Source organism: Corylus avellana, chromosome 1, assembly GCF_965113065.1.
Source record: "Corylus avellana chromosome 1, dhCorAvel1.hap1.2, whole genome shotgun sequence".
In the NCBI taxonomy this organism is placed as follows: domain Eukaryota; kingdom Viridiplantae; phylum Streptophyta; class Magnoliopsida; order Fagales; family Betulaceae; genus Corylus; species Corylus avellana.
Window position 1 is genome coordinate 6620391 of NC_142490.1, and position 72089 is coordinate 6692479.

Genomic DNA, 72089 nt, shown 5'->3' on the forward strand with positions numbered 1-72089 from the left:
ATAGCATGCGAAGCTCTCTTTTTGTTCACTTTCTTTTTTTTTTTTTTTCCTTTGAAAATTGGGATTGGGATCCACAACATACAGCAGGCCGGCCTATGAACCTTTGACAATTTTTTTTTTTTTCAAAAGAAAAATAACCGGCAAAATGCAGTTTGTGTCAAAGGTTGTATCTCATAAAAGTCGATCAAATGGTCCAACATGACAACATTTGATGTAGTTTCATAATTTTAAACATTATCGTTTGGACCGACTTTTATTTTTTCCACGTCAAAGTAGATGATCTGACAAGGTTGGCCCCTTCACACTCTTTCTCTCTCTCTCTCTTTGGTCAGTTTCGTTCACTTTCCTGGCATGCGCAGCGACCAGCTAGCGTAATGTGAAAATTCTACTCCCCGAAAACATCAAATATATAATTATATTTCATCTCTTATATATATATATATATATATATATATATATATATATATATATATATATGTTCAGATAAACATGCATTTTATTAACGTTTGATGATTATAATTTGTATGGTTGTGGAGATATTGTCAAACCAGCATTTGTTTGGAAACTCCATTGGGCTAAACTCCAAAAAATCTTTACAGATTGTCATGGTAATTAATTACCACGTTGCCAAAACGTCACCGATTCTCACAATATCTCTGGCTTACGTTTTCTTTTGTCTTCATCTTCCGATGAGAACAAATGCTTCGTTGGTTGCTTGCTGGAGTTTGTTACATGCAATAAATGAGAGTTTCCATTGAAGTGAAACGAATTTATAAATAGCAATTATACTCATGTTATATCGATTGAAATGATGAATGTGTTTTATATATATAATTGGCTGATATAAGAAGTTAATTAAAATAAGTATGAATAATAGCATTAATCAGGTATAAATCAACATAGTTATAGTGGTTGAGTAAGAAGAGTAATTCTATTTAAGATAATGATAAAGGCATAACTTCACATAAGCTTTTGGTGGGATGGAGAGTGTGACATATAGCATTATTCGTTAAATAATTAATGCTATAAGTCATATTTTTATTTTACAACTATTTCACAATACTGATTTAACACTCTAAATATCAACACTATGAAATAAAAATATAATTTCTTTATGCAATAACTTATTTTTCTTTATGGGTGGGGCTAATTTGAGGTGACGCAAAATTGTTAGGTGGTGGCACTTTGCCATAGAAGTCGGAAGCAACAAGGCAAAGTCACATTATAAGAGTTCTATCATTTTGGAAGAGCTATCTAATAAGAGAGGGAATATTCTCAGGAGGTTTGGAAACTCGAGGGCTGGCTAAATTACATCTGCATGTGTCAAATGCTGACACTTATTTTTTATTTTATTTTATTTTCCAATGAAAATTATAATTAACATATGGAATGATAATTAGTTGGTCTATATCTATCTTTTCAAAGTTTTACATTAAGGCTCCGTTTACTTTGATGTAAAATGGTTTTCGTCGAAAAATATTTTTAGGAAAGCCATTTTCCTTGAAAATATTTTCTGTCGAAAACATTTTACGGCGTTTACCTTGCACACGGAAAATATATATATTTTTAAATATATTTTTTCCAATAAAGTCCCCGCCGCAACCTGCACGGGACTTGTTCAAGACTTCGCAGGGACCTGCCCGGGACCCCGCCGTGATTTAATCGGGACTTGTCCTGGACCTTGTCAGGACCTGCCTGAGACCCGGCCAGGACCTGCCTAGGACTTGACCGGGACTTGCTTGGGACCTGCTCGGGACCCCACCGGCCAAGTCCCGAGCGGGTCTCGGTCAAGTCTCGGCAGGTCTCAGTCAAATCCGAGCGGGTCCCGGGTGGGTACCGGTCAGGTCCGGTCAAGTCCCAAGCGGATCTCGGTCAAGTCCAAGGAAAGTCCCAGGTGGGTCTCGCCGGGGTCCTGAACAAGTCCCTGGCAGGTCTAATCAAGTCCCGGGTAGGTCCCACCGGGGTCTCAGGTGGGTCTCGGTCAATCCCGGGGGGGTCACAATCAAGTCTCGGGCAGGTCCCGAGCGGGTCCCGGTCATCTCTGGAGGGTCCCGAGCAAGTCCTGGGCGGGTTTCGGTCAGGTCCCGAGCAAGTCCCGGGTGGGTCCCAGTCAGGTCCTGGGCGAGTCCCAGTCAATTTCGGGCAAGTCCCGGGTGGGCCCCTGTCAGGTCCCAGGCGGGTCCCGGTCAGTTCTCGGGCAAGTCTCGGTCAGTCCCGGGCAGATCCCGGTCAAGTCCCGGACGGGTCTTGGTCAACTCCCGGAGAGGTTCTGGGCGGGTCTTGGCAAGTTCTATCAATTTAAAAATGAAATGGTCATAGTCGGAAAATTGACCATTTTCTAAAAATTAAAGAAGAATTTTTGGTCAAAAATAAAACATTTTCCGTTAACCACTATTTTACGTCGAAGTAAACACCGAAAAATGCCAAAATTATTTTATGAAACTATTTTACATCGAAGTAAACGGAGCCTAAATTTTAATTAGTTTAGGTGGCTTCGAGTATTGCTTAACCATTTAAGCTTCTTTTCTTCTGGGGTATGAGATTCTCATCTTTCATGTGGCCAGTTTGCTATATAGGCTTCTTTTCTTCTCATGCAAAAGTAGAAGCCCTCCTCATAAATTTGAAACTATATATATATGGGTTGAAGTTATACGATACTGATAAGAACTTCAATTGTTCTAACAGTGTAGGCTTGTAATATGAAACTATGGGTTGAAGTTATAAGGTAATTCATGAAGGGAGAAAACAACGAATGGAATAGAAAAAATTCTAGTTGTCCCAAGGAAGCAGAGAATTTGTAACTCTACCCCAATAATTATGCGTGCTACTGCTACTTCAATTCCTTTGTATTTAGGGCGCATGTTCATAATACACATCTTACTTACATATCTACACTTGTCTTCAAATTTACGTAAACTATACCCATATACAAAAGGGCCACGTATGTCATCCACCCCAAATTACAAGCCTTTGATGAAGACCCTGTAACGGGGCGGATGACGGGTAAACTTGCAAGATCAACCCTAGATAGCTAGCTAGCTTACTTATGGCGGAATGAAAAAGATGGAAAATAGGGTTTGAGGTTAAGAGGACCTCACCTTACAACACAGTGTTGATTTAGATTAATTTTTCTATACCTTTATTCCATAACACAACATCATTTAAATAGAGATACTATTACAAACTTACCCAAGGAATTAAGTAGTATTGAGTCATCACACAATAAGATGTCTCTTATTGGAATTTAAAACCTACTATAAGACTAGGACTCAACTTGCTTAATTAACCCCAACTCTTACTAGGGGCGCCCCTCCACCATCGTTGCTCATGGACTGCTTGAAGTTGAACATGAGGACCATAATCTTCCAATAAAGCAGAAGAACCTCTCCTCCAGAAGATTTTCAGAAGAAAAAAATCTAAGCATTTTTACGTATGAAGGTAATAGCATTTTACATGATATGAGCTAACAACCCATGTGGGGAAAACTTGTTTAACTCAGAACCAAACCAATTGATTAACACACAAAAACAACATAACATTAGCTGCGTTTTTTGACCTTGGTAAATGGCTTTTTATTTATTTATTTATTTTTAATTTTAGAGAGAGAGAGAGAGAGATACGTAAATGGATTTAGGGATTGAGAAAGGGGGAGTTGGGCGGGAGATGAAAATGAGAGAGGGCTAGGGGGGAAAAGAGTCAAGATTATTAGGAGAATAGGGAACGACATCGTTTAGTTAACTAATTATATTTCTTTTCAAACGCCATTATATTATTGGTGGCGTTATTCCATTTAAATGCCAAACTTTTATTTGTGTTTCCTTCCACACTTAGAGAGCCTGTTTGGATGTGTGTTTGAGAGGTTTAAAAATGTGTTTAACACTTAAAAAATTCGTTTGAAAAAAAAAAAAAAAAAAAAAAAAGTACCCGTTTGGTAAAAAAAATTGAAAGCGCTTTTAAGGGTAAAAAAAACTAAAAAATGGACAAAATGCACTTTTGGAAAAAGCTTAAAAATAAAGTTATTGCCAAAAAAACATTTTTTTAACGTAAAAACTCTATTTTTTAAATGCAATTCCAAATATATATACTCTTATAGGCCATGATTGTAATTATATAACACGTTGATAATTATGTTGGGTTTATATATATATATTTCCTTCTCTTTCCTTCTCTTTCTTGCGTAAATTGTTATCATATATATATATATATATAGAACCCCAAGAGCCCAAGCATATATAGAATCCACCAAAATGGGAGGAGGAAAGCGACCAAACAACGTACAACCACATGATCCCTATTCGCTTCCTGCGAGATTATTAATTTACAGGTTCAAAAAAAAAAAAAAAATCAAATTCTGAAGTTTAATTAAGCGTGGATTAATCCTCTCTCATATTTCACATCAATATATAATCACACACCAAAATAGGAAAAACGTGTGATCGTCACCTTCTTTTTCTGATAGAACTTATTAATCTCTTAGCTTCTACCTGCATGTGCATCATATCACTTTTATTGCTTTTCAATGCAATCGATCGAGTTGATTCCTTTCTTTCCCTTAGCTACGCTCCATCTTACCGAACACATGGAAACTCACACGAAATTTTGATCATTATAATTGTTAGAATTCTCGTAAAATGTATTAATTATATATTGTATTTTTTTTTTTAACAAAATTTGAACTTATCACCTGCCTGTATTTGTTGCACGTACGTACGTTCGTCTTTATTTCTCGATTCATACAGGAAAATTATCTTGTCATTTCTTTCTTTATTTATTTTTTATTTCATATCATACAATATTATATAACTAATTGTAATTAATAATTTATGCACGTACGTAAAGTGTAATTACACTTACAGTAAATAAATAAATATAATATTTTTTAGGAATGCTAGGATGAAGTGTTATAACTAATTATTAACTATACTAAATCGCATTATGCATTTCAATTTGAATTAATAGGGATTCTACGTACGTATAAATATCAGTGAATATCACTGATCAGTAAGACAGTACTAACTAGATGCCTACATATACGTTTGGTCTTATATATATGTATTGCAAATTGCAATAAAGAAATTTTTTATTTTTATTTTTATTTTTTTGGACAAAAGCAATAAAAAAAGATTTAAAAATGCAAGATCTAAACAGTATATATATATATCTCGGTAACCATGGTGGTAATTACTATAAGAACTTTGTGGTTGGAGTCTTTGGCACGTGAACTATTAATGGGGATTAAATATAGTTTATTTTTGGATGCATTGATATTCCCCTTTTAAAAAAAAAATTAGTTATAGTTATTGACATGGGAAGAGGTGAAGAAAATAGAGATATAATAAAATATATGTAACTAATCCCTCCCGCCGCTTAGGATTTTTACAATTAGAGTACGTAAAGCATCAAATTAATTCAGGCCGAGACTCTAAATTATATTTAATTTAAAATTTAATAAGATAATTAAGATCGAATGAGAACAGAAATAGAAATTAGAAGGCATGCATCCAACTCTTTATTTCTTGAATCAAACCCTAGACTAGACCAGCAGTAGCATTAATTAACGATAGAGTACGATCTCATGCACCTATATATATATTCTACTCAGAAGATACAAAAATAATCCATGCAGTTATAGGGTATATCATTTTTCAGACGATTTTCTAAATTAGACAACTCACGGGATTTTATTATATATTATCAATTAAAATTAAGAAAACACCCTTCAGATCAAGTACTAGACCAACTTGCTCGATCACTTTAATGTAGTGAAAATCAAAACAAGAAAGTTTTATCTGCAGCCTATATATATATATATATATATATAGTGAAGCTTCAAACCTCAAATTCAACTTCTTCATTAAGTAGTACAAATTTAAATGACATTTATTGAAAAGTAACATTGTGAATCAAAAATAGCAATTGAGAAATTACCTTGAAATTTCTGATCATCCCTTATATCTACCTCCCAAAGTCCCAACCAAATCGTTGTAGGAATTTCACTTTCTAAGTCTCCCAAAAGTCTCTCTCTCTGATCTCCAGGTTTCGAAAGCGTGAGGATCAAGCCATGTGTGATGAACAAGAAGAAGAGTGGCCATGCTCAGTCCCCAAGACCAAGACCCACAAGCGGAGGTGGCGGAAGGCTTTCAATGCAATATGCTTCACCAGGAATATTCTTGTTTCTTTCTCCAACAAAGCACGTGACAAGAATGCCGCCACCGGCCGCGGCGGCAGCCCCCACTCCCGCACCCTCTCTTACGTTGCCATTGACATCATGCTGCCGGTCGTCGACGAGGATTCCTCTCCCGACAAACAACTTGATCACAAAACACTAAGTGAAATGGTAAGGAACAGAAACTCTGAGTATTTGAATCAGTTTGGAGGGGTTAAACAACTTGTTTTAGCCCTTGAAACGGATGCAAAAAATGGTGCTAATGGTGGTGAGGCTGATCTTATATATAGGAAAAATGTTTATGGTGCCAATAAATACAAAATGCGACCACCAAAATGCTCTCTTATCTTCGTGATTGAAGCATTGAAAAATATAACTTTAATCTATCTTTTGCTAGCGGTTATATTATTATTTCTGCCCCATTTGGTATATGGAATCATAAAATATGGGTGGAAAGATGTGTGGTACGATGATGGTGGGAATATCGTTGTCGTTGTCGTTTTGGTTGTTGTTGTGTCTGCTGTGGGAAAATGTAAGAAATCCAGGCAGTTTGAGGAGCTTTCAAGGAAGAGAAGTGATGTAAGAGTGGAAGTTGTGAGAGAAGGGAGGCGGCAGCCTATTTCCATCTTTGAAGTTGTTGTGGGTGATGTTGTCTGCTTGAAGATCGGCGATCAGATTCCGGCAGATGGGTTGTTCTTGGAAGGGCATTCCTTGATGGTGGATGAGTCTAGCATGATCACCGGTACTGGACGCAACCACGTTGAGATCCATGAAACAAGAAATCCTTTTTTACTCTCCGGCACAAAGGTGATGTCAAATTATTAATTAATCTTTTTTTTCTTTTCTTTTTTTAATTTGATTAATTAATTAAGGCTATTATATTAAACTAATTAATCCTTTTAATTAAATTATTTGATTTATATTTGACCAGGTGACAGATGGGTTTGGTTCTATGCTTGTCACATCTGTGGGCATGAACACTTTGTGGGGTGAGAAGATGAGTTCAAGAAACCGTGGCTTGAATGGGCAGACGAAACTGCAGGCATACCTGATCATGAAGCTAATTCAATGTATTGTGACGGTTGGGTTGGTTGTGGCTGCACTCGTTCTGGCGGTTCCGCTGATTTGGTACTTCACAGGAAACACAGTAGATGGCGGAGGAAACAGGGAGTTTAATGGCAGCAAGACGAACTTTAGTGATGTGGTGGATGTAGTGGGGAACATTTTGACTGTCGCAGTCAGTATCATCCTGGTGAGTTTTCAAGAAGGCCTGGTTCCGACTGTGACTCTTACTCTGGCTTATTGTATGAAGCGACGAAGCGTATGATGGCATGGTCAGAAATACATCTGCCTTCTGGGAGACAATCGGCTCGGCCACAATCATCTGCACAGACAAAACAGGCATCCTTACAACAAACGGAATGAAAGTAACGGAGTTTTGGGTTGGAAAGGAAGCAGAGAAGGATGTGGAAGGTAATGTTCTCAAACTACTGCAGGAAGCCGCGGGTCTAAACACAACAGGGGCGGTTTACAAACCAAATTCTGCGTCAGATCCTGAAATTTCTGGTAGCCCAACTGAGAAGGCAATACTTTCTTGGGCTTTGTTTGATTTGGGTATGAACTTGGAAGAACTTGAGAATAATTATGACATCATCCGTGTAGAGGCTTTCAACTCTGTGAAACAGAGAAGCGGGGTTTTGGTGAAGAGGAACAGTGAGAATACAACTCATACTCACTGGAAGGGAGCTGCTGAGATTGTATTGGCATCGTGTTCGAGTTATTATGACAAAGCGGGGATGTTGAAAGCAATGGACGCGGAAGAAAGGCTGCAGCTTGAGAGTATTATTAAGAACATGGCAGCAAAAAGCCTCCGATGCATTGCGTTTGCTTACAAAGAAAAAGGAGAAGAAATCGGGCAGGTTCTTGAGAATAGTGTTGAAGAAAACGAACTGACATTAGTGGGATCAGTTGGCTTGAAGGACCCGTGTCGACCAGGAGCCAGAGCAGCTGTAGAATCATGCAGAGCTGCCGGCGTGGATGCCAAAATGATCACCGGCGACAATGTGCACACGGTAAGGGCTGTTGCTATTGAATGTGGGATTCTGAATCCTGATGGGGATTTGGATAATGAGGCTGTTTTAGAAGGGGTGGAATTTAGAAATTACTCACCGGAACAGAGAATGGAAAAGATCAACAAAATCCGTGTAATGGCCAGGTCATCCCCTTCTGACAAGCTTCTGATGGTGCAGTGCTTGAAGCAGAAAGGCCACGTAGTCGCCGTCACAGGTGATGGAATCAACGATGCACCTGCTCTAAAGCAAGCACACCTTGGGCTCTCCATGGGAGTTCATGAAACTGAAGTGGCGAAACATAGCTCCGATGTTGTAATCATGGACGATGATTTTGAATCTGTGGTGGCAGTGTTGAAATGGGGAAGGTGTGTCTACAACAACATTCAAAATTTCCTTCAGTTTGAGCAACCAGCGATTGTCGTCGTCTTTGTCGTCAACATTGTTGCAGCTGTTAACTCCATTAAGCTTCCATTGACTGCACTCCAGCTACTGTGGGTGAACGTAGTAAAGGATATCTTGGGATCTTTAGCCTTTGCCACACAGAAACCCAGTAATGATGCCGCCGGTTGACCGATCAGGGCCACTTATAGCCAGAATCATGCGTAGGAATCTCGTTGGTCAGGCTGTGTATCAGGTAACCATCTTGCTGGTTTTTTTGGGCGGCGACGAGAAGGTTAACAACACCCTGTTTTTTAATACTTTTGTCCTCTGCCAAGTCTTCAATGCATTCAATGCAAGGAAGGTGGAGAAGAAGAATATACTCAAGGGGTTGCTTAAGAACAAGATGTTTTTGGGAATCATTGGAATTACTGTACTTCTTCACACGATAATGGTGGGGAGACTGGATTGGAGGCAATGGGGTGCTTGCATTGGACTTGCTGCTTTGTCATGGCCAATTTCTTGGCTCGTCAAGTGCATCCCAGTTTCACTCTTTCACGCAATCTCGGTTGAGGTATCTTATAATGTTTGATGATTTAGGATTTGGGTTATATATATATATATGTTGACTTTTTAACTTAATTAGTTTATTTATATGTTAAATTTGGAGATTTTTAATTACTTTTGGATGTTTAAGTTGGCTTGTAAGATGATGAGAAATGGACATCAAGTGTGTTGGAGAACATGTCATATGTTGCCAGATATATATATATTGAGTGTGTTGTGATTTTGATTTGCAGGCATTTCGTGGAATGTCATAATTACAGTCATTACAACGCATGTTGGGTGTGACATTTAATTTTAGAAATTGAAATTTATTTTCAAATACTTTATAAATTCAATAATTACTGATCCGGTCCATTCAAATTTATGTCGAAAAATGTTTTCAACTGAAAATATTTTTCGAACTAAGTGGCTATTTTTTGTTGTTTATTTTCCGCCCGGAGAAAGTTTCGGAGCTCATATGAAAAATTGCCAAATATTTCTTATATTTTCATATAGTATAAGAAACTACCTGGAATAAAAGTACAATGAAAAAGAGATTATGGGAGAATAAAAGGCTTTTTAGAGTGAAGATTGAGATTCATATTGCTTGCAAACAAGAAAAATTGTACTTATTCTAGAAAATATTTTAAGCCGAAATAAAGGAAGTAATCTAAAAAACTTAACAAGCACGAAATAAGATGACCTAAAAAGAAAAATACGAACAAAATGATGAAACATTGCTGATATATACATATATTCAGAGCAGTGCTTGATAAATATGTGATAGGTAGACCTAGACATCTGAAAATGGTGGATAAATACAATTAAAATAAGAGAGCTTTAGAAATTAGGAGTATCGTACGTAGGGGTGTGTACCATTCTAGACTGGCGGTTTTTGGCTTCAATCCGTCTCCGTCTCCGTCACCGTCACCGTACACCTGATGTGTATGGGCTGATTTGCTTCTCTCTCGAAGGCGCTTGGCTGCCACGTGGAAGAGCAACAATGGGAGTTGCAGAAGAGAAAAGAAAACTGAAGGGAAAAGCAGGGGTATGATCTGTGCGAAGTTCATTCACGTCAGAATTAATTTGCCTTAAAGGGGAGAGTGTGTCAGCGCCCCATGTGAAGCTCCATAACCCCACCATCCATCTGTTATGGGCGAATAACAGGACAGGCCAACCGCCCGCCCGTCTTCCGGTCGGGCCATCCGCCCATGACACCGGCGGGCAGGCGGAGGGCAGGGCGGGGCAGTTATCCACCGCCGCTCCTGATACAATCGGCAATAGATGAAAGAGTTACTGCATGCATGACATGACAGCTTGGGTCTCCACCTCCAGAAAGATCGACACTTTCAGGGCATTTTATATTGGCACCTCAATCCACGAGCTCTGCTCAGCCCCATTCAGGTTCCTCTCTCTCTCAAGTTTCAATTTTTATTAACCCTTGTAGATGGATATCTGTATAAAACAATTTGTCTAAAGGGTAATGCTAAGGGCAGCCCTTTTTCCGGATGAATTCCGGACAAATTGCTGCTCCGTAGCACTTCTCTTTGTCTAAATCCTATGTGTACTGGTGGTGTTGCGAAATTCATCAGAAAGATCGACTAATTTCAATTCACTGTATAACTCCTTGCAATTTGAAAATGGTTTTTCATATTCTTATGTAATGGACCCATCTGCACATTTTTAGCCCTTTTGCTTCTGTATCATTAACGGAATAACAGGTCTCATTTGAAACGGCTATGTAATCTGAATTATCTGTTTATTTTCAAAGTAAAATGTGGAATCTATATTATCTTCATACCCCAGATGATAAAATGTTGAAGAACCTGAAGTCTTTTATCAATTGGGAACTCTAAGATCATAAGCACACTCAATTGAGACTCTGATCCTTTTATTTGGCATTACTATTCTTCGCACCTATTTCACACCCGGCTAATGTAGCCATTGCAGGTTGTGTAGCTTACAATAGTTTAGGCAATCTTGCGTTTTATAGAAGTACTTTAGGCCTTTTACATGGCTTTTTACTCGAAATGGGATCAGATTTATGCATCATCATTTGGATTAGTATTCAAGGAAGGGGGAAATCAAGATCATCTGTCATGGGTAGCCAAGCAGATCATTCTTAACTGAAACATGCAAAATGATTTGTCAAGATCTTTTTAATGAAATGCACTTCTCTATGATTTTTTTTATAATCTTTTTTTTTTCTTCATATGTATAAGTAATGGTCTAATAGAAATATGCCTTCAAGTATACAAGAAAAATACATTAGAAAACACTTACTAAAAAGAAAAATATTAGCAAATATCAGCAGTGCTTCTTTGTCTTTCCTTTGCCCTCACCCTTTAAGAAGATTGGCTTCTTAATATCTCTTGAGAGGTTCTGCAGTTATGGTTTTAAATAATTTTTTAATTCTACCTTCATTTTTTGGCTCTTCTTGCACCAAACAACACGGACTGCTTGGCCGGGGCTGTTTGATTAATTTATATGAGCCACATTGATTTGCAGAGAAAATTCTCCCTTTCTTTCTTTCTCTCTTTCTCCCTCTTTCTTTCTTTCACACTTCTACACAAAAATATATATATTTAAAAAAATAAAAAATGTACTTTTTCGGTAACTATTTTGACCATTATGCAAAAGATGCTCTTTCGTGTTGAATATAAAACTTCCTCTACACTTTGGAGTGGATGAGACAGTTACCAGATACAAGCCTTTATCAATGGGGTTTATCGACATGACATTGGTTAGAACTTAGAAGCAACTTGGAGGGACCAGATATGGTCCGTTATGGCTGTTGTGACCCCTTGATTTCAACTTTACAAATTTACAGCCTAAACTTAACATGACGTTTAGCAGCCATGCACTTTCTGTCAACAGCTTTTTGGCACCACCTTTCTTGTCGAATAAATTAAAATGGGGTTTATTGACATGACATTGGTTAGAACTTAGAAGCAACTTGGAGGGACCAGATATGGTCCGTTATGGCTGTTGTGACCCCTAGATTTCAACTTTACAAATTTACAGCCTTAACTTAAAATGACGTTTAGCAACCATGCACTTTTTGTCAACAGCTTTTTGGCACCACCTTTCTTGTCGAATAAATTAAAATTTCCACTTGTTCATGTATATGTTTGAAAAATTAACATCAGATCTACCTGTCTGATTTCTATAGGAATATTTCACAATTTTCTGCTGATATCATTGGTTCCCCAACAACTTTCAATTTGCAAAGTAGCCATGGATTACCAACAAGTCCATAATTATGAGTGTCCCTCTCAAACTGTACAGTGCAGCTGACTGGTTCTCTTTCTTAAATATAAAAAAAAATTACAAAAAGTCAGATGTCCCAGCTTCTCTAAAGATTAAAAATGCTACGGTGCTGCATTAGCATTGGGGATAGTACTATAACTTATCATAGCTTTCTTATTCATTATTTTAACAAAAAAGTATTTCTTTTTCCTCTTTTCTTTTCTTTTCTTTTTTTTTTTTTTTGTAAAACAATAAATAAATAAATAAATAAAGGGTATTAAAACTTGTTCCGCAAGTTGTTAAAAAGCTCTCTCTGAAAAAGCTTCTGATACAGAATCTCTGTGCTAGGGAGGTCCCTACTCCCCCTCTGGCTTTATCCTTTACTGCTTTTATATTCTTTATCTTCTTGTTTGAGGTTTTGGAGATCGTATCTGCATACATCCATCAAATTTGTTTTGTTATATTTATATCTGCTTTTATATTCTTTCACATGTAGTCTATAACTTTTACCAACGAACCTATGTGAACATATTTTGCTGGAACCACTTCCCCTGTACCAACCTAGTAGGCCACAGACGTGGAAATTTATAGAAAGGCCATTAACTGACTTTTACTTATACATGTGAAAGTTTGTAAAGGCAAAAAGACTACTTATATATCTTGCAACCTTGGTAACAGAATTCTCTTCTTATCTTCTACCAAAAGCAAAAAGAGTACTTACTTGCAACCTTGGTAATGGATCACTTTTTTTCTATCTTCTTCCAAAAGATGAACGTTGATGGTTCCATCTTAAAGCAATTACTTTATCTCAAGCATGAGAGCATTATGAATACCAAAATGAAAATAACTTCAAAGTACCTTTAATATATTTAGCTTATATATATATTCACTACAAAAACAAAAACAAAACAAAAAACAAAAAACAAAAAAAGAAGCGTTTTTAGTGATGTGTCTACAGTGCATGATTTTTTCACACGTCACCATTTGGTGACGTGTTAAATTTGACACATTACCATTTAGTAGCGTGTCAACTTTGACACGTTACTAAAGTTGTCAAAGTTTTTTTTTTTTTTTTTATATTTTTTTTTAATTTAGTTTTTGAAATGATGGCGTGTCAAATTTGACACGTTACTAAAATTGTCATTTTTTTTTTAATTAAGATACTAGTGATGTGGCAGAAGTGCCACGTCACCCCATTGGTGATATGCCAACTAGACACACGTCACCAGTGGGTATTGGGAACATGCGCTAGCTGCTTCCCTCTTTTTCTCTTTTTCTTTTTTCTTCCCTCTTTTTTCTTCCTCCCGGCCGCGCGCTACCTTCTTCTTTCTTCTTCTCTTTTTCAATCTGCGCATTCACGCCCAGTATACCCCCATGCCAGCTCCCTCTTGTCTCAAATGAAAAGAATAAAAAGAAAAGGAGAAGAGAAAAAGAAGAGAAGATAAGAAGAAGATGAAAAAGAGAAGAGAAGATCTGTTTTTTTTTAATTTTTGCTGGGTTTGGGATTTCAAATTTTTTGTTGTTGCTTGGTTTGGGTGTTTGAAATTTTTTTGGGTCTGATTTTTTTGGTTGATTTTTCGGTCATTTGTCTTAGCTTTTAAACATATTGATTTTTCTGGTTCTTTGGTGTCGTAGGTTTCTGATTTCGGGTACTTTCCAACTCTACACAGTAAGTGAAATTTTTGCTGCTGTGTTTGATTTTTTGTTGCTGGGTTTGAATCTATTGATTAATTCCAAGTTCAATTAATTTTTTTTTCAATTAAATTTTGATATGTTGTTGGGTTTGAATTTTTGAAAATTAGATCCCATGATATTATCTAAAAAAAAAATTAAAATAAAAAAATAATTCCGGAAAAAATTTTTGAATTTTTTTTTTAATAATTTTTTAAACTTTAGTAACGTATCACAAACTTAATACGTTACTAAAGTTTAATAATGTGTCAATTTCTGACACGTCACCCAAGGGTGAGGTATCAAACTTGACACGTTACTAAATTTTCATTAGTAACTTTCAACTTATTAACCTGCCACACATGTTGCTAATAACACGTCATTAACGGGCTGTTACCAAAAAAATAAATTTTTTGTAGCGATTAATCATCTACTCAAGGAAATACAATTCAAGACTTGCATGCAGAGCTTATAGCTAGAAACTAGATTCAATATTTACACATTTGAAATAACAAACTCTTAAATTTAATTTCATCCCATGAAAGCTGAATAACAACGAACCTAAAGACTTTCCTGTGACTTCTATGGTGAGAAATAATCTTAGCTAGTGTTTCAGAAAGCATGAACAGGGATGCACTTGACGAGCCAAGCAATTGGCCAAGACAAAGCCGCAAGTCCAATGCAAACACCCCATTGCCCCCAGTCCAGCCTCACAGTATGGGCAAACCTCTTCAGAATCTCCACCATTATCGATTGAAGAACTATGGTGATTCCAATGATTACTAAAAACAACTTGTTCTGAAGCAACCCCGTGAATATATTCTTCTTCTCCAGCTTCCTTGCATTAAATTCGTTGAAGACTTGGCAGAGGACAAAAGTATTGAAAATCAGGGTGTTGTTAACCTTCTCGTTTACACCAAAGATGGACGTTCCTTTAAATTGTAAAACCAATAAGATGGTTATCTGATACAAAGCCTGAACAATGAGATTCCTCCACATGATTCTGGTTATAAGTGGCTCTGATCTGCCAACAGGCGCCTTTGCCAGGAGATCATTAGTGGGTTTCTCTGTGGCCAAGGCTAAAGCTCCCAAGGTGTCCATTATTAGGTTCACCCACAATAGCTGGACTGTAGTCAGTGGCATCTTACCAGAGGAAACAGCTGCAACAAAGTTGATGACAAGGGCGGCGACATTCACTGTGAGCTGAAACTGAAGGAACTTTTGAATGTTGTTGTAGACACACCTTCCCCACTTCAACACTGTCACAACAGATTCAAAATTGTCGTCCAAGATTACAATATCTGAGCTCTCTTTGGCAACTTCAGTTCCTTGAATCCCCATGGAAAGCCCAATGTCTGCTTCCTTTAGAGCAGGTGCATCGTTGGTTCCATCACCTGTGACTGCGACCACATGGCCTTTTTGCTTGAGGCATTGCACCATCAGAAGCTTGTCAAGAGGGGATGACCTGGCCATTACACGGATTTTATTGACCTTTTCCATTCTCTCTTCCGGTGAGTAATTTCTAAATTTTACCCCTTCTAAAACAGCTTCATTATCCAAATCCCCATCAGGATTCAAAATCCCGCTTTCAATAGCTATGGCCCTTGCTGTGTGCACATTGTCGCCAGTGATCATTTTGATGTTCACCCCAGCTGCTTTGCATGATTCTACGGCTTTTTTGACTTCTTTTCGACACGGGTCCTTCAAGCCAATTACTCCTAATAATGTTAGTCCGTTTTCTTCAAGGTTATTCTCAAGAACTTGCCTGCTTTCTTCTCCTTTTTCTTTGTAAGCAAAGGCAATGCATCGGAGGCTTTTTGCTGCCATGTTCTTAATAATAGTCTCAAGCTGCTGCCTTTCTTCCAAGTCCATTGCTTTCAGCATCCCCGCTTTGTCATAATAACTTGAACACGATGTCAATATCATCTCAGCAGCTCCCTTCCAGTGAGTATGAATTGTATTCTCACTCTTGTTCTTCACCAAAACACCGCTTCTCTTTTTCTCAGAGTTGAAAATCTCTACATGGATGATCTTATTATTTTTCTTAACTTCTTCAATATTCATATCCAAATTATGACAAGCCCAATAAAGTATTGCTTTCTCCGTTGGGCTACCAGAAATTTCAGGATCAGAAGCAGAATGTTGTTTGAAAACTGTACCTGTTGTGTTTAGACCAACGGCTTGTTGCAATAGTTTGAGAACATTACCTTCCATATCCAAAGCTGTTTCATCATCCTTAACTGTTTCCTTTCCAAGCCAAAACTCTGTTACTTTCATTTCGTTTAATGTAAGGGTGCCTGTTTTGTCTGTGCAGATTGTTGTGGCGGAGCCCATTGTCTCACAAGCAGATAGTTTTCTGACCATGGCTTGATCAGCCATCATACGCTTCATCGAATAAGCCAGAGTTAGGGTCACAGCCAGAGGCAAGCCTTCCGGAATGGCCACCACGATGATAGTGACAGCAGCAGCAACAATTTTCACCATTGCATTCAGCACATCATCAGACTTCGTCTTGCTGCCATTAAATTCCTTGTTTCCACTGTCATCTTTTGTGTTTCCTGTGAAGTACCGAATTAGCAGAACTGCAAGAACAGTTGCAGCCACAGCCAACCCAACCTTTCCAATATATGAAGTCAGCTTGTTCAGTCGTGCTTGTAGTGGCGTCTCCTCATTCAAGCCACCGTTTATTGAACTCATCATCTCACCCCAGACGGTGTTCATGCCCACAGAAGTCACAAGCATGAAGCCAATGCCATCTGTCACCTGTTCAAATATAAATTAAATAATTAAATATATCTACTTTTATTAATTTAAACTTTTAGAATAAGTAATTATTTAATATACTATCATAACAAACCTTCTAAGTTCACGACATTTTGAATAAAAAAGTAAATAGAGTGCTAAAATATAAATTAAATGATAAATAAGTTCATGCTCACAGACGTCAAAAGCATGAAACTAATGCAGCTAATGTCATATACTCGTAACAGTTTAAACTTTTAAAATAAGTAATTTTTTAGGGTACTATAATAACAATGATTTTGAGTATGCAACGTTGTGTAGTATTAAAATATAAATTAAATGACAAATAAGTAGTTATATAAAATCACCTTAGTGCCGGAAAGCAGAAAGGGACATGTTTCATGGATATTGACGTGGTCGCTTTCACCGGTCATGCTAGACTCATCCACCATCAAGGAATGCCCTTCCAAGAACAACCCATCTGCCGGAATCTGATCGCCGATCTTCAAGCAGACGATATCACCCACAACAATTTCAAAGATGGATATAGGCTGCGGCCTCCCATCTCTCACAACTTCTACTCTTATATCACTCCTCTTTGTTGAAAGCTTGTCAAATTGCTTTGATTGCTTAAAGTTGCTCACAGCCGACACGGCAACAACCAATACGACAGCAACAATGATACTCCCACCATCGTACCACCCATCTTTCCACCCATCTTGCTTGATACCAAAGGCTAAAGAAAGTACAGCACATGCCAAAAGAATGATTATAGTTGTGTCTTTTAATGCTTCAATGACGAAGCTAAGAAAGCTTCTTGGTGGTTTCTTTAGGTATTTATTGGCACCAAAAACATTCCTCCTACGTATAATATCAGCATCGCTACCAGTAATACCATGTTTTACATCAGATTCAAGGACTAAAACAAGTTGATTAACCCCTCCAAAGTGATTCAAAGAATCAGATTTTTTGTCCCTTACCATGTCACTCAATATTTTGGGATCAACGTTGAGAAACGAAACGGGTTTGCCAGGCGAGGTATCCTCCTCGGCGGTGGCGGCGGCGGGCTGCATATCAATGGCAACGTAAGAGAGGGTGCGCAAGAGAGGGCCATTCTTGTCAATAACTTTCTTGGACAAAGAAATAAGAGCCCTGGTGAAGCATATGGCTTTGAAAGCTTTCCGCCATCTCCGCTGGGGGGTCTTGGAGATCACTTTCCACTGTTCTTGATCGAATATGGGTTGATCGCCAGGCTTTCGCAACCTCAGAGCAGACATTTTGATGTTGCCTAAGAATGAAGCGGAGTACTTTTTTTTTTTTTGGAAGGATTACAGCTCGTTTGAGAGTGTTTTTTTAAATCAAATTGCAATTTTAAAGTATTTGAAATTGCAATTTTAAAAACATAAATTTTAAAATTATAAAAAAATCCTGTGTGATCTTAAAAAGTGACAATTTTAAAAATACAATTTGTAAAATTGCACTTATTAAAATCGCACTTCAAACGAGCTCGTAGTGTGCGAGAGAGAGAGAGAGAGAGAGAGAGAGAGAGAGAGAGAATCTTGAATGCCTACGACGATTTGTTTGATAATTCTTCGTATATATATATATAGAGGCTATAGAATAGGCGTTCAGAAATTTCACTGTAATTTCGTGTGGGCGTCGCCGAAAGTTTTCCATGTGATTCGGTATATGGGACTTTTCATCTACTTTGAGCTTCTTTAAGGGGTTGCTTGGAAAAGGGGTTGGCGTCCTTGTTACTATTTATCACTGTTTCTTAAAAAAATTAATATTAAAATATTTTAACTTTTTCACAACATTTACTTTTTATTATTATTTAAATAAAAAATTCATTGCAAATCAAACTTTTTTCACTTTTCATACTATTTTTTAACTTTTTACTTTTTCGACTTTAGAAGCCTTTTATATATATATAAAAAAAAAAAGAATAATAAAGATTCAACTATTTTACTCAACTTTTACATTATTTTTTAATTAAAAAAAAATGTGTGAAGCAATAATATATATATATATATATATATTTGTCCTTTTGGTTCACAAACTTTTTCTGGTCATTATTATGAATAAAAATGCAATATTTATTTTTTAAAAAAAAAATACCAAATAAAAGAATGACCAAAATAAAAATTATTACTTCCAAAACTTTTTTTAATTTTTAATTTTGTTATTTTTTTAAATTAAATATATATATATATATATATATATATATTGACCCAAAGTTGACCCCAAGTCAAAAAAGTATCATTCTTAGAAAGAAAATGGGTCAAATGGGTCATTTGCTGATGCACTACCGAGAACTGTCACTGTTGGCCAACATGCATAGCTTGCAGAAAAAGTATTCTGACATCTTGCAGAAAAGAGAACATGACGTCATTTTTCAGTTTTTATATTTTTATAATTTTATAATTATAAATAATACAGTCACAATTTTATGAGATCTAATTGAATATATAAAATGATAAAATCCGTCAAAAGTTTCTTTCTATGCGCGTCTTCGTACGTCAAGGCAAATTAAAGAATAAATTCGATTGCATTGGAAAGCATTAAAAGTGAGTTATCAAATTTAGAAATCAAACTATTGTTTGGATTCTAAACTTTAAATAGATTTGATCCCTTTCCCTCCTCTCTTCAATTGACAACAAAAGCAATAAAGTTTCAAGCATTGATTCATATTAACGTAAAGGGAAAAGAAAGAACGCGTGGGAATTGAAACAGAAACTACCCACGCAGTTTCCTCGAAAGTTAAAGAGACGTGTCATATATCATTCTTTGAATCTTATTTTTATATTTTAACTTTTCAAAATTATTATTGAATTGATAGAATCTATGTGTAGGACTAAGAAATAAATTCCATTTAAGGTATAGACTGTATGTCGCGTATATTTATTATAATTATAAAATAAATATAATTACGGTATTAAGTGATTTATTCTAACTAAAAGATATTTTGTGGAATCAAATATTAGAATTGGTTTGATTGTGTTATTCTTCCTTGATGGGAGGAGTAAAATAAGGTAACAAATCAGAGATAAAGCCATGTGTATCTTCTAAATTATTAGAAGATATCTCTTGAATCTATATGCTAACAATATAACCTCCTAGATTCGGGGATAATTTTGAAATGTGAAAAGATGGGAGAAAAATCCGGAGAAGATATGTTCAAATAGAATAGACCCAGTTGATCACTCTTACCCTTTGTTAATTTTTTAAAAAAAAAATGAAGAAGGGAATAATCTGTACACGCAATTAAAAAAAGTGGAAACTACTTGGTAAATGTTTGAATGTCTTGCATTCTTGGAATGCAAGTAGTGGGAATAGTAATAGAGAATTACAAGAGGTTTCTTATGATAACATTCCCTTCTCCTTTTCCCAGAACGTACGTGGAAAGAACAAATACCAAACAGGAACCAGATAGGAAGAATGGAGAAAAATGCAAAGAGATGGGAGAGCTTTTATCTTTAATTTATATATTTTAAGCACATATATTTCTTAATCTTCACTAAAGCTCACAGTCACAGAGTACTTCTTGCTTTATTCTCACCTTTGGAAAATCTTTTCTGATAAGAATTGTTTCCCAGTACTGTTTTCCATTGAAAAAACTGCACAAGTTCCTTTTCAAAATTCTACTTTTTTTTCCAAATTCAATGATTCCTTAGACTGATCTCTCCTCAAAAAAGATAGAACAAAAAAAAAAAAAAAAAAAAAAGGGAGCAAAGAGATGTCTAGCAAACGAACTAAGGCTGATAATTTAACTCGCAACCCATAAACTCGACACATAATTTTAAGATTAGGGTTTACGTTAAACGGTTCATGTTATAAACGAGTCACCCGTTTTATAAACGTGTCGTGTTCGTATTGACGGGTTAACCGGGTTGACACAAACTCAACACGTAAACCCGTAGGGGTGAAATTTAAAACCGCCTAACTGCAACCGCTAACTGCCTAACCACTTTTAAAGCGGTTAGTAAAAATCGCTAACCGCTTTTTTTAAAATATAATATATATATATATATATATAAGTCGTGAGTTTATAAACTTTTTTTGGTTGATTGAAATGGGCCTCAAGCTTCAAGTTCAACCATGTTGGTTTTTTTGGTTGCTTGTGAGTTTATGAACTTGTTTGTGTTTTATTTTATTTCTATGTGTGAGTTTATGAACTTGTTTGAGTCTATATATAAGACTACAAGTGAAGTGATGATTTTGTTGTAATTTTATTTGTATATTATATGATTTGTAGATTTGTAGAAGATGGCCAACAAGATTTTGGTATATAACAATTTTTAATGCTAAAATGGCCATGAAAAGGGAAAAAAAAAAAAAAGTTTAAAATAGCAAAAAAATGTTTAAAGTGAGCCCAAAACTGGTCCAAAATCAGCCCAAAATCGGTCCAAAAAAAGGCCCAAAAAAGCAGTTAGAAAAAAGCGGTTAACCGCTACCCGATTAGCGGAGGCGGTTGTGGTTAGCGGTTTTAGCTACTAACTGTTAACCGCAACCGCTATTTCACCCCTATAAACCCGTTTTGCCAGCCCTAAACAAAACTACCAAATCTGTGTATTTTAGGAGAGGGACCCGCTTTTTGATTTATGCAATTTGGAAAGAAAAAAAAAATGTAACACTTTTAAAATGAGATTTTTAAAAATATATTTAAATATTTAGTAAAATTACAATTTGACCTTTAAAATAATGGGTTTAAAAAACATACATCTTGCCGATGGTTTACAACCATGGATTTCTTTTTATGCTTTTAAATTGTCATTTTTTTTAAGGGAAAGTCCACATAACCCCCTCAAACTACCACTCAATTGACAATATCCCCCCAAACTTTCAATTGTGACAATGTCCCCCCAAACTTTCAACCCCCTCTCTTTCCCTTCCTCCCCCCTGTTGCCTTACTTCTCGTTCACGTTTCTTCCCCCTCCAATTAGGGAAAAGAGTAATCGACTGAATGGCTGGGTTTTAGACCCATTTTTTAGTAAAGACAAGGAGTTAACAGACCAATTTTATCTAGCCTGTAGATTTAGGATTGCAGTTTCAATAAATACAATTTAAACTGCACTTTATAAAAATACAATATTTAAAATTGAAGTTAGCATTTGGTAATAAATACGATTTCAAATAGCAATTTTCACAATATATATATATATATATTTTGAACAAGATTTCAACATTTATTGATAACAAACCGACTCCCAAACATAGATTAATTTCTCCTAGCTGACAAAATACCATAGATACATGCTGGGATTTCTCTAATCCAAACTCTATTTAATCAGGCACGAATACCAATCATGACATACATGAAGAGCTTATTGCTAGTAATTAAGTAGATTCAATATTTACATAAATTTGAAATAAGAAACTCTTTCTTGCCATGAAAAGCTGAATAACAAGGAACCTAAAAAGTGAGAGCTAATCTTAGCTAGTGTTTCAAGATGCAGAAACTGGAATACACTTGACGAGCCAACCAATTGGCCAAGACAAAGCAGCAAGTCCAATGCAGGCACCCCATTGCCCCCAATCCAGCCTCACAGTATTGGCAAACCTCTTCAGAATCTCCACCATTACCGATTGAAGAACTATGGTGATTCCAATGATTGCTAAAAACGACCTGTTCTGAAGCAACCCTGTGAATATATTCTTCTTCTCCAGCTCCCTTGCATTAAATTCGTTGAAGACTTGGCAGAGGACAAAAGTATTGAAAATCAGGGTGTTGTTAACATTCTCGTCTACACCAAAGATGGACCTTCCTTTGAATTGTAAAACCAGTAAGATGGTTATCTGATACAAAGCCTGAGCAATGAGATTCCTCCACATGATTCTGGTTATTGGTGGCTCTGATCTGTCAACAGGCGGCTTTTTCATGAGATGATTAGTGGGTTTCTCTGTGGCCAAGGCTAAAGCTCCCAAGGTGTCCATTATTAGGTTCACCCATAATAGCTGGACTGTAGTCAATGGAATCTTACCAGAGGAAACAGCTGCAACAAAGTTGATGACAAGAGCGGCGACATTCACTGTAAGCTGAAACTGAAGGAACTTTTGAATGTTGTTGTAGACACACCTTCCCCATTTCAACACTGTCACCACAGATTCAAAATTGTCGTCCAAGATTACAATATCCGAACTCTGTCAAGCAAAGCAAAGCTTTGTTGCATTAATGGAGAAACAGAGTAATGAAGATCAAATGAGGAGAAGGGAAGAAAGAATAGAGAGAAAATCAGAAACTTGTATTCTGTAATATTTGATCTTAAACTGTTACAATGAAGAGAATCAGTTTATATACATGAAATCAGAACTTAGCTAAACAAACTAACTTAACTAACCAACAACAGAAAAACAGAATGAACAGAATGAGAAAAGAATAAGTTTGTTTAACATGCGTGCATATATCTGAAACTCCCCCTCAAGATGGATGGCAAACATCCTTGACAAACATCTTGGAAAGTAACCGAGAAAAATCCTTAAAACCAAGGCCTTTTGTGAAGATATCGGCCAGTTGGTTCTGAGAAGACACATGCAAAGTTCTGAGCAAACCAAGTTGAAGCTTTTCACGAACTAAATGGCAATCAATCTCTATGTGTTTAGTTCTCTCGTGAAAAACAGGATTGGCAGCTATATGCAAAGCAGACTTGCTGTCACAGAAGAGTAATGCAGCCTTTGGATGAGGTATATGAAAATCATGAAGAAGAGAGATAAGCCATGTTAGTTCACAAGCAGTAGATGCCAAAGCCCTATATTCTGCCTCAGCAGAAGACCTGGAGATGGTGTGTTGTTTCTTTGATTTCCAAGAAACTAATGAATTACCAATGAACACACAGAAACCAGTAATTGATCTTCTAGTATCAACACAACCTGCCCAATCCGAATCTGAAAAGGCCTTTAGACAAAAATCTGACTGAGCAGAAAACAAAAGCCCTTGAGCAGGAGAGTTCTTGACATATCTCAGCACTCTAGTAGCAGCATCTAGATGAGGTTGTCGAGGTTGGGCCATGAATTGACTCAAGACTTGAACAGAATAAGCTAGATCAGGCCGAGTTATAGTAAGATAAAGTAACCTGCCAACCAACCTCCTATAACTAGTTGGATCAGAAAGAAGATCCCCAACATCCTTAGAAAGCTTAAGATTTTGTTCAATGGGAAAAGAAACAGGTTTGGAAGCTAAGAGACCAGAATCTTCAAGAACTTCTAGGGCATACTTTCGTTGAGAGACAGAAATACCTTCTTTGCTTCTAGCAATTTCAAGTCCCAAAAAAAACTTCAAAGGGCCTAAATCTTTCAGCTTAAACCTATCATTAAGCAAAGTAATAAACTCAGAAACTGCTTTAGAATCATTGCTTGCTATGGCCACATCATCAACATAGATTAGAAGAGCAATGTAAGAAACACCCTGAAGCCTTGTAAACAAGGAGTAGTCAGCCTTAGATTGTACAAAACCAAGATCAATCAAAGCAGCAGAGAACTTAGAAAACCAATTCCTGGAAGCCTGCTTCAGACCATATAAGGACTTGGTCAATTTGCAAACCTTGTTCTCCCCCTTAACAGCAAATCCAGGAGGCATGGTCATGTACACCTCTTCATCTAAGTCTCCATGCAAGAAGGCATTATTAACATCCAATTGATGAATTAACCAACCCTTGGCTGCAGCAAGAGCTAAGAAAACCCTAACAGTGGTCATCTTGGCCACAGGTGAGAAGGTCTCATGATAATCCAAACCCTCACATTGGGTATACCCTTTTGCTACCAACCGAGCCTTGTACCTCTCAATGCTGCCATCAGACCTATGTTTCACTTTATAAACCCACTTACACCCTATAGGATGTTTATTAGGTGGTAGAGTAGTAACAACCCATGTATGATTTGTTTCAAGTGCAGTAATTTCAGCCTGCATAGCTGCACGCCAATTGGCATCCTTTACAGCTTGATGATAGAATTTAGGTTCAGACTGAGAAGAAATAGCTAAACAAAAGGATCTGTGAGAAGGTGACAAATTATGGTAAGAAACAAAAGAAGACAATGGATAAGCCTTACCTGAATCTGCATCCATTAAAGGAGATTGAAGTGGAGAAGTGAAAGCCAGTTTGCAATGAAAATCCTGCAAGTAACTAGGTTTGGATTTTACCCTAGTGGACTTTCTAAGAGGTGGACAGGGAACAGGAGTAGAATGATTAGGTTTAGAAACATGACTAGATGAATCTACATCTGCAGAAAGATTAGGAACAGAACTAGGTGAATCTAAATCTGCAGAAATAGGTGGGACTTGAGGAATTGATGCAGGAATGTCAGAAACAGAATCAGGAACAAAATGACTAGAATCAGGAACATTAGAGGAAGAAGGGGAATTATGTGGGATTGGTTGTGGAAAAGATGATGTAAAAACATCTTCATCTGAAAAATCAGAAACAGGAATGAATGGAAAAACATTGTCATGCAGTTGAGTAGATGTATGATCCAAATGAGAAGCATAAGGAAAAATTGTTTCATGAAAAACTGCATGTCTAGAAATAATAATGGAATGAGTATGAAGATTATAGAACTTGTATGCTTTCATGCCATATGGATATCCGATGAATATGGAAGGAATAGCCCTAGGATCAAACTTTGTTCTATTCCTAGACAAAGTTGACACATATGCTAAACAACCAAAGACCTTAAGATGAGAATAGGAAGGCACAACAGAATAGAGTAACTCATGTGGAGATTTATTGGAAAGTAAAGGTGTGGGAATTCGGTTTATAAGATGAGCTGCAGTAAGAATGCAATCTCCCCAGAATTTCAAAGGAAGATGTGACTGAAACCGAATGGACCTTGCAACATTTAACAAGTGTTGATGTTTCCTTTCAACTATAGCATTTTGTTGTGGGGTCTCAACACAACTAAGCTGATGGATAGTGCCTTGAGCAGAAAAAAAATCATTCATTTGGAATTCAAGTCCATTATCAGACCTTAGACACTTGACCTTTGATTTGAATTGAGTTTGAACAAAATTAAAGAATGCTTGGATGAAAGACTTGGTTTGAGACTTATGTTGCATCAAATGCACCCAAGTGAATCGACTGAAATCATCTACAATAGTAAGAAAGTAAACTGATCCATTTATTGATTTAGTAGCCAAAGGCCCCCAGATGTCACAATGAACTAGATCAAATGGAAACTTGGAAATTGAAGTACTAACAGGAAAAGAGAGTTTGTGTTGTTTTGCCATTGGACAGATTGGGCAAACACTCTCTGAATTACAAGATATTTCAGAAACATGCTTTTCTAAAAGCTTTATTCTAGCAAGAGAAGGATGACCTAATCTATAATGCCAAACATCAAGTGATGGCTTTTTGATGGAAGTGAAAGAAACATGCTGCTCAAAAGGAGGAAGAGAAACCGATGCTGGAACCTTGTTGTCTTGCAGCAAGTAGAACAATCCAGCTTCTTCCTTACCCACCCCAATCACTCTCCAATGGTGCAAACTCTGTATAAAACAATATCCAGCAAAGAAGATGAGACAACATCTTAGATGTTTAATAAGTTTGCTAGCTGAAATGAGATTGAAGGCAAAAGAGGGAACACACAAAACTTCAGTCAATGTAAGATTTTCTGAAAGTTTAACAGTACCAATGTGTGTGACAGCTGCTATGGAACCATTAGGTAAATTTACACAAGTTGAAACTACAGCAGTAATGGAAGTGAAAAAGGATGGAGAACTAACCATATGGTCGGTTGCACCAGTATCTATTATCCAAGAGTGTTTATGTTGTTTTGAAGATGGAACCATATTAACAAAAGTTGCAGAAAACACAGAATATCTTGGATTAAGAGATGAGTGATAACCTGATGCACCAACAGCAGAATGAGCAAAGTGTGCAGGGGGCTGTGCAGGGGACTGTGGTGATGACAATGAATACTGTTTCATCATATCCATGATGTTCTTGTATTGCTCAGAGATCATAGACAGATGAGGAGAAAACATTTGTTGAGCATGTAAACCAGAATCCTGCACCTGGTTTGCTGAATGCTGAATTGGTTTGCCTCGGGTAGATTTGAAACCAGGAGGATAACCATGCAATTTATAGCATTTCTCCACAGTATGGCCAACAAATCCACAATGAGAGCAAATAGGTTTATCTTTCCTATAAGTGTTTTGTTTGACAAACCTATTCCCTGAGGTAGATTTGGTCATAAAAGCAATAGGCTCATGATTGACAGTAGGAGAAGAAATAGGAGTAGGGTTGGAATTGGTCATTAGGGCAGAGGATTCATGGCTTAGAGAAGTGATTGTGATTTCTCTTTGTTTTTCCTCTTGAATTATAAGAGAAAAAACTTTATGTAAAGAAGGCAAAGGGTCAGTTAAAAGGATTTGAGCTCTAACAGCAGCAAACGAGTCATTCAGCCCCATTAAAAACTGATAGACTTTTTCTTGACTATGAATTTCAAGAATTGATTGAACTCTACCACAATTGCAGCAGTTGCATGCAGACATGGGTCTATAGTTATTAAGTTCCTCCCATAGAATTTTAAGCCTAGTATAGTAATGACTTACAGAGGAATTGTCTTGAGTGATGGCTGCAATGGCCTTCTGTAGTTGGAAAATCCGAGGACCATTTCTTTGGGAATAGCTTGCCTTGAGCTCATCCCACATATCCTGAGCAGACTTGATGTAGATTATGGTGGAAGCAATGTCCTTCGAAACTGAATGCAGAATCCAAGAGACCACCATGTCATTGCATCTGGTCCATGCTGGAAGAAGACTGTCACCAGCAGCTGGTTTTGGCATTGAACCATCAACAAAACATAACTTGTTCTTCGCACTCAGGGAAACAAGCATGGATCGACTCCATGTGTTGTAGTTATCCTCTGAAAGTGCACTGCCAACCAGATTAAGTGCTGGATTTTCTCCATTGCTAAGAAACAGAGGGCTCGAAGGATCGATGAACTGATTATTGAAACCAGTGTTTATAGAAGCGGAAGATGAAGGATTGAGAGATTGTGCCATTGAAGGATTGAGAGATTGTGCCATTGAAGGAATAGGAATAAACTTCACAAAGTGAAGGGCTCTGATACCATGTTAGAAATGGGTTTTGGGCCTAACTCAACCCAAAAGCTAGCTCAAGGGTTGAGGTTTCCCCTCACCTTATAAATGGACAATCTCCTTAATACCCAGGCAATGTGGGACTTCCAACATTTTCAGATATATGCACGCATGTTAAACAAACTTATTCTTTTCTCATTCTGTTCATTCTGTTTTTCTGTTGTTGGTTAGTTAAGTTAGTTTGTTTAGCTAAGTTCTGATTTCATGTATATAAACTGATTCTCTTCATTGTAACAGTTTAAGATCAAATATTACAGAATACAAGTTTCTGATTTTCTCTCTATTCTTTCTTCCCTTCTCCTCATTTGATCTTCATTACTCTGTTTCTCCATTAATGCAACAAAGCTTTGCTTTGCTTGACATGGTATCAGAGCCTAACCCAATTAATTGGCTGTGGCCCACCGTCACCCATTGTCGCACGTGTTGGCTTGGATGTCCTCCCGCCACACGTGAGGGGGCGTGTTGGAAGTCCCACATTGCCTGGGTATTAAGGAGATTGTCCATTTATAAGGTGAGGGGAAACCTCAACCCTTGAGCTAGCTTTTGGGTTGAGTTAGGCCCAAAACCCATTTCTAACAAACTCTCTTTTGCAACTTCAGTTCCTTGAATCCCCATGGAAAGCCCAATGTCTGCTTCCTTTAGAGCAGGAGCATCGTTGGTTCCATCACCTGTGACTGCGACCACGTGGCCTTTCTGCTTCAAGCACTGCACCATCAAAAGCTTGTCAAGAGGGGATGACCTGGCCATTACACGGATTTTATTGATCTTTTCCATTCTCTCTTCCGGTGAGTAATTTCTAAATTCTACCCCTTCTAAAACTGCTTCATTACCCAAATCCCCATCAGGATTCAGAATCCCGCATTCAATGGCTATAGCCCTTGCTGTGTGCACATTATCGCCGGTGATCATTTTGATGTTCACGCCAGCAGCTTTGCATGATTCTACAGCTTTTCTAACTCCTTTTCGACACGGGTCCTTCAAGCCAACTAATCCTAATAATGACAGTCCGTTTTCTTCAAGGTTATTCTCAAGAATCAGCTCGCTTTCTTCCCCTATTTCTTTGTAAGCAAAGGCAATGCATCGGAGGCTTTTTGCTGCCATGTTCTTAATAATAGTCTCAAGCTGCCGTCTTTCTTCCGACTCCATTGCTTTCAGCATCCCTGCTTTGTTATAATAAGTTGAACAAGATGTCAGTATCATCTCAGCAGCTCCCTTCCAATGAGTATGAATTGTATTCTCACTGTTGCTCTTCACCAAAACACCGCTTCTCTTTTTCATAGAGTTGAAAGTCTCTTTATGCACGATGTCATAATTATTCTCAAGTTCTTCCAAGTTCATACACAAATTAAAAAAAGCCCAAGAAAGTATTGCTTTCTCCGTTGGGCTACCAGAAATTTCAGGATCGGATACAGAATGTTGTTTGTAAATTGTACCTGTTGTGTTTAGACCAACGGCTTGGTGCAGTAGTTTAAGAACATTACCTTCCATATCCAAAGATGTTTCATCATCCTTCACTGCTTCCTTTCCAATCCAAAACTCTGTTACTTTCATTTCGTTTAATGTAAGGGTGCCTGTTTTGTCTGTGCAGATTGTTGTGGCGGAGCCCATTGTCTCACAAGCAGATAGTTTTCTGACCATGGCTTGATCAGCCATCATACGCTTCATCGAATAAGCCAGAGTTAGAGTCACAGCCAATGGCAGGCCTTCTGGAATAGCCACCACGATGATAGTGACAGCAGCGGCAACAATTTTCACCACTGCATTCAGCACATCATCAGACTTCGTCTTGCTGCCATTAAATTCCTTGTTTCCACTGTCATCTTTTGTGTTTCCTGTGAAGTACCGAATTAGCAGAACTGCAAGAACGAGTGCAGCCACAGCCAACCCAACCTTCCCAATACATGAAGTCAGCTTGTTCAGCCGTGCCTGCAGTGGCGTCTCCTCATTCAAGCCACCGGTTATTGAACTCATCATCTCGCCCCACACGGTGTTCAGGCCCACAGAAGTCACAAGCATGAAACCAATGCCATCGGTCACCTGTTAGAATATAAATTAGAGTTGATAGAGTGTTATAATCTAAATTAAATGATAAATAAGTAGTTATTTGAAATCACCTTTGTGCCAGAGAGCAAAAATGGATATCGTGTTTCATGGATCTCAATGTGATCGCTTTCACCGGTCATGCTAGACTCATCCACCATCAAGGAATGCCCTTCCAAGAACAACCCATCCGCCGGAATCTGATCGCCGATCTTCAAGCAGACGATATCACCCACAACAACTTCAAAGATGGATATAGGCTGCCGCCTCCCATCTCTCACAACTTCTACTCTTATATCACTCCTCTTCGTTGAAAGCTTGTCAAATTGCTTTGATTGCTTAAAGTTGCTCACAGCAGACACGGCAACAACCAAAACTACAGCAACAATGATACTCCCACCATCGTACCACCCATCTTTCCACCCATCTTGCTTGATACCAAAGGCGAGAGAAAGTACAGCACATGCCAAAAGAATGATTATAGTTGTATCTTTTAATGCTTCAATCACGAAGCTAAGAAAGCTTTTTGGTGGTGGCTTTTGGTATTTATTGGCACCAAAAACACTCCTCCTACGTACAACATCAGCCTCGCTACCATTAATTCCACGTTTCACATCAGTTTGAAGGACCAAAACAAGCTGTTTAACCCCTCCAAAGTGATTCAAAGATTCAAAGTTTTTATCCCTTACCATGTCACTCAATATTTTGGGATCAACGTTGAAAAACGAAACGGGTTTTTGAGGCAAGGAACCCTCCTCGGCGGCGGCGCCTGCGGTACGCGGCATATCAATGGCAACGTAAGAGAGGGTGCGCAAGAGAGGGCCATTCTTGTTAATTACTTTCTTGGACAAAGAAAGAAGAACCCTGGTGAAGTATATGGCTGTGAAAGCCAACCGCCACCTCCGCTGGTGGGTCTGGGAGAGTTTCTGCTGTTGTTGCTCGCACATTGTTAGATCGCCAGGCTTCCGAAATTACTGTGGGTCAAGAAGAATGGAGGTTGCATAAAGACTTTAGAGGCCACGTTGGCGGAAGAAGAAGAAGAAGAAACAGAAAAGTGGACTTGACATCATGTCCTACAAAAAACAATGACGTGATCGTCCTTACATGGCTTTTTGTTGCCCATGAACAGTGAGCTGTGAGCCTTATAGTGTCAATTAATTGAAATCAAACTATTGTACTTTAGAGAAATGCTATTTTTTTTTTAAAAAATTACTATTAATCTATATAGTCATATGTAGGTTTTACAAATTCAATTACGAATTGAAAAAAGAGTTGACAGAATAAGACAAGCTATGGTCCTCCCATTTGGGTCATACGAGAAGGAAAAAATCATTTATCATTGGAGGAATAGTGTCTCTTGTTTGTCATTTTAAACGAAAAGTTTATATTGTCCCTTTTAACCTTTTCAATTGACAACAAAAGCAATAGAGTTTCTAGCATGAAAGCATGCATGGGAACACGAAAAAGAAACTACGCAGGCAGTTTCCTCGATCGGAAGCCAAAAATTAAAAGATCCAAGAGGAAGAATAATAGTAAATTAGAAAAAAAAAAAAAAAAAAACAAAAACAAAAGAGGAAGAATAATAGTAAATTAGAAAAAAACAAAAGAGGAAGAACAATCGGTACCCGCAAAAAAAAAGGTGGAAACTTCTTCAGTGAGTGTGTGAATGTCTTGCATTAATGCAAATGGTGGCCGGGAATAGTCATAGACAATTACTATATATATATGGCTAGTTTATTAATACTTTTTAAAATGTATTTTTTGTTTTTTAACACGTAAATATGAAAATAATTTTAAATGTTTGAGTGTTTTGTTAGTATTTTGTGTTTGAAATGTTTGTTATTAATATATATATAGATTTTCTTCTATTTTAATTATTAAGAGAATTAAATCCAGGATCCTCCTACTAGTAGTACTCATTGATGCCCATATTGCTTCAAGCTGGGACTAGTTAATCAAGACATTTAACATGCATTGAACCCTAAATTTGATATCTCAGCGGGCAAGTGTTTTTTTGGGATTAGGATCAAAGAAATCATAGGTTCTCAAATTACAGAATTTAAGTTGTTTCTAGACATCGAGACACTTTAAAAACGTCACATATTAAAAATGTGGCATTTTACAATTGAGAATTTAATATATTTTCACCGAGCTCTTACTCTGTTGCTGTAAAAAAGGTTTTTAAAGAATAACAAAAGTGAAGAAAAAACATTTTGTAAGGAAAATATGTTCCGGCTATCTCGATAACTTGTCACTTTTTTTATATGTGACATTTTTGAAACATTTCGATACCTAAAAATGGCCTAAATTTTGTAATTTGAGAATCTATAATTTCTTTGAAATTGTAAGGGTCCTATAGGGGATCTTGATTTGTTTCTTTCACCCACATCATTGGAGCATCACCGTGATTAGGGGTGTATAGGCGGATGCAGATACGATTATTTGCAATATCAGCACCTACATCCGCAACATGTGGTATCACTTTTAGATACTCACATTCGCATCAATATCATGTTTTTACTAACTGCACCCACATGGTTATTGCAGTTATTATCCGCTATCTACATTTTAAGTAAGGGACATATTTTAGTCTCTTGGTCTTCTTTGGATCTCTCTTACGACCTATTTCAAACAATTTTGAAAATAATTTTGGCCAGTTTTTTTAGTATTTTTGAGTTGTTTTAATTATTTTAAGCCCTAATATTTTGAAAATATAATGATTTCACATTATTTTTGCCATTTTGCCCAAGTGAATGAGTGAATTGTGAAGGAAAAATATAAAACAATGTAAACATTACATATATATAATCCAAAACGATGTCGTTTTAGTGTTTAACACCAAAAACAATGTTGCTTTGTTAAATATAATATATAAAATATATTATATATAAAGGGTATGCGGAAGCAGTTATTAACCGCATCTGCATACCCTAAAACTGTCATCCGCATCCACATATGTGAATAATGACTTTTACTAACAACATCTACATCTGCATGTGCGAATAGCGGTTATGTGATACCCTGAATATTTAAGAAATATATTTACACACCTTAGTAATGTTTTATAAAACACTCGCTATTTTAATAAGGGCTTAAAAAATTTTCTATAATATCCAAATATCAATTTTAACTTTCATTTTCTGATTGAACGTTCGATCATGGACCACCAAACATTTGTTGTAACTCTAGCCTTGAACATTCCGCTGAGGACGTACAACTAAACATTCACTAAAAACCCTAGAATTGTAGTACAACAGTACATCGAACATTCAGGAATAGTATATACCGAATGATCGATTATCTTTGGAAAGCAAATTTAGCCTATTAGCCACCTCTTTCAGTCTTATCCACTAGCTCACTCCTATATAATTCCCTATGTTGCAGCTTATTTGATCAATTCTTGAGAGAAAAGGAAATCTTAGAGAGAGAAATGGTTGGTTTTGGTTTAAAACCATCATCTAGCTCCAAGGCAAGTCTTGAGCCTCTGTTTAAAATGGGCTCATTACTTATTTGCGGATAGTGGATAATAAACGCCGCGCAGATGCAGATATATATATATATATATATGTGTGTGGGGGGGGGGGGGTGGGATGAGATGGGTGGAAACTAAATTCAAGTCCAAAAGTATTCTTCATGACAGAAAGCCGTGAGATCATGGACCAAGGGAGATTGGGGCCATGGTCCCTTTCCAGTCCTCTCCACTAAAAAAAATAACCTTTAAATTTGTTAAAAATTATTTTAGGTCCTTTTTTTTGGCCCCTCACAAGAGAAATCATGCAGTCCGGAGCTATGAACAAAATCATTTAATTTATTGTGATAGTTCATTGTGATTCTGCCACTAGTGATGTTTGACTAATGATTATTTACCTCGGTCTAACATCACAATTTTAGTGGCAGAATCACTATATATATATATATATATATATATATAGCTGGTCCTCGATTAGTGATTGACTTTTTTCAATTCCCCTTGCACAGGGACTCCTATAATTGTCAAGTATCGTGCTATTTTAAATTTCAGACCCATTAATTAACCCACAACCAGTCAAATAGAATCTTAGAACCAAGCATTTAAGCACCATAGTTCCATTTTGGTATATATTTCGGGCTCTTGCCATCATATAATCTAATAATCTATGGTTTGATTACATTCAATAATAGAAAGGCAAATTAAGAGGAGATTTTGATCAAACAGCCATGCACATCATTCTCACGAATTCCTCATAATTAACAAGCCCATCGCCGTCCAAATCAGCTTCTCTTATCATTTGATCCACCTCTTCATCTGTCAATCTCTCTCCTAGATTTATCATTACATGCCTTAACTGCAATTACAGGCCAAAATAGAAAATGTCAATATATAGGACCACCACACCCACACGCAAGAAGAACAAGACAATTGATTATAAAAAAAGAAGAACAAGACAATTAATTATGTGATTTAATTATCCGCCACTAAAATTCCCAATAAGAAATAAGTCAAATACTATTTTTATTTGGTGGGCCAATCAATTAATTGTAGAAATAAGAGAAAGTACGACTATAGACCGACCAATATATATATATATATATATCAGAAATTCCATTGGACCGTTGAATATTCTACGCAAATTGGTCCGATATCAGAAATTAAAGTTTGAAGTTTGGATGCAACATCATATAATTTCAACTAAATCATTAATGAAGTTTCCCATTTGAATTTCTCCCCCACCTTATGAATTCAGCCCATCCATGGCCAGTGCTATAAGCTCTCTCATGTCAAATTTTCATTTATATTATTCTTCTTGATATATATGATTAATTTGAATGCTGAATTGACAAAAGGACCTCTTGATAAAATGAAATTTTAACTTCTCATGGGGTTAATTTCCTAGAGATCTTTACAAGTATTTTGTTAAATTCTTCATTTTGTCCCATTGATATATAGATTTATCTTTTTGCACATACATGCTTAATTAGATCGAAGCAATACTATCAAATCAATAGTCTATTTTTATTTGGAAGATTAATTAATTACTCAAATGTCAAACATTTAACATGCAAGAATAGACTAAATGGCGTTTTCAGATTAAAACGAAAATAACTAATTAATTCATTAATGACATGCAATGAAATTTGTAGCTATATCTTGAAGATCAGAAAGACGGAGGAAAAGTACTATATATTCAACCTCATTAGGTGATATGTAACCATCTTGGTCTTTGTCAAACACTTTGAATGCTTCTTTCAATTCCTTTTCTGCGTCACTTTCCTATAAACCAAACACCCAAACACGTTAATTTCTATCAATCTTTTCCAGAAAGAAAAAAGAAGTGTAGAGGAGGAAAAGAAATTTGGAAGATTAATTAACAAGTTGTGTAGTGCTACTACCTTCATTTTCCTCGCCATTAGATTCAAGAACTCCCCAAATTCTATGGTTCCGTTGCCATCAGCGTCCACTTCTTTGATCATGCTTCGCAATTCTTCCTCTGTTGGATTTTGATTCAATGATTTTATTGCAGTTGCCAATTCTTCAATGGTGATGCAGCCTGCCATGCATTTTTATCAATAACATATAGTATGAAATAATACTAATAATAATAATAATAAAGGGAGTCAATAATTGCAGAAAACAAATATTCATCGATACGTACGTATAAACATTTCAGTTTGGTTATTTAGGTCTAATTCGTTAGGTTCTACGTACGCATACATTGCATATGAATATGGCCTCCTAAACGTATAGGTTTCATGGTCAACTACACAAATATAAGCAAACTAGAGCCAGGATCATCAGACTTACATAAATCACAGATTATGGTCGAACTTATAGCATTCATACATCCATATGATAATAAGTCAGAAGATCCCAACTTGTCGTGTTTTCCTCGAGGGTTGTGGGAAACATTATGGTTCCAAAAAAAAAAAAAAAAAAAAAAACAGTACCAAATTGATCAAAGATGTTTTGGTCATATATACACTTTATCCATAGGAAAAGACCTTTCTATACATTAAACAAAAGCATGCCAACAATTTATCCAGACATGCATGCAGGAAATTAATTTTAAATACGTAAAATAAGTAACAAAACGGCTTTGAATTATGAGTAGAAGGGTAATTAAACTCCTTGCTTTACATATCATCTAAAGGGTGACATGTAGAAGTAACCAACAAGCTGCTCAGGATTTAAAAAAAAAAAGACAAGAACAAGAACAAGAAGAAGCTTCTGCAGAGATAAATGCAAGGCTGCAGGCTCAATAGGCTAAAAAAATATTAAAAAAAAAAAATGTTAAAAATATAAAAACATACCATCTCCATCCTTATCAAGGAGACAAAAAGCTTCTTGAAACTCAGCAATCTGTTCTTCAGGCAAGGCATCTCCCATGCTTGTTTGGTCTTTTATCTATGGATCTCAGCAACTTCAGCTTTGCACTCTTGACTACACACGCAAAACCACGAGCACACAAACAGACAACGTAGAGAGAAAGAGAGAAGCACTTAATTGGGAATGCTAAGACCATCGGTATTTAATTATATATAAAAAGTCTCCAAAATGGTGAGTAAAAGTTGTACCCATTCCTTACGCTAGAATTATTCGCCAAAGACAAAGACGTGAGCAGTCAAAAGTCTTATGTATACATATTTCTTTAGTCAAACACACATGGTACATTGCATTGCTCGATCGATCAATTGAAATCTTGCGAGTAAAGTTATCTAGAAATTGGGAGCAGAGATCTTGAACGGAGACCCATTGAAAATGGTGCCCAATACTTTTTCTGATTTTCTCTAATTTCCCACCTACTTCATCAAGTATGACTCTTAACAATAATTCCATCTATTAATTTCTATTTCATTGAATTTTCTAAAATTTTCTCGTCGAGAGAGTCACGTCTGACGTCGTTTTATGATTTCTCTTCTTTTCCTCCGGTGATGTAATTAATAATTTAATTAATATTAAACTAGCTAGCTAGCACCAAATTGTCAAACAGTCGTACTGTACATAAAGATTTATTTACTCACAAGTTACGGATGATGCCCGTAGTTAGAAATTAAGCTAGTGACGCGCAGGCCGACACATAATGTCCCAGAAGAAGATCGACCAGTTCTGCTGAGAACAAAAAAAATATAATTAAGATAGTCAGATTGTGTTAATTAAATATTTAATTAGCAAGGAAATTGAGAAGCCATGTAATTGGGTTAGTAGCTAGGCAGAGTAGCTAGCCTTTTGAATTGTTATGCATCCATGTTATATATTTCTTCAACGTCCTTATCAATCAGGGATGGATATTTTATTTCCCTATCTAATTTTAATATCTTATATATAAATGCATGTGACGACTTCTTAAATTAAAATGTGACGACTTCTTCAATGACAACAAGTGAAATGGTCATAATTCTAGTACCGTTGTTTCTGGGAATTGAACAATGCATCAATCTTTTTCTTTTTAATATATATATGAAGAAAAAAAATATTTAGACTGATGTTAGAAATGGTAGTGCCAATCGATCTTTATTTTTTTTAAGGGCCGATTCAAAGGCAAATTAATTAGTATATATGTTGGAATAGTAATGAGATAAAAGTGTGGTTTCTAGCGTTACTCTAAAGATAATGGCATTCTTTGATCATGGTTTTGAAAATACCAAAAACATGTATATTTTTTTCAAAATCATTAACAAACAATTATTATATGGAAAAAAATAACCAATGGTCCACTCTACTAAAAAGCTGTAAAAGCCTAAGAGCCACCAGCCAATTAAATAGCTAATATACAACTATGAGCATACTACTAGCCTACTTGGGCGTTTGGATGGGGGTAATCTTTTAGATTCTAAAAATCTTAAAAGATCATCACGTTTGATTACACTTAGGTGAAAAGAATCATGTCTTCAAATAGTAGCTCAATAAGCTGGAAACCATACTTGAAGAAACGGATATCATTAGTTCGAATCTCCTCCCCCCTTCATACAGACATGTAAAACAAAGTGAAGAGAATCGGATCTGAATAACAACCAATATAAGTTATCTTATTGTGTCTTCAAAAGATAGCTCAATCTCATAAAGTGGAGGTCACTAAATCAAATCATCTTCCCTCTTTCCCTCCTTCACCAGAACCTATTCAACATATATTATCATATGCGTAAAATCTACTTTGATATGTTTTAAATATTGTTTGAAAATCAAACTAAATAAGGGGGCCACATGAGCTCTCTCTTTTCTTTTCTTTTCTTTTCTTGTTTTTTTTCTTGTGAGTAAGAAGTAAACTTTACCCTTGCTTGTGTTTTCTCAAAGTAAGAAGTATTTGTTTTTTTGAAAACACAACCAAATAATTTTATTAAGTAGAACATATATATAAAAAAGATTTTCTCACAAGTGGATTTTACAAAAAAAAATACTTTTCACTTTTATATCACCTCTAAACACTTTTTTAATAGAAAAAAAAAATGCTTTACACTTTTGTATCGCATCAAAAATACTTTTTTCAAAGTTGAATCAAAAAATACTTTTCAAAACCATAATCATACACACAATATCTTCTAGGGAAAAAAGGCTACAGAAATTGTGGACCGATGGGTACATGCAGTTTTCGATAATATATATAAAGTTATTGGTTTTGGATTTTATTTTATTTTTTTAAAAAAAAAAAAGAAAAGAGTTTATGAAAAAATTAACATTTAGAAATGTTGTTTATGGGTCCACATGTGAAAAAGTATTGAAAAAGTTTTTTTTTTTTTTTTGGATAAACTAAAAAATGTTTTTGAAAAGCAAAATTGAGAAAAGTTAAAGTTTAAAAAAAAAAAAAAAAAAAAAAAAAAAAAAAACTCTACTTTAGTCCCCTAAACTACCGCACGTTTTGAGAAACCTCCAAAATTCAAAAACTCTCAATTTACACTCTTAAACTTTCAATTTCAATCAATTACCTTCTGAGTCAAATTTTAAACTTTAAAAGTGATAAAATGACATTAATACCCCTAAATTTTTTTATAAAATTTCAAATTTACCCTTAATTTTAAATTAAAAATTAAAAGTTATTAAAAAAAAAAAATTGACCCACGTACTGTAGGGTCCTTGTACCCATTTTTTCCTCTAAAAAAAAAAAAAAAAAAAAAGTAATTTGATCTTTTTAGGCATTTCTGTTAGAAGTTAACGGCTAAAACTAATAGAGGGGGTAAATTGATTAAAATTGAAAATTCAATGGTGTAAATTGAGAGTTTCTGAATTTTAGAAAGTCTTCTCAATATACGCGATAATTCAAAGACCTAAAGTGAAGTTTTTTAAAAGATAAAAAAAAAATATAAAATATAAGTCGCTTTCTTCCTATTTTTGCTTGATATTGTTAAAAATGGACGGCCTTTTGGATTTATGTCTTCTTCTAAACACATGCATTTGGCCTTCTATGATTGCTCTGCTACGTTCGATCGTCTTCACCACCACCTGACGTTAACGAAATTTCAAAACTAAAGGCAACAATTGCCAACACTGCCGTCCTTGTAATCCACTACATACACACACACACAGAAACAACATGCACTCGCAAGCCATTATACAAACCCTCTCTTTCTCTCCTCATCTCCCTCTCAACAATGGAGCTAATTCCGAAGAACCTTTTCCCCGATGAGGCAAGCCCCGAGCGGATGAACAAGGGCGACAACGCGTGGCAGCTCACCGCCGCTACCCTCGTCGGCCTCTAGAGCATACCGGGCCTGGTCATCCTCTACGGCAGCCTCGTGAAAACTAAATGGGCGGTGAACGCGGCGTTCATGGCCTTCTACGCCTTCGCGGCAGTGCTCCTCTGCTGGGTCGGCTGGGGCTACCGGATGTCATCTGGCGACGAGCTCGTCCTTTTCTTGGGGAAATTAAGCGGGGGCGGAGTTGGACGAGAAGTTTCTTCTCGGGCAGGCGTTCCTGGGGTCGTTCCCGACGGCGACGATGGTGTTCTTTCAGGGAGTGTTCGCCGGGATTACTTTGATTCTCAGAGCGGGTGCGCTTCTGGGTAGGATGAATTTTCGTGCATGGATGCTGTTTGTGCCGCTTTGGGTCACGTCTTCGTACACAGTGGGTGCGTTTAGTATATATGGATATGGTGCCCTGATGGGTGGTTGGCGAAGCTTGGGATTATAGATTTTTCGGGTGGATATGTTATTCATCTCTCTGCCGGTGTTGCTCGATTTACCGCAGCTTATTGGGTAAGAATAATAACTTGTATATATATATATATATATATATAGGTGTTAATATTTTTTTTCATATTTTTTTAATTTTATTTTACAAATTAACTATTACATTATGAACTTATGTAAATTTCACATATGTCAATGATAGACTCCACAAATCTAATAATTGATTTATTAAATTTATATGAAAATATGAGAAAATATGGGTAAATTATTGACACAAATCATTTATCATAATGCTATACACTCATTTATCAGATTTAGGGCCTTTTTGAGTGTACGTTTGAGGGTCCTAAAAGTGCGTTTAATACTTAAAAAGTTCATTTGAAGAAAAAAGTTTCAGTTTGATAAAAAAAATTAAAAGCGTTTTTAAGGATCCAAAAAGCATAAAAATGACCAAAACGCAATTTTGGCAAAAGCTTAAGGGGTTGTTTGGGTGTGCGTTTAAAATGGCCTAAAAGTACGTTTAACACTTAAAAAGTATGTTTGAAGAAAAAAGTATCCATTTGATAATAAAAAAATTGAAAATGCTTTTAAAGGGCTAAAATGCACTTTTGGTAAAAACTTAAAAATGAAATTTTTACCAAAAAAACATTTTTTTACTTAAAAGCCCTATTCCTTAAGCATAACCTCAAACATGCTTTAAAAATAAAGTTTTTCTAAAAAAAAATTCTTGACTTAAAACTCTATTTTTCAAACATATCTGATTTTATTTTATTTTTAGGTTGGCCCGAGGACGGAGAAGGATAGGGAGAGTTTCTCACCAAACAACATAATTCTGATGCTTGCGGGCGCAGGCTTGCTTTGGATGGGGTGGACAGGATTCAACGGTGGAGGTCCGTTCGCGGCCAGCACCGATGCATCTCTAGCCATCCTTAACACTCATGTGTGTACTGCAACAAGCCTCATCACGTGGATCGTCCTTGACACCTCCTTCTTTGGCAAGCCCTCCATGATTGGCGCCGTACAGGGAATGATCACCGGTCTGGTTTTCATCACACCTGCTGCTGGTAAATTAACGGAATTGCCATTCACGACCATGATATATATAATAATGTTTTGTTGATTGGTAATTTTTTTTTTTTTTTACCTAGAAATGTTTTTCCTACATGGGATGACATCTAATGTAAACTGGACCATAATTCACTATTTTGTGTTAAATTTGTGCTAGATTCATGAATTGTATAAAAAATTATTAACTCTAATATTAGACGTCGGGTTTAAATTGTGCGGGAGTTGTGCAAGGTTGGGCAGCCATCCTGATGGGATTGATCTCAGGAAGCATTCCATGGTACACAATGATAGTGCTCCACAAGAAGGTCAGCTTCTTAAGGCAAGTTGATGACCCCATGGCCATTTTCCACACCCACGCCATTGCCGGAAGCCTTGGCAGCATTCTCACCGGCTTCTTCGCTGTGCCAAAGCTGTGCCGCCTGTTTTACATGGTGCCTGACTGGGAAAAGTACATTGGCCTAGCATATGGCCTTCAAAACGGTCGAACTTCAGCTGGTTTACGACAAATGGGGATTCAACTTGGAGGAATTCTTTTCGTGGTTTGCTTGAACATCGTTACAACAAGCTTGATTTGCCTGTTGATTAGGTTCATAGTTCCTCTGAGATTGGATGATGATGAATTGCAAACTGGTGACAATGCAAAACATGGAGAGGAAGCTTTTCGCTTGCTGGCTGAGAGAGAGAAACAGTGGTGAATTCGAAGACTAATTCAGTTTTTGATGTACAAGAGTTCTTATCCACTACTTCAAGGTCTATTGGTCAACTTCAAATGGTATAGTTGATCAATTCTCTTTTGACGGTTCCGATCCAGCCTTCAACAGTATTACACTATTGTCGTACGTAGTTGGTGTAGCGTACGTAGACAGTTTTTACGTAGAGTTTTGATTATGCGCACTTTGCCACTCCAAACCGCCATTTCTAGCAGCCAATTCAAGCCATTTATTTGTTGTAAAATTAAATGGATGATGCAAAAAAAATTTATTGATGTTAAATAATATTAATTTAAATAATTAACAATAAGATAAATATAATATAATAAATAAAGAAATAGAGTAAGGAAAAATTTTACAAAGTTATAGAATCAAGCAAGAGTGTTGTCCTTAAAGGTTGATTTTGTACCTCTCGGAGTGTATAACTCGGTGCGATTGGATCTCTTGACACGCAACCTCCCAGGATTAGACTATAGCGTCTACCTTCATTAAGGACGCACTTTCAAATAACGAAGATCAAATAAATAACCCTTTGATCAAAGAAGATGAGAGACAAACCCATCAAAAAAAAAAAAAAAAGACCAAAATATAGCTCAACGGCTTATGAAAATAAAATTTGTTGGAAGAAGAAAGATGCTGCCAAAGGAGTGAGTCATAGAGCTAGTAGGTGGGCTCAATTTATGAAAAAAATTGAGCTCCTTGCTTTTACTAATACCATTAATAACCAAAGGTCAAAAAGCACCCCCTTGTAACCTTTTCCACTTTTCAATTTAAAAAAAAAAAACAAAAAAAAAAAGGTCAAAAAGCAATGCAAGAGGAATTTTTCCTCTTAAATCCAACGGTTAAAAAGCAATGCAAGAGGAGTTTTTAATTTTTTTTTTTTTCTCTTAAAGCCAACGGTTAAAATGCAATGCAAGAAGAATTTTTTTTCTTAAAGCCCATCAATAAATGACAAACGGTGAAAATCAAAACTCATGATGGTGACTTAATTACCAACGGTTAGAAAAATGTAAGATGAAATATTTTTTCATAAAATTCATATAAGAAGACTTGATGTCAAACGGTCAAGAGAAAAATTATCAATGAGAAATAATAACCAATGTTTGTAACATCACAACATTATTTTGACCATTTCCCATAGTTTTTGGGTTGAAATTTGTATCAATATGGGTTGTATGGGCTTAATTAGATGTTGGAATGGTTTTTTATGTAATGGTATTATGATATTATCCATTGGACACATCGCAAAATTTGCAAGGGAAAATCTTCCATGAATTCTTCCATCAAAAACAAAAATAATAGCTTCTATTAATTATTTGTTTGTTTCTCAAGAAAGTCACAATCAAGATTTGTTCTCTAATATTCAATTTGAATTAGGATCTTCTCTATCTCAAATAAACTGGATAATATCTAGTTAGTTATAGTAGATGGTATTTTTGTCCACTAATTAATAAAGATTCGCTCTCTAACCGATCCCCTAATTAAGTTTTGACAATCTAGTAAGGAGATAAGGAGAATTGACCAGGACCCTGCTGGATTCAATTATCATGTTAAAGCAACGATCCAATTAATATGCTTAAATGCTTTATTAATTAATTTTCTTATCGTGGCCCCAATAATTTGTAAATGTTAGAATAGTGATAATTAATTTGTGTTTGCATATTAGCTTCAAGTCGTGTCATGGTATGAGTATAAGACTATATATATAGGTCAATCATAACTCAGCCTATTTAATAAAACAGGTTAAACTCATCAACTTTAACTTGCAAATTTTATGTTGAGTTTATATAAAAAAATTTCAATCATAAAAATTCCTCGAGATTTGACCTACATGAAAATATATATATATATATATATATATATATATATATAAAAGATAAATCTGGATCTTAAATTCTAATATTGCTAAAAAAAAAAAAAAATCATAAACCATAAATAAATTAGCATAGTTTAGATTTCAAATGGCTAGCAAGTTAAGAATATAAAGTGAAAAGATTATCCCTTTTATTATTCATATTAGATTTTATAAATTTAATGGTGTATATGTTATCGCATGACATGCATAATATCACGTTATTTTTTAAATTTTAAATGACGCAGCACCTTGTATGGACAAGGACCATCTCAATTTCAAGTGAAATGAAAATGAGTTATTTAATTAATAAAAATGTATTTTATTATATCTAAGGGTATAGATGATGCCCCGTTATTTAAAATCTTAAATGATAGGATAACATATTTAAAAACCTAATATGAGCATTTATCAGGTAGTAATATATACATCGTAATTTAAAAAAATATTTTACCTTTTAATCCGTTTGGGAGTACAATTTCAATAAATGCGATTTTAAAAATTGTGTTTTTAAAAATTGGATTTTTGAAATCGCTACTTTTAAAATCGTATAGGCATTTGGTAAAACATGTTAAGAAGTATTTTTTTTTATCAATTGAGTATTTGGATAACATTAGCATATAATTGCGGTTTCATGACCAAATAGGTAAATATTGCGCCAAATATTGTTTTAAGCAAAATCGTGATTTTTGTTTAAATTTGCACTTTTTTAAATAATTACCCTTTAGTCAGCTTATAGAAATCGCGAATTTTTTCACAATTTTAAAAAGCAATCTCAAACATTCTAAAATTGCGATTTAGTTTAAAAATTCAAATAATTTTTAAAAAAACGCACTCCCAAACATACCCTAAACAAATTGAACAGGGATTTGGCAATCTTTCTTTTGAAGATATTTGGAGTTCTGGGTTAGCGTGTGCTTATAGTTATGGGCTTTCTACTGGGCCCACAGTGTGATGGGGTGGTTTTTGACGGAGGATAACGAGAAAGTTACAGCCCAAATAAGGAAATCAATATATTAGGCAATGGACAAAGTTTTATTCAAAATACTATATTAAAGATATATGTAAGAATTATATGAAAATCGTATGATCTAAAAACACATTCCAGCTTAATGGATTGAATTAAATAAAAAAATAATTCATTAGGTTTAACTTTCTCCTACCTAAAACCCCAAAAAAAAAAAAAAAAAAACCCATGAGTTTTTACTCGTTTAAAAAATAATTCATTAGGTTTTCACCCTTTAAAAATGATTAATGTTATTGTTGATGCAGAAATTCAATTAGTACTACTACTACCCATGCCTAATCCTCCGTCTGAAATCCTTGCAAGTTGCAAGAATTGAAGTATGGGGCTCAGACACTAAACCCACCAGGCCCACAAAACAGTCAATCCAAACGTGACGCCAAAAGGACCAACAAGTTCATCAAAACCCAACATTACGTGAAGCACACTTCGAGAAAGGAAAGGCTTTATCAAGCAACCATCTTGTATGAAAAGCAACGTATCCACCCACTTAGAAAAGAGGATTCATTGAAGGAAGGCAAATCAAAATCACCCGCAAATCAAATGCCAAATCAATGGTTGTGAGACGACAATTGCCTTACAAAGGCACACGACATAAATAATACATTGCCTACATAAGGTCAGTAGGAGTCTAAACCATGTACGCTCTCATCTTCTAATCTTCATCTACCTCTTCCATTTTCATCATATGTATTTACTAACTTAAGCATTGTCAGAGATGGCGTCGCCTCCTCTCTCCCCATCACAGCGCATTACTCTGATGTTTGGTTGTTTTATAGGAATTTCAAATCGACGATTAGGCATAAATGGTCACTGATTGATTTTTTGCATCAGCAATTATTTTACATATCATTATACAACTGTCATACAACTTATGATGAAGTAATTGAATTAAAAAAAAAAAATTTCTAGTCAATATTGACGGTTCACTTTCTCCTACCTAAAATTAAATATATATATATATATATATATATATATATATATATATATAATTAACAACCTTCATTTTTTGAATATTATTTTTTATTTATTTAGTAGTTAGATATAATTAAAATTTCACATAAATTGCAAGTGTTGATTTTTATTAGGCGCCTTGCTCTTGTTGACGTGACGAAAACGTCGGTTGACAAAATGAACCAAAAAACTGATAAAGAAGTGATTTTTTAAAGGATAAAAACCCATAGATTTTTTTATTTATCTTTGAAATAGAAACCGGGGATATTTTTTATTTTCTGAAAAATAAATAAATAAATAAATAAATAAAGTCATCGCATATCAAAAGGAAATGAAAAGTGCCAAACAAAAATTTGTACATTTCAGACACCGAAGCCTTTCAAACCACCGTGCTGCACAACTTCATTGCCAAGTCTCTCGCTCTCTCGCTGTGAAAATGTCAGACGGAGTGTTGACCATCCTGGACGGGAGCCAGCTGAGATCGCTGGACCTGACTCTGCCGGGAGGCGACGTCGCTTTGACAGGCGGCGAGGTCTTGGACCTGGCCGAATCAAGAGCCTCCTCGGCTCTCTTCGGCATCTCATTGCCCGATACTCTAAAGCGCTCCGCTCTCAGACGCATCCACGTCGACGACGTCGTCTCCTTCAGCCGCACCCAACTCGGCCGAGACCAAGTCTCCCAATATCTTTCAGACTACCACTCTGCCATCGCCGATCAACTAAAAGGTACCTCTACCGCTCTACGTGTATACATTTTGAGATAGCATGGCATGTTTGAGTAACATCGGGACACTGAGATTAGTATAAGAAAACTGAGTTTTTTAATATATGTGAGAGAATAGTTGATTGAGCTTGATCCGATGATCGCCTGATCTGAAACGTTTCAGAGTCGGCTTCGGTTGTGCTTGGTTGCTAGGAAATTGTGAGAGGCAGAAAGAAAATCAACATGTTTGAATATCACATAGTCAGAAACCGCGTGAGCTTTTTCTTTTTTTTTTTTCTTTTTCTTTTTACCTACTGCGATGTTTGGTTGTTGAGAAAATATGGAACAAGGGAAAAGAAAGGATCTGAGTGCTTGGATCTTTGAATCGTGATTATTTATCGATTTTTATACTCATACATCTGTGTTGGTATGTGTGGATGAGTGTGTATGCATGTGTCTATAGCTGAGCTTAAAGGCCAATGGTGTAATCGTGGTCTAATGTAATTTGTTAGGAGTATGGACTCTGGCTGTGTTTGATTGCTGAGAAAATGTAAGAAAGGAAAAAAAAAAAAAAAAATCAACTTTCTCAAATATCATATGATCTAAAACAATATGAATCATTTTGTTCATCAGTGTTTCATGCTGAGAAACAGTGGAATGTACAAAAAAAAAAAAGGATAAGGAAAGAAAGAAAAGAGAAATTAATTGTTTGAAACAATTAATCCACATATTTGCATGTTAGTCTGAGTGCACAATATTTTTTCATGTTATGTTATTTCTGAATTGAAAGAGATATGTGCTTATATGTGACTTATTTTGGTCAGATGATCCACTTGTCATAGTGACATTGAATGGAAACATTCTTCGATTGTTTTTGGAGGACGAGGATGATTTTGCGATGATAGCAGAGAATTTGTTCACCGATTTAGATGCAGAAGATAAGGGGAAGATCAGCAAGGGTGAGATACGGAATGCTCTTGTCCACATGGGGGTTGACATGGGTGTTCCTCCTTTCTCAGGTTCGCTTTTATATTTCAGATTGCTTTTTTGTGATTTCGAGGATTATTGTTGAATATATAATGTTTGGATTCACTGTGTATGGATAGTGGATTTGGCACCAGTAAATCGAGTTTGGTTTTTTTGGTTAAAGCTAAATTCACCATATATTCTTCTGATGATTCACTTGTGGATTTGAAATCATTGCATAAAGAGAGATAGAGAAAGAAAGGGAAAAAAGGAATGATGTAAGGGGAAAAATTCAATTAAGAAAAAGAAATCATTATAACAAATGAAATGCACTTCCTGGAATTGTGTAACATCTTCTACTCACTACTGGTAATTGCATTATCTCCTAAAGGCAATGGCAGAGACAATTGAATCTCATATCAGAATTCCTGTGCCTATTGAATCCCAATATAAAGCTAGAAATCTGCAAATTGGTTTGTGTTTTTTGAGGCATGCTCCAATTTAAAGGACTCAGATGAGTTGAAATTGTTAGAATTTCTTATCCTAAATACCATAGGTGGGATATCATCTTAGAATGCTTATGCTTAGTGAATACCAATATGGAGCCATAAATCTGTAAATTGGTTGGGATGTTCCAATTTAAAGGACTCAAATGAGTTGATTTTGCCATGGAATACAATTAGGTATGTTTGCCTGGAATTGGTAATGACTGTCCAGGCATTATTATGGAGGCAAGATCAAGCCTCTTATTAATGGCTTCCAACTCCAGATGACAATTGGTGGAAAGTTTGACAATAGTACCGAGCGCACATTGAGACTGGCAACAAACTTGATAATCTAGTCTAGACTCTTAAATTTTATTAATTATGAGTTCCATACATGCAAAGATTCTCAATCCAAACTTACAGAGTGTGATTGAACAGAATTCCCTCAGTTAAATGAAATCTTGAGGAAACACGGGGCAGAGGGAGAAGAAGAATTGGGTCAAGCACAATTTGCGCAATTGCTCCAGCCTATTCTTCAAGAATTAGCGGAAGCCTTGGCGGCAAAGCCTGTTGTTTTCACCCAGAATATCAAAGTCATTAATGGTTCTAAGCTGAAAAAGGTAGTTGGTTATCCCGATCTTTTCTTTTAGTTATGTTTTCACTAATTATAACAAATTATCTTTTCCTTTGGTTCGTCTATTGCTATTTTTTGCCAATAGACTTGTTCCTTCAGTTAAATATACCTAAATGTATTTACTCAAGAACTTCTTCAGTGAAGTCTACTTTCTTTTGGGGAGTTGAGGCATTACCACTCCTTGGGTATACTTCTCAATTCAAGAAACAATGCGGAATTTGTTTCTGGTTAGAAAATATGAGATTGTAATTTGAATGACAAAACTTAACTTTTAATATATAAAAGAAAAGGGGAGGATCTGCTGTCATTCTCGAATAACATATGGAGGTTTGCAATAATCTTAAGAATCATTTCCTATAGTTCAGATATTTGTGGGAATTCTAGAGATTGGCGTCATATTATTTTAAGGATAATATTGGCTTGTGTTGACTTGTTGACACTATTTGAAAATATTTGGAATCCTGGATCACCATATCTGGTTGGTAGCGCTTTGGAACAGAGGCACTTCAGGGAAGAAACTCTGATAAAGTCCTGGACAAGTTATTTGTTTCAACATTAAATCAATTAATTTGCTTTGGTCAATTGACTTGCTAAAGAAAATCTAACATATACAATTTAAAGGACAAAAGATTGATAAGTACTTAGAAGGTATACGTTACTGTAAATTTGAAGAAACAATAATCGTGTTAACTTAAATTCAACCTTTTGGCATTGGCAGACAGGTTGTCCATGCCTTTTGACATAGTTTTTGACTATCCTAGTCCTTGATTGGATCAATGGCCGAACTGGATTTCAAAATTTTCCTTGATTGCAACTCAATAATGTTTCTGGTCTTTTTCCAATGAGTTTGGAATTTAGTGACAATTGGTCTTAAGGCTTATCAAGAAATATTTCTTTTATTGATTAGTTGTGATAAACTCTTAATTATTTACAGATTTTGGATGATGAGGAGAAATTAAACCATATTGTAGAGAAGATGTTGGAGGAAAAGCATACTGGAAAGGATGGCCTAGGGAATGTTGAGTTATTGAGGGGCTTCCTTGAAAGAAATTGGAAAGGGTTGGGCTTGCCACCATCAGAAGCCAATGAGGCAGTGGTTCTTCTCTATGATGTAGTCTTTGCTGATGTGAAGAACAACAAAAGTGCTGTGGAGTTAGAGAAGAAGGATGAATTGGGAAAACTCTTGAAGGAGATCCTCCATAAATTTGCTGAGCAGCTTGAAGCTAATCCTGTTTATCATGCTCATGATCATTGAGTTCTGAAACAGGTACACAGTTGTTTGTACATCCACCCCCTTGTAGGCACTTAATCAACAAACACTACATTGCAACATCCCTTCCATATTGGTGGTGTTGAGTTGAGAACATGTTTCATTGTGATTTACTACACATATATGAGGCTTTTGAGTGGCTGCAGGGGTATATATAATATAGCCTTCTATAGGAAAACGAAAACAAGTTTTAAGGAGTAAAAAGGGGGGGCATTGGAAACACTTCCTGTCACTGTGTTGAATTGGCTGATAGTTTTACTCTTTGATATCTTATATAGCCTTGGATACACTTTTACTCTTTGAATTGGATACACTTTTATATAGGCTTCTATAGGAAACGAAAACAAGTTTTTAATACATAAATTAAGGAGAAAAAAGGGGGGGCAGTGGATACACTTTCCTGTCACTGTGTTGAATTGGCTGATACTTTTACTCTTTGATATCTTATATTTTCTGGGTCCAAGAAGCAAGAACCATCTCTTACGGAATTGGACAAAATTTTAGATTTAGAAGTGTCCTTTGGTGTATAAAATTTTCATGAGGCTCAAAAAATATTTAGCTAAAAAATAATTTTTTTTTTTTCTATTTTAGCTACTTATTTTTTTAAAAGCATATACATTTGACTCAGCATTTTTGTTATTCACTTTCATTATTTTATTTAATTTTTTTTAAAAAAAAAAAATTTTCCAACAATCATATTTATTTAAAATTTTGTCATTTTCTAACTGTCATACTTTTTGAAACTTATCTTTTTCTAATAGTCATATTTTTTAAGATTCGTCTTTTTTTTTTCTAACGGTCATATTTTTTAGCGGAAGGTGAAATATAGTTATTCTAGTAATTCATGAAGTTCACGACAAAAATAAATAAATAAAAAGAGTCGTCCATTGGTCAAAGGGAAAAAAAGGTAAGGAAGATCCCATTTTTCATAAAGAAAAAGAACAAAAAAAAACGATACTCAAATTTTTTTTTCAAATTGTTGAATTTGTTTGAGAAGCAATGACGAATTCATTAAAAAAAAAATCCCATACGAAAACCTCAATAGACTAATTAATTTTGTGATGAGAGATGTTCCAAAAGAGTAAAGGGTAATCCTAAGTGCATTATTCTCTTTATGCGTTATTATATATATATATATATATATATGATACGAGTGCATTACATCATTAAACCCGTGTTTTGAATTTTGAACCCGTGCATTGAGGCTGATTAGGGGCAGTAGATGGAATTTTATATATATATATATAAAGATGACACGAGTGCATTACATCATTAAACCCGTGTTTTGAATTTTGAACCCGTGCATTGAGGCTGATTAATAGGGGCAGTGGATGGAATTTTGAATGGGCCTCAGAATGAAACCCGTGTTGGGCGGGGCCCAGGTAGATAGAATTAGAACGAAAAGTCCACTGGAACTCCAACTGGACTTCAGAGCCCAACGTGTCAACTGCCACATCATCCACCAACCTCTTGTCAATGGTGTTGACATGTCGTTGTGAGTTGTGGCTGTGCGACAAAATTTCTCTCTTAACAATGTACAGAATAGCGGGACGGCGTGTAGACTATGGGGTGTGGCCATTTTCTGTTTTATAAGAAAATCCATTTTATTTTATGGAAAATTATTTTAAGATTCAAGAAAAAAATAACTTATAATTTTGTTATTGTAACATTTTCAAAGTTTATAAGAGTAATACACAAGGATTTTACGGTGGAAATGTCCCCAAGAACAAAAACAATAATATTTTACTTTTTTTTTTTAATAACGAAGAGAAACCTCGCACCTAGAACTAATCCTTGAATTACAGAACAGGATCTTCTCCAGTTCAAATAAACCGGAGAATTTCTAGTTAGTTACACTTTTTGAGTGAACAAAAATACCCTTCTATTATAACTAGTTGGATAGTTCAAATGAAATGGAGTGGATCCTAATTCCCAAATTACAGTGCGCCAAACTACAAGTCCCTCTTGTGTCCCTCTTGAGTCCCTCCAAGAATGATGTGGCTATTAAATTCGTTATTGGGTTTGTGATTGATCATTATTAGATTTTGATCAAATGACGATTTTAATAGCTACATCATTCTTAGGACTTTTAGAATTATTCGTTATCCCCCACCCAAGCATTAGGTCAGTATTCAAACTTCCGCCAATAAAGTGTTGAACATACCTTCTTGTCTTTTCTTTCTTCTTTTTTTTTTTCTCTTTTTCTAATTGTAAAATGCAAGAAGGATAATTAGAGTGTCTACTTTACTTGGGTATAGCCATGGTAACACCTGTATATTGGGTATCGCTCACGAGGGGCTTCGACGATAGAAACCGCAGACGTTCTCTTAAAACCGATTGAATCATAGCTTAATACCAATCCTACCAAGGACTCTAGCAACACCTTCAAGCCAATAACCCCATGCGCTTCTCATTGCGAGATTCAACCTTGGAATCTAATCCCCACTAATACAATCCAAATGCCACTACACCCTATGTGGTTCTTGGTTGTTGATTTGATCCCCATAAACATATTATACCATACTTTTTTTTTTTTTGGGTCCCCATAAACATATTATACCATAAACTGCTTCATAGAAAATAATAATAATAATAATAATAAAATAAAAAACATACAAAACCCCCCTCACTAGGAGGGGAGAGAATGAGGTAGATCTTTACCACTATAAATGAGGATAGAAAGAGAGAAAAAAAATGTGGGAATGCAACCTAAGATAACTCTTGTCGCGGCCCAATATGCCACATAATGGGCATAGAAGTTTATACTTCTGTGAACTTTCCTAACCTCCCAAAGAGAGGAGGCCGGGAGAAGGGAGATAGTATCAGAAATTATATGCTCAATATGTCAATTTAAAACATTAGAATGTAAAGTTAAAATTACAATCAAAGAGTCTCATTCTAAAGTAAATTTTTCTAGCTGCCTAGAGATTGTACCATACTTGATCATTACAATTAGGTAACTTTTCTTTTTCCCATAGAAGGAGATCTAGATTTTAACCACTATTTTTAATTACAATAATCTTTTACCAGGTTGAAGACTGAAAAACAACAACAGTACTACTACTGATAAAAATAATATAAAAAAATCTCGTGTTGTCGTGCAAGGTAGAGTTGTTTTCCTTCCTCTTTTATTTTTCTGAGCAAGGGGGCAGTATAGGACCATAGGTCATAGGTGATGATAGTGTAAAGGAGAAGACCATATTTTGCAAATCCCTAGTTTTGTGTTGGACATCAAAAGGAGATATTCACCAAATCCCCAGTTCAGATTCTTGAGAGGGAAATCACAGATTTCACAAATCCCTAGTTTATGTTGGAGAATCTTTTTGGCACATGTTTCCAACCAAGCCCTGCATTTACCCAGTTCGTTTCCATTAAATAACCATTATAATCCCAATCTTGAAGAAGTAATAAATTAACAACTCTACCTTGTCGTGCAAGGTAGAGTTGTTTTCCTTCCTCTTTTATTTTTCTGAGCAAGGGGGCAGTATAGGACCATAGGTCATAGGTGATGATAGTGTAAAGGAGAAGACCATATTTTGCAAATCCCTAGTTTTGTGTTGGACATCAAAAGGAGATATTCACCAAATCCCCAGTTCAGATTCTTGAGAGGGAAATCACAGATTTCACAAATCCCTAGTTTATGTTGGAGAATCTTTTTGGCACATGTTTCCAACCAAGCCCTGCATTTACCCAGTTCGTTTCCATTAAATAACCATTATAATCCCAATCTTGAAGAAGTAATAAATTAACAACAACTTCAAAAATATAAAATAAAAATAAAGAATCCCATCCACTTGCCTATTCGCTAACTGATTGGATCATCATGATCCCTAACAAAGACACCAAGTCCATATACATGTAGATTCCTCAAATCAATACTACATTAACAGCTAGGGTTTTGTTTTTGTTCATTTTATTCTCATATTATTAGGCGTGTTCATGAGAGAGAGTCAATAAGTACTACTGATACATCAACTCAATAGTATAAGAGTAAAATAATTTTTTTTTAAAAAAAAAATTAGTTTATGGAGTTAATTAGTTATAAAACAATGACACATGAAGAAAAAAGGAGGTCAATTGGCCTAATAATTAGCAAATTTTAAGGATTATAAAAGCTGTCACTATCCTCAAAAGGAAGCTAAAAAAAGATGAGAATGAAAAATTCTTAATGTGCAGATTAATCTTGAAAAAAATAAAGTTAAAAAAAAAGGAAAAAGGTTGACAAGACATATGCCATTCAAAACGATAATGCTCTCGACAAAATGCACATGGCTATGCTCCACCTTATCACTTTGTTCATGGATCATAGTGATTGCCTCCTCAACCAATCACATAAAATACAATAAAATATTAATTATATATAAAGGTACGAATAATTCATGGAATCTCATCATACACCACATAAAATAAATCCCATTGAAAATTTGTAGGCCGGGTCGGGGGACCAAAAAATAAAAATAAAATACTCATGAGTCATGACAACAAGAAAACGTTGACATTTTTATTATACAAACCATTAAAAAAGAAAAAGAAAAAGAAAAATTAATACACATGAACATGAGCAAGGTCTTATAAACATCTTCTATATTATTTGCTTCTTGTTCCCTAACAAATCTCCATTAATATGTCTCTCATATGCTTCTAAATATTAAAAAAAGAAAAAGAAAAGAGGAAACAAAAAGACATGGTACAACAGACACATCCAAACCCCCCTGCTCGGCCTCTCTCGAGCCGGTCGGAAAGAACAGATCGGAAAAACCCCCCACTTTCAGCTTCTGTTCTTGCATTTCTCCACCGCTCTCGGTGCTGTAAAAATTAAATAAAACTCATATATATTAATTAATTAATGATAAGATTTTAAGGTAATTAATACAAATGTACGTTAATCAAAGTTATAACTAACCAAGTCCAATTGCTTCAGATCCTTTCATTATCCGCAAGCGCTTGCATGAATTAACAAACATCCTGCACAACAAAAGAAACAACACGTACATTTTATTTACTAACATAAACATAAACATGAAATAAATACAAAAGAAGAAGAAGAAGCTAGAACTTACTCCCATGGCACGTCACCAACAAGCATCCAATCTCCATCCTTGTCCTCGTAAGTTGGCACGTACTCGGAACCATTCAAGAGATCTATCAATTTGCTCTCGTTCATGAAATCCTTCATCCCTTGTGATCCACAATTACCTTCACCAACAAGATAACCATTTGTTTTAGCCAAACATTTTAATCTTAAAATGTCATATACCAGACAAGTATTCGCGTTTCATCCACCAAACCCGACATATAAGAAATCCCCGTCACACATACGTGAGTAAATATCGTTTTTTTAAACGAGTAGTAATGGAATATTACCAATGGTGAAGGAGCTGAACATTTTGCCTAGGGCATCAGAAAGTTCCTGGTAGCTCTTGTAGAGCCGCAAGTCCACCTTACGTAAATATGGTGCACCATCCATGCTAACCTTGACAAAGGCTGCAGTACTGCCGCTAGCCTTGTCGGCTTCGTCGTTACTGTTCTTCTGGACGTTCACGATGTTCCTTCGGAATGATCGGACGGGTGGCCATCCCACCACTTGAGCCCTGAAACACAAAGTTTACATGCATCCTTAATTACATTATAAGATATTGTAGAGCGTCCATGCATGTATCCCAAACATTAAAAGATCAAATATTAATTCATGATCATGATCATGTTAATATCCTAAAATTTAATTTTTTTTCCTTAATTAATATTTCCTAAAAAATATATATACTATTTTATTTTATTTATTTTTAGTTAGTTAAAAGGATGGGTCAGGTGAGTTAGCTAGCTGTATTGGACTATCTTTCCCAATTCCCATGGTCCTTGCTTCACGTTTGAATTGTTTGGTTGTTGAGAAAAGAAAAAAGATTCCAAATGTTTTGTTCTTTTCCTACATCTTCCCGACAACCAACCAAAGCCTTGAAAAGTCCAATAGGATTACTCACGAGTCTAGGATGTAAACCCCATAAAGTCGTTCACTAATTTAATGACAATAACTAAATATATAATTATTATAATAATAACAACAAAGAAGAAGAGATGATGATGATGACGATGACGATGAAAATAAATTATTTCATTTCTTCAATAAAAATAATTAAAAACCCATATCATGAATAAGTAGTAAGAAGAAGAAGAAGATCATGATGATGAAAATAAAGTCTTTCCTGTCTTCAATAAAAACAAGTTGAAATCCATAAAGAAGAAGAAGAAGAAGAAGAAGAAGAAGAATCAAGGGCTTGTAGTAAAAAAGCAACCAGGAATATAATTAACTTACAAAAAAAGAAAAATCAACATAAATAGAAGAGAAAATTAACAATAGTAGAGATAAAAAAAAAATGGAAGAAAATTAAACTTACTTGGCTGGTGGCTTTGCAGGATCATTAGAGGGAGGAACAACACTCTTCTTCTTCATCTTCTCATCGACTTCATTCTTTCCAGCAGATTCCTTGGAAGATAGATTGAGCTTCAAATCAACGGTTTCTGAGAACCCTCTCTTCCCACCATTCTTGGCTGCCAGCTCACCATCATTTCCGGCACTTCCACCTGGTAATCCCAGGCGGAGCTCCGTCTCTTCAAAGTTAATCATGCTATACTTGTCACGCTCCACCTCCAAAATGCTGCTCATATTTTTCTACCAAATTCACGTCCAGAAATAAATATTTCTTGTTTTCTTTCTCTCCCTCTCTCTCTCTCTCTCTCTCTGTATTTTTTCTTTGTTGTGGATTTTTTTCTTTTTTCTTTTTTTTTCTCTTCTCCTGCTATTTGCTAATGTTGCGAGAGAGGGTGCATGTGAAGATGGGGAATATGGAAAGATTTAGAAGAAGGCCAAATTGGGTCTACTGTGTGATAATATATGGTTTATGTGGTAATGTCATGGTGGGGGGGACTTTTAGACGGTGTAGATTTTGCCACGTGTAGGGTTTTGTTAGTTGGACAGTCCGCTGCCTGTCGGGAGAGTGATGTCATGCATGACGTCATTCTCGGAATGATTGTGGCAAGGCAAGTGGACAGACCCCAGCTGGCTATGTTTGCCTTTTATTTATGCCTGATTAATTACCTTAAAATAGAAAGGGAAAATAAAATTAAAAAAAAAAAACTTTGCTTATAATAGAATTACGGTAAGATATAAACAACTCCTTTGTCGGCCTTTGGTTTTAGTCTTTTTTAATATGACATTTATCTTTGTTTAGCGGTGAAATTAATATCATTATAGAGTAATGGACATTATTATTTACAATTAAAGAGATAATATTTCTCGTAATAAAAATTTAATAAATAAAGCAAATAAATATTATGTACCGTTTGTGGGCTTCATTGCAATTACTTTGATGGGCTCTTCTTTCTTCTTTTGATTAATTTTTAATTATCATTAATTTTATGGAAAAATATAAAATTAGTCCTTACAATTTAGCTAATTTACAATTAGCAAAATGAACTCAAAGGTTTCTTAGGTATGCCAAAAAAAAAACAAAAAATAGTCAATACAGTCAAATTTCGTAAACTTATTTAACATATTTTATTAGTGTGACACTAACTTCAATAGAATAAGTTACAAGTATTATAATTCTATTGGCTTTAATATTTCACTCTATTAGAATCGGTTGAGTCACTTAATTAAGAAAATTTAACTGTAGGAATTAAATTATTTTTTTTTTTTTTTTTTGGCATACCTCATGACCTTTGAATTTATTTTGATATTAAAATGAGTTAATTGCAAATCAAGTAAACTAAAGGGACTGATTTTGCATTTTTTCCGATTTTGATACTCACAAAACATAAACTTTAAAGCAACATAATTATCTTTATAGTTTATGTTTTTTGCCTTCTGATTAACTCTAAATTATGATCTCCCACATTGGCAGCTTGGGGACATATTTATCGATGAAGTTCCATCATAAAAAGCATAGCATTTATAGAAGAATAGAATAATACTTTAATGACGTGTCAGCAGATGATCAGGCCCAATCAAATCAAATAATTAAGTTGAGAGATAAGCTTTTGTGGATATTTAGAAAAGGGGACATTATCGTTGCTTCAAGATTATCCATAATTAATCCCCCCCTACTCCCATTGTGTGGTCACAGTCCGAAGCACCTTCACCATCGTGTCGATGGATCCAGCTGTTCCTTCACAAATTTGACAAAGAGATATCGAAAACCAAAAAAAAAGTGCGAGTACATCACCAAAAGAACAACTTTATCGCTTGCACACACGGCCCATAAAAACATTATGGAAAAATCACTATCAAACCTCGTAAAACTTAAGATACGGTTTTTCTTCTAATGACTATGTTTAATTTTAAGGATAGAGAATGAATCTAAACTCGCGAGATTCTGCTCCATCCATGAAAATATGTTGAGTTTTGGATCGATAATGCCTGCAGCAAGATAAGAAACAATGAAAGGTCATAGTGAGCTTATCGATAGTGAAAGTCAGTCTAATGTTTAAGTCAAGAATGAGCTTTGAAAAGAAAAGCAAACCGAGAAAGTGAGAGCGTTTGGCAAGAATAAGGCGAGCGAGCCTTTTAACGATCTAGTCTCTTTTTTTTTATAGTGTTTTTTCGAGCATAGTTGCTTTAGGGGAGTTGGAGAGGTTTGGGGCTTGACATAATTTTTATTTTGTGGCCCCCACTCACTTAGCTCATGCTTCCGCCATTGATCTCAAGTTGTAACGGAATACCAGTGATACAGGTGGCAAGGGTTAGGATACTATATAAGCAACTTCACTTGATACCCTTGCACTTGCTTATTCATGATAGACTTGACTCGGCCACCCTAATTAATTTAGGTTTTATCGGGGCCTTCAAGTTTGGTCGACCTAGCACAATTGGCTTATGGCTGGCTAGTGTACGTGTCTTGTTCCCAACGAGTATGGCTTAAGGTCATATTATAGGTGGATTGGTTTAGTAACTATGGGAGTCCTACTTCATAATGGGTTTTTATATGGTACATCAAGATTTCAAAATAATGTTATATATCACATTTTTATTCTATTTTTTTAATGTGTTACCGCCAATTAGTTTTTGATTTTTATTTTTTAGAAAAAAAAATTTTGATTTACACTGTCACATCAACAAAGTTAAATAAAAGTCTAGTATATAGCATTTTCTTAAATATTATCCCTTATTAATTGTACAATGCCTAAAAATAGGGCAAAATCCTTAAAAATGGATTAAATAAAAATAAAAGATGCAAGTTTGTAATTTCAAAACTTTATAGCGAATAACACTAACTTCCTCATTTTATAGCTTTACTTATGGGACACTAACATACACTTTTCAAAACATTCTTTACAATTTGGTACATTCCAACATAAAAGATTATTACAGATAAAAATTTGGTATATATATATAGGCCGGCCATTATATAGAACATATGAAAAAAAATTCGATAAAAATAACCACGTACCCATTGTTGTTGTCTATTGATGTTGTGTGTATAAGAATCACGAAAAGCCTACGATTCATTTTCATGATGTTCTTTACCATTTTGACAAGGTACTTTCATGTATATTTTCAGTGTATTTGAAGTGCGCTTTTTAATAAAAATCTCGTTTAATTACTTACAAAATTAAAAAATATTTTGTTCATCATATATCTAAGAATATTTGTACGTAACTTATGAAAAAGTCTTTCTTACATGGATTGAATAAAAAATTTCAAATAATAACTTGCAACAAATAATTGAATCCAATTTCAATTTGTTAGAATTAGACATTAATTATTGTGATGTAGCAATTGATCAGAATCGATCTATAAACCATATATATATATATATATACATGCCATCAAACTACATTAACTCAACTCCATATAAGAAATGTTCATGGCTTAAGATTAACAACAAATTCTATAGTTTGAATCATTTTTATTCGTATTTTGACCAAGAAAAAAAGGGTAAGTTGATAATACATTAGTCAATAATTTTGCTTTTGTTGGAAAAAAGAAAAGAAGTACTCCCTTAACCATTTGGTAAAGTGATTTCTATATTAATTGTCATTATTGTTACTGTCACTTTCATTATAGTGATGAATAATGACTAATTAAAATAATTGGATTTTAGAATAAGAATAATTAAAAAAATGTCCCATTATTTTTATGCAACCTTGGACGAGTAGTGGAGCCCCAGGTGGAACTCGCTGAAAAAGTCAACTTTGGAAAGCCATGTGCTGCATTTTATTGGTAGAGAGGTATTGACTAGGACCCAGTTCCCCACCAAGGATACAAAAAAGTTTGCAGGTCAACGATCAACCAGCTTCCAACGATACCCTAAGAAAAAAGAAGAAGAAAAAAACTGTCAAAAAGAAAGAAAGAGGAGAAAAATAATTAAAAAACCAAAAAAACAAAGACGATATATACAATTATCCATGTGCTGTGTTTTAAAGCAATCTGGAGCTATGATGCATGTCTACATGATACATGAAACATGTATGATCACTAAACAAAATGAAATGAATCCTTCAATTTTTCTCTTTTTGGTTGAATAAGGGAAATCAATCTTTCTTTTAATATTGTTGCTGTAAAACCACTTTGAGAAATCGAAGGAATTGTGTTGGTTTATACTTTATATGATACATTTTTAATTATTTTGTCCAAATAAATTTATAGGGTACAATATGTTAGGAATAATCCTACTCAATTCGCCCATCAAATCTTGAGCTTCGAGGCCAATGACAAGGTCATGGCCCGGATAACAAGATTTTCGGGATTAGACTTATCTTGGGACCAAGAGTCATCCATTACACACAAGCCCCGAAACAAACACCTCCTAGGATATTCAGGCATCTTTGGAACGAACACCTACCGAGATAATCAAGCACTCTCGTGACAAACACCTCACGTGAACGTTCGTGCATTTATTTACGAAAGATTTCAGGGATCTTTATTCTCTGATCTAATGAAAGCATCATTGTAGTAGGAGTCACGATTAAAGTCCAATTAGAATTCATTGAAGAATCTAACACAATAGTCATACTCTAAAACTAATTGAAGTAGGACCCCAAGTTTAACTCAAACTCTTAGCATTTCTATATCAAGTTGAAGAAGGAGAACTAGTCAAAGTTTAACTCCACTTCTTAGCCTATAAATAGGCTCATACACCATGTATTAACCTAAGACTCAAATCTTGTGTATTAAGAGCATGTTTGAGATTGCGTTTGAGAAATTTAACTTTTAAATCGAAAAGTGTTTTTTGGCAAAAGCTTAAAAATGGGTTTTTGCCAAAAGTGGGTTATGGCTTTTTTAGGCATTTTGGACCATTAAAAGCTCTTTTAATTTTTGTACCAAACAAGTTTTTTCTTTTTTCCTTCAAACGGACTTTTTAAGTGTTAAAAACACTTTTAGGTCTTGCAAACGCAATCCTAAACAGGTCATCAGGCTTACACTTTGCTCCAAGGAACTGACTTAGTCATCGGAGTTTCTCCGGTACATATACCGGCGGATCTTTTGACGCTCTTGCTATTTTGCAGCATTCAAGGAGCATCACAAACACATATTGAAGTCCCCAAGGGAAACTCAATCCGCAGTAGACCACGCCTCATGAAGCGAAGGTCATTAGTTCGAATCTCCCCTCCTCCTTTCCTTGTGTGAACATGTAAAAAAAATATATATATATATATATTGAAGATCAGCAGTGCCTCAAAGAACGTGTAATTCACATCATACCTATATTGAAGATCAGCAGTGCCTCAAAGAACGTGTAGTTCACATCATACAAAAAATTGTTCTAATAAATGATATATTGTACTATAATTTATCTCATTAAATGACTTGACAATAAATCATAATAATATTGATATTGGATAGAAGTTTATTTGAGTAATGTTACAAGTACCTCTTGTGTCTCTCTAAGAATGATGTGAAAAATCGACATTTGACTTGTGACCGATCATTATTAAATTTTGATTAAATGGTAATTTTAAAAGTCATTTTATTTAACACGATAAGGACTTCTAGAATTACACAATTTATTTAGTACATAAAAAAAAAAAAAACACATATTGAAGATCAGCAGTGCCTCGAAGAACGTGTAGTTCACATCATACCAAAAATTGTTCTAATAAATGATATATTGTACTATAATTTATCTCATTAAATGACTTGACAATAAATCATAATAATATTGATATTGGATAGAAGTTTATTTGAGTAATGTTACAAGTACCTTTTGTGTCTCTCTAAGAATGATGTGAAAAATCGACATTTGACTTGTGACCGATCATTATTAAATTTTGATTAAATGGTAATTTTAAAAGTCATATTATTTAACATGATAAGGACTTCTAGAATTACACAATTTATTTAGTACATAAATAAAAAAAAAATACAAAAAAAAAAAAAAAAAAAACACACATATTGAAGATCAGCCGTGCCTCGAAGAACGTGTAGTTCACATCATACCAAAAATTATTCTAATAAATGATATATTGTACTATAATTTATCTCATTAAATGACTTGACAATAAATCGTAATAATATTGATATTGGATAGAAGTTTATTTGAGTAATGTTACAAGTACCTCTTGTGTCTCTCTAAGAATGATGTGAAAAATCGTCATTTGACTTATGACTAATCATTATTAAATTTTGATCAAATGGTAATTTTAAAAACCATATCATTTAACACGATAGAAACTTATAGAATTACTCAATTTATTTAGTACATAAAAAAAAATAATAAAATAAAAAAAACGCACACACACATATTGAAGATCAACAGTGCCTTGAAGAACGTGTAGTTCACATCATACCAAAAATTGTTCTAATAAATGATATATTGTACTATAATTTATCTCATTAAATGACTTGACAACAAATCATAATAATATTGATGTTGGATAGAAGTTTATATGAGTAATGCTACAAGTATCTCTTGTGTCTCTCTAAGAATTATGTGACTCTTAAAATCACTATTTTACTTGTGACCGATCATTATTAAATTTTGATAAAATGATAATTTTAAAAGCCACATCATTTAACAAGATAGGGACTTCTATAATTACTCAATTTATTTAGTACATAAAAAATAAGAAAATATAGATATACCCTGCCATAAACAAAAAGAAAAAGAAGTTCTTACAATTGAGCAAAAAAAAAAAAAAAAGGAGGGAGTTGGGAGGAGAGGAATGATGCATGCTCCTTAGCCAATGATGGGTATTTATACAAATTTCATGTAATTAAAATTCACTCTTAAAAATCAACTTACAAGAAAAAAGGGTCCAAAATCCCTTTTTATTTCGGCTCACTCTACCGACATTAACCCAATGGTAGACCTTTTGCTTGTGGCAGCTCTACTAATTTATCAATATTCAATAACTTAATACTATACGTATACATTATACCAAGATATTTTAATCCAACTTATAAATCGCCTCCTCTATACTCGACAACAAAGCCGCAACCTATTTGATCGATCTTATACTCGACGAACTGCATCTGATTCCATATTCGACATGGTGATTGATTTTGATAATAAATGACACAAAGTTTAGGTAGAATTTACCATTGAAAATTAACAGACTTACAATAGAATAGTGCCAATAACTTATATTCATTATTAAAAATTACTTTTGTACTTTAACATTTGATAATGTTAAAGACCATGAAGGGCATGGCATGGCAAACAAGCAGTACAATTTATGACCATTGTTTCTTGATGAGCTGTTTTTGTTTTGTTGCTTTATAATCTTTGTGTCCAAATTCAGAGTTTCTCCTTAAAAGATGACAAAACGCAGAAAGCAAGAATGACAACGATTTGCCTTTCACTCCAAATAAATAAAAAGGAGGCCCATTCCAACAAACCCACACTCATAGCCCTCGTGTGGGCTGGGGCCCCACGCCAAGGAGTCAGAGTCCTAGACCCCACACGTGTGCAGTTATTGGAATGGTACCACACCTCACTGTCGTCTTAATGTAAGTCTGAGAGACACCACACGTGTGCCATTAAGAGGCTGAGCCTGATGGCTACACTTTTTCACCACTCTGATGGATAAAAATGTTGGACTGCTCAGAAAAAAAAAAAACAGAGATTACAATGTTGCTTGGTCAGTACTACTCTTTTCGTCCGTACCGTCCTTTTTTCTTTTCTTTTTTTCCTTTTTTTCTTTTCTCTTCTTATTGAAAATTAATTTTATTCATATTCTTGTATTTGATTCATATGAAAAATTACCGAGGGTGACAACAGTGTACAGCGGCCAATGACCTCTTGCGGTGAAAGAGAATGAACTGTGAAAGAGAGTGCATGTGAGAGAAAGAAGGTTAAAGTTCAAACTTATAAGAGGAAGGGGGGGACTCGCAGGGGCTAACCGGAATAGGGTCTTCTCCAGTCCATTATGGACTTGAGAATATCTAGTTCATGGCTGCAATTTCTTCTTATAAATTATACAACTACAAATAGGACATCTGTCCAACTTGAGAATAACCAGTTCATGGCTGTAATTTATTCTTAGAAATTCTACAACTACAAATAGGACATTTGTCCCACTATATATATATTAGATTAAAAAAAATAAAAAAAATAAAAAGGTGGCTAGCCACCTATTGGGGGTGGCTGAACAACCCCATCTTGGCCATAGGGAGTGGCCGGACTACCCCATTTTAGCTAAGGGTGGCTTGAGAGCCACCCCAATGGCCGGCCAGGAATGGCTGGACCATCCCATGGCACTTGGGGGTGGTCCAGCCAAACTAATATATATATATCGTTTGGCCCTTGGGGGTGCTCAGTCATGGGGTGCTTCGGCCACCCCAGATTGAGCGGTTTGGGGCCACCCCCAGCCCCAATTGGAGTGGTCCGAGCACCTTCAATGGATCGCCAGTCACCTCTTAATTTTTTTATAATTTTTTAAAATATATATATATAATATATTTTTATTTTTTTATTAATGGAACATATATTCTATTTTTGGCCTCAGGATCTCTTTAAAGAGATCCTAATTATTAATTGGATATTCTCCAGTCAAAAATAAAGAATTCTGTTTTGGGCCAACCCCCCCCCCCCCCCCCCCCCCCAATTACAAGGAAACAAAAATTTCTAAAGTAAATTTTTTTTTTTTTTTTTTTATGGTTAATTTTTTTATTTTTTTATTTTTGTTAATTGGCCCTTGCCAACTAAATTTTTTTGCCATGGGCCCCTACCCATTTTTAAAGCCGGTTCCGTCCCTGCTTACAAAATGTTTTACGAAAATTAAAAAAAAAAAAAAAAAAATCATTTTGTGCACCTTAAAGGATGTTTTCTTGATCAATCAAAAATATTTTCGGTTTAACCAATATATTTTTTCGTACTAAACACTAAAAAATAGAAAATATTTTTTCTAAAAAATGTTCTATTTTCGAAACAAACTAAGCCTAAAACAAAATAAACATCATGATCATGTTTCCTCCATTGAGAGTAGCCACCACACTGTGACTCTTCTTTGTTATTTTTGTTTACAAATAATATTCTACATCTTGTTAAAATTTATAAATTAATAGGTGTATTCTATATATATATTTTTTTAAAAAAAAAACATTTTTTTTTAATACTTTACCAAACAATCCTCAAAGAGTAGTTCAATCGGCTGGGGACCATGTCTCATGAAGCGGAAGTCACTAGTTCGAATCCCCCTCCCCTCTTATGTGAACATGCACCCAAAAAAAAAAAAAAAAACTTCAGAATATTATTTTATATTATTAAAGCACATACCATTGATAAAATCTTCATCTATTATTGGGTAAAGATACTATTCTTCATATGACTAATTAGCTTGAAATCAAGAATATTATTTACGTTTTTATATTGAAATTTGTCTTTTCTTTTTTCAAATCAAACTAGGATCTTTCTCTTTCTCTTTTTTTTATTAATGTGTTTCATATATATATATATATAGAAGAAATAGTGAAATGATTGATTAAGCATTGGGGGCATGATTGTGAGTGTTGATAGTGAGAAGGAAGACATGAAAAATCACAAACAATCTTATTCGTAGACTTATTATAAATTACCACAAACCTCAAACGTCTCACCAATCCAAACCTACACCGTGGAGGTGTTGAGGACACGAGTGGGTTGTTCCCCTCCTACCTTGCCAAGCAATTAATGAGAAAGCGATTTTTAAAAAAATAATAAATAAATAATATTATTTTGTTGAGAAAGACAGATAGGAAAGCAATTTGAATAGGAAGCGGTCAAATTATTATTAGGGTAAAGTTCACTTTACCTTCTTAAACTACCATTCCAGTGACAATTTATTTCTCAAACTATTAATTATGACAATTTACCATCCAAACTACCAAAACAATAGCAATTCCCCAATGCTAACAAAATGACAAAATTACTACTATAAAATTTTAAATAAGACAAAAATACCTTTAAAGTTTTGAAAAAAAATTAAATTTTTATATTTATATTTTTATTTTTGTAAGAGTAATTTCGTTAAAATTCGGAGTACATTGTCATTGTTTTGGTAGTTTGGGAGATAAATTGTCGTAATTGATAGTTTGGAGGTAAATTATCATTAAAATAATAATTTGAGAGAATTAAGTGAATAATTATTATTTTTAATTATCCTCGTTGGGATAGCGTTATAACTTTAAACTTAGAATTCAATCCTACGCCCTAAAACGTTTTAGGGAAAATAAATAAATAAATAATTTGGTGTTTGATGCATAAAAAAATATATATTGGTCAACGAAAAGTGATTGGAGTGAAAAAATAAAATTTTCACTAAAAAAAAAAAAAAAAAAAGGCTAACACTTTTTCAAAAAGTGTAAGTCATTTTTGGGAGCTTTGTCTTTCCCTTTTTCTTTTCCACTTTTTTTTGCTTTAAACTTCAAGAGGTTTTTTTTTTATTTTTTTAATGTGATAGTAAAAGTTATTATTAAACTTCTAGTCAAACAATAAATTTTACTGTAAAATAAAAAATATTAACCTTGAGAATATCACCCACCCTTGTCTCCCCAACCCCACCCATTTTTCCTACTCTTCCCAACCCTCCACCCCTAGGAGTCTAGGATGACTTTTAACCCCCACAAAAGGAACTTAGCTGACCCCTTCTCCTACGGATCAGACTCCCACCCTCCTCTCCTCTGACTGTCTCCCATCAAGATATCGTTTCCTTTTTCTTTTTTTTTCTTTTTTTTTTTCATCTCCTATTCTCCTTACTTTGTTGTAAATCCATTGCCCTCACCAAATTTATTAGTTCATATTTATTTATTTTAGTTATTAGTTTTTTAAAGTACTTTTATGGGTTTTTTTTTTTTTTTAACAATTATATTTTTGAATATTTGTTTTTTTCTTAATGATCATATTTTTTAATATTTGTCTTATTTTAAGGTTCATATTTTTTAAATTTTGTATTTTTTTCAACCGTCATATATGCTTTCAATATAAATAAAATCGTATCTTTTACAATTTTCATTCATTTCAACCAAAGTTTATTTTCCATTCAATACGAAATTGCTAGAGAATGTGTGTGAAAAAAAATAAAATAAAAATAAAAGTTTTTTTTACTTTTTTATTCTTTTGCTTTGTTCATAGAAAAAAAGATTCTTTCAAAAATTAAAATACAAGGATCGCATCTCTCCCCTAATTTTTACTTGGCCCATATGGAAAAATATTCTTCAAAAGCTAAATTAAAACTATAAGGTTTGGGAATTTGTTTATGAATCTCATGAATCTCATGAATCTCATCTATTCTTCGTTTCTTATCAAATTTACATAAAAAGAAAAGAACAATGAGGAACACAATAGAGAGAAATTTTAAATTTTTTTTTAAAAAGTTTAATTTAAATATGAGAATCCAAATAATACTATTGATTTCAAGTTAAATCCTATTAAAGTTTTTAAGAAATAAATCAATTGACTGGAATCACGTTTAATGAAGCGGATGACACTAATTTAAATCTTCTTCCCCTTTTTATGCGAATATGAAAAAAAAAAAAAAAATCCTATAAAAAGTAGTAAACTTTTGCCAATATTCATTTTCTTTATTGAAAATTTATAAATAATACCATTGAAAGAAGTAGTAAAGTACCACACACACACAGCACACAGGATAAGGGAAAGAAGATGATGATCGTTAGCTGGAAAGCCTGGAATTGGCTTTAAAGGGACCCACCCGGTCGGGGAACAGAAAGCGGGGGTCCACACAGTAATGAGGTGAGTCCCAATTGGTTGGACATGATTGGAGGAGAGACCAGACGCAGACCCAGACCCAGACAGGCACTAGATTAAAAAAAAAAAACTCATAATTTAGTCTCATAAATCGCCAAAAATGGTGGACCCATTTCTGGGTCTCTCTCTACCTTATTCTAAAACGATGATGATGCCCGAAAATCACATGAAATTTGCTGATTTCGTGCAGTCAATTGGGCTACTTTGGTGTGGAGGTGTCGGTGTTAACTTCTGACTGAGTGCCCACTAATAATATTCACAAATAAAGTGCCCAACAATATCTCAACAACAAGTTAGGGCACAAAATAAATAAATAAAAGGAAAAAAAAAAAAAAAAAAAAAAAAAAGGTTATGTCTTCGGTTTTTGTTCTTGTCCAAAACCAGACAGCTTAAAGTGCTTATGAATTATGCTGGTTTAGGTTTATAGGCTAAGAGGGAAAAAGAAATGAAAAAGAATTTTGCTGATTTATATATATGTTATGCCCATCCATCTTATTCCCCCTTGAAGGTGGGAGAATAAAGAGTAAATGTGATTTGTCCTCATGTACTTTCTTTTATACCTTATTCTTTCTTCTATTTCAAATACTGTTTACTTTACTTAATTTTTTACTTTTTTTTTTTAAAAAAAAAAACTGTTTACGAGGACTAGCAATTCAGGTTGGTGGATCAAGTTTGGGTTTAGTCTCTTGACCTACCAATCCGTTAAGGGTTAATTCAGACGCAACTCATTTAGTTAAACAAGTTAAACTTTTCAACTTTGACACAACTAATAACTAATAAGTGACTTGACACGCCCCATTCACCTGTTTAATAAACAAACCAAGCATTTTAACCCGTTTAGACTTAAAAGCGACTTATTTCATCTTTTGACTTAACCCAACAAAACCTATTTGACCCAAAAACAAGTTTAACCCGTTTTAATATGTATGTATTATATAAAATTTCCTAAACTAGTCAAATGGGTCAACTTGCAGGTCAAGCATGTTGACCCCATGATTGACCCAATTAGACCAAAAAATGATTTGTTTAACCCGTTTGACCCAACTCAACAAGAGTCATTTGACACATTTTTATCCAAACACGGCATGTTTAACCTACTTCAGCATGTATTTATTATATAAAATATATATAATTTTATAAACTAGTTAAATAGATCGACCTGCAAGTTAATCATGCTGACCCATGATTGACCTGTTTAAACGGGTCAAATCATTTGACTTGTTTATATCAAACCCTAATTTTCTAATTTCGTGTTAAATTTGCGAATGATATAAAAAAGTTAGCAGTCCTGATTAACATCTTAAACCCAACACCCGACCCAACTTTGTTAGTATTATAATTTTCTTCTTGGCCAACCGACCAACCAACTTGAAAGAAGGTGTTGGTTTTTCAATAAAATCTCATCAATTTGAGTCAAAATCATCGAATCGGTCGGTTTGGGCCGATTTGATGATTGGCCCTAATCTTCATAGTCTATACTCTATGCATGCCTATAGCTAAGATTATGGCACAATTTTTATGTTCAACAGTCGATAGCAGTAAAGTGAAGTTAATTCCTCTTTTTTTTTTTTTTCCCTTATCCGGTGTAAAATTGTAATACTTCTTTGTGAAAAAATGAGGAGTTCACTAGTAAAAAAAAAAAAAAAAACTCCTCGTTTTTTCACCATTTTTTTTTAATTTTATAAAGTTGTCTTTGAAATGTAATTTGAGGAATAATGATTATCAATTCTATTGATATGATATTTATAAGCCTTTGAATAAATGTCTCACAGTATGTTGAAACAAGTGGCTCATATTTTACTACTGATTCATTTGGTGTAATTAGTTTATGTGAGCCTGGAGACAAATAAGTTGTGAGGAGTTTTTAGAGGTTTTCTAAAATACTTAGAATTAAGGTTTTCTTATAAATATATTATGTTATAACCCTAAATCATTTAATAGTAAATATAGCCGCACTCTCTCCTGTGAACGTAGGCACATTGCCAAACCATGCAAATCTATGTTTCGACTTTCTCTTAATCTCTCTCTTTTCGATTCTATATTATTCATCATTGTTGTGCACGGTAACAACACATTATGTATTATATTTGATGGTAATTAAAGGATTTTTTTGAGAAACATAAAGAGAGGAAAAGAGCTTCAAATAGCAACAGAGACAACTCTATCCACTTATTTGAACTTCTTTTTTAGTCTTGATGTTTCTGTTTAGCGAGAGAAATTGTAATTACAAGTGCCTTGTCACTTAATTAGGCTACATAAAAAGTTGAAATGTTTGAAATCTATCATGGCAATTATACAATCACTTTAGGATCTATTTGAAATTGCGTTAGAAAGCTTAAAAAATATTTGTAATATCTAAAAAGTTGTGTCAAATAAAAAGCTAGCATGTTTGATAAGAATTTTCAAAATTAATTCTTTGACTTTTTTATAGGGATGGTAGTACATGTTTGTGTCTCGGGTTCGGATTGTGTCAAAATATGTATATAAGATTATATAGGTCAACTATAATCCAACCTATTTAATTAATTAAACGGGTTAAACTCTTCAATCCTAATACTCTAATTTGTTTGCATTGGGTTTGTGTCGGGTTAATGGGTTATCTCAAAAATTGTCAGTCATAATGTGATCATATGCCGGGTTTGGATTATATCGAGGTATGAGTAAGATTATACAAGTCAACCAAAATCTGTCCCATTTAATTAAAAGGCAAAACTCCTCAATCTTTAATTTGGTGTTGGATTCGTCGGGTTCGCTCTTTCTTTCTAAAAAGCTATTGTTGTCTTCACAACGGTAGGCAAAGATGATGAGTTAGACATTGGAAAGGTCAAATTTGATTCCTTTAGATTGCCGCAAAATGAAGATGATTTGCGAATAATCATATCTATTAAATGATTTCAACTCAAATTGATCGTAAAATCTCCTAACATCATTAAAACACCGACAAAAAAAAAGTTGAACAAAAAATGAAAGCCCAGATATGGATCAATATTATTAACGAAACCTTAAACAAAGTAAAAATTTACTTCTTTCAATAGAGCTTCTAGAGAATTAGTTCATTTATTGTACGAAATCTTAAAAGCTAATCTATTGTAGTCAATATTTGAAAAATTCAACGAACGTATTTGTTGTTTATTACTCAAATACTGAAATATTCGTCATAACTAAAGACATTTGAGTGTAATCACAATATTAATTTGATAAATTAATGCTCTCAAATGGCCATTTCATAAATAAATAAATGGTCATTTCATAATATTAAATCAACAAATGTCTATTTTTCATCTTTATACAAGAGATTAGGGGTGTATTAACCGCTTTCGAAGGCAGTTGAAAATAACTGCTACTTTAGGTGGTTGTGGTTAGTGATTAGAGCCAATAACCACTAATCTCTTACAACCCTACAAGAGATAAATAAATTTACGATTGAATATGTGAGACTACATATAGTAGATTTGTGAAGAAAAAAAATAAAATGACAAGAGATAGATGTGTTGTCCGAACAAATAATAATTAAAGAAAGACAATTAAAAACTTAATGTCATCAACATTTAAATCCCAATAGGATTAGTTTATTAACATGCTTTCTCAAAATTGTGATTTTTCTCTCTGTCCTACTTCTTCATCGTATGTGAAACCAAACATATATATATATATATACCTTTTTATTTTTATTTTTTAATAAACTATAATAATAGTATAAGAGTAATATTATTCAATAGTTGTTATATGATTGTCATATAACTTGATGACACGATAATAAAAATTAACTCTTTAATTAACACTTGTAAAATAAAATATAATTTTTATTGTTACGTCATCTCAATTATATGATCTCAATTTTTGTTTTATATATAAAGATTCTCTTCGAGATCCAAACAGAACTTAAGACTGGCAAATGAAAGAGAGGAAGGCTATTACTAATTATGGGAAGAAAAAAGAAAACCCTTGATACAAGACAATGGCTGATGGGGCTTGAGATGATCAAATTAAAGCCCTTATAACCAGCGCCATGCCTTGCCCATCAACGACAGCCCACGTGGGCCTACGTCACATGCAATGCACCCGCCCACCTCCTGCTCCAAGGGTCCTGATTTGTTTTTGGGGACTCAAAACTTGATCTGGGCCGTCTGATTGGAAATCACGATCTTCAATATGGGTGGATAAGCTCTGTCCCAACCTTGTCCCCGA

The 72089-nt window shown here is 34.8% G+C and overlaps 5 protein-coding genes and 2 pseudogenes across 6 annotated transcripts; 3 read left to right on the forward strand and 4 right to left on the reverse strand.

Moving 5' to 3' along the window:
- The first annotated feature begins 5998 nt into the window (after positions 1 to 5998).
- Positions 5999 to 10651, forward strand: LOC132172210 (putative calcium-transporting ATPase 13, plasma membrane-type; annotated as a pseudogene). Its single transcript, XR_015912124.1, has 3 exons — positions 5999 to 6973; positions 7098 to 9190; positions 10137 to 10651. The product of XR_015912124.1 is annotated as a putative calcium-transporting ATPase 13, plasma membrane-type (transcript).
- A 3705-nt stretch (positions 10652 to 14356) lies between these two features.
- Positions 14357 to 18104, reverse strand: LOC132168978 (putative calcium-transporting ATPase 13, plasma membrane-type). Its single transcript, XM_059580074.2, has 2 exons — positions 17193 to 18104; positions 14357 to 16845 (listed from the first exon to the last, which is right to left on the reverse strand). Exons 1-2 carry the CDS (start codon positions 18099 to 18101, stop codon positions 14695 to 14697), a joined length of 3060 nt encoding a protein of 1019 aa, XP_059436057.2. The 5' UTR covers positions 18102 to 18104; the 3' UTR covers positions 14357 to 14694.
- Positions 18105 to 22036: 3932 nt separating this feature from the next.
- Positions 22037 to 30903, reverse strand: LOC132168979 (putative calcium-transporting ATPase 13, plasma membrane-type). Its single transcript, XM_088517531.1, has 3 exons — positions 30031 to 30903; positions 28494 to 29953; positions 22037 to 22963 (listed from the first exon to the last, which is right to left on the reverse strand). Exons 1-3 carry the CDS (start codon positions 30901 to 30903, stop codon positions 22270 to 22272), a joined length of 3027 nt encoding a protein of 1008 aa, XP_088373657.1. The 3' UTR covers positions 22037 to 22269.
- Positions 30904 to 34000: 3097 nt separating this feature from the next.
- LOC132171853 (calmodulin) lies at positions 34001 to 36413 on the reverse strand. The gene is made up of 4 exons (XM_059583263.2): positions 36245 to 36413; positions 35327 to 35484; positions 35127 to 35207; positions 34001 to 34281 (listed from the first exon to the last, which is right to left on the reverse strand). The coding sequence occupies exons 1-4, from the start codon at positions 36318 to 36320 to the stop codon at positions 34144 to 34146; spliced, it is 453 nt and encodes a 150-aa protein (XP_059439246.1). The 5' UTR covers positions 36321 to 36413; the 3' UTR covers positions 34001 to 34143.
- Positions 36414 to 39514: 3101 nt separating this feature from the next.
- Positions 39515 to 41900, forward strand: LOC132172755 (ammonium transporter 2 member 4-like; annotated as a pseudogene).
- A 4099-nt stretch (positions 41901 to 45999) lies between these two features.
- LOC132170959 (calcium-binding EF hand family protein) lies at positions 46000 to 50019 on the forward strand. The gene is made up of 4 exons (XM_059582121.2): positions 46000 to 46387; positions 47189 to 47383; positions 48254 to 48435; positions 49384 to 50019. The coding sequence occupies exons 1-4, from the start codon at positions 46099 to 46101 to the stop codon at positions 49702 to 49704; spliced, it is 987 nt and encodes a 328-aa protein (XP_059438104.2). The 5' UTR covers positions 46000 to 46098; the 3' UTR covers positions 49705 to 50019.
- A 4267-nt stretch (positions 50020 to 54286) lies between these two features.
- Positions 54287 to 56583, reverse strand: IAA16 (indoleacetic acid-induced protein 16). Its single transcript, XM_059582623.2, has 5 exons — positions 56112 to 56583; positions 55084 to 55310; positions 54780 to 54915; positions 54623 to 54684; positions 54287 to 54525 (listed from the first exon to the last, which is right to left on the reverse strand). The coding sequence occupies exons 1-5, from the start codon at positions 56378 to 56380 to the stop codon at positions 54488 to 54490; spliced, it is 732 nt and encodes a 243-aa protein (XP_059438606.2). The 5' UTR covers positions 56381 to 56583; the 3' UTR covers positions 54287 to 54487.
- Positions 56584 to 72089: the final 15506 nt, after the last annotated feature.

Excerpts from the sequence above, each read along its gene's own strand:
- LOC132168978 (XM_059580074.2), bottom strand. The coding sequence starts at position 18,101 with ATGTCTGCTCTGAGGTTGCGAAAGCCTGGCGATCAACCCATATTCGAT. Across the intron at positions 16,846-17,192 it reads TTCTGCTTTCCGGCACTAAG|GTGACAGATGGCATTGGCTT; the intron begins GTGATTTTATAT and ends ATATTTGAACAG.
- LOC132168979 (XM_088517531.1), bottom strand. The coding sequence starts at position 30,903 with ATGTGCGAGCAACAACAGCAGAAACTCTCCCAGACCCACCAGCGGAGG. Across the intron at positions 29,954-30,030 it reads TTTTGCTCTCTGGCACAAAG|GTGACCGATGGCATTGGTTT; the intron begins GTGATTTCAAAT and ends ATATTCTAACAG. Across the intron at positions 22,964-28,493 it reads GAAGTTGCAAAAGAGAGTTT|TTCGGATATTGTAATCTTGG; the intron begins GTTAGAAATGGG and ends TGCTTGACAGAG.
- LOC132171853 (XM_059583263.2), bottom strand. The coding sequence starts at position 36,320 with ATGGGAGATGCCTTGCCTGAAGAACAGATTGCTGAGTTTCAAGAAGCT. Across the intron at positions 35,485-36,244 it reads CCTTGATAAGGATGGAGATG|GCTGCATCACCATTGAAGAA; the intron begins GTATGTTTTTAT and ends AATGCATGGCAG. Across the intron at positions 35,208-35,326 it reads TAATGGCGAGGAAAATGAAG|GAAAGTGACGCAGAAAAGGA; the intron begins GTAGTAGCACTA and ends TTTGGTTTATAG.
- LOC132170959 (XM_059582121.2), top strand. The coding sequence starts at position 46,099 with ATGTCAGACGGAGTGTTGACCATCCTGGACGGGAGCCAGCTGAGATCG. Across the intron at positions 46,388-47,188 it reads CATCGCCGATCAACTAAAAG|ATGATCCACTTGTCATAGTG; the intron begins GTACCTCTACCG and ends TATTTTGGTCAG. Across the intron at positions 48,436-49,383 it reads ATGGTTCTAAGCTGAAAAAG|ATTTTGGATGATGAGGAGAA; the intron begins GTAGTTGGTTAT and ends AATTATTTACAG.
- IAA16 (XM_059582623.2), bottom strand. The coding sequence starts at position 56,380 with ATGAGCAGCATTTTGGAGGTGGAGCGTGACAAGTATAGCATGATTAAC. Across the intron at positions 54,916-55,083 it reads GTTCAGCTCCTTCACCATTG|GTAATTGTGGATCACAAGGG; the intron begins GTAATATTCCAT and ends TTGTTGGTGAAG. Across the intron at positions 54,685-54,779 it reads GTTGGTGACGTGCCATGGGA|GATGTTTGTTAATTCATGCA; the intron begins GTAAGTTCTAGC and ends TTTGTTGTGCAG.